The sequence below is a fragment of the Megascapheus bottae genome, chromosome 13 (assembly GCF_031878675.1).
Source record: "Megascapheus bottae isolate mThoBot1 chromosome 13, mThoBot2.hap1, whole genome shotgun sequence".
Lineage (NCBI taxonomy): Eukaryota > Metazoa > Chordata > Mammalia > Rodentia > Geomyidae > Megascapheus > Megascapheus bottae.
In genome coordinates, this window is record NC_143521.1 from 32,126,294 (window position 1) to 32,187,241 (window position 60,948).

The window sequence follows — 60,948 nt, forward strand, 5'->3', positions numbered from 1 at the left end:
GTTCTCACACAAACACTGGCAGTTGACCTGAAAGGTGAGCCTCATTTTTTCTTGCATTCAAGCTTTCAGAGCATCCTCTATTGCTTTCAAATACAACCATTTTGTCCTATTATTATTATTATTATTATTATTATTATTATTATTATTATGGAATTGCAATCATTTAACCAAGGCTAATGCCATGGACATTTATCATTTCTTACAAACTTTTGGCCTAATTTTTCTTTGGTATATTCAGGAAGAAAGTCCCAGACTCTCAAATAAACCAGTACTGTACACAAAAGGAAAAATCACACCTGTAATCCTAGCTATTCAGAAAGGTGAGATCTGAGGATCACAGGGCAAAGGCAGACCAGGGAAGGATAAGGAGCACCTGGAACTCTCATGGATGGTTCAAGAGAGTGTATAACTATACAATATTTAGTAAAATAGCTCTCCAGACTTTTAACCAGCTACCACATGATCCAATCAACCAAAGGTAAGTGAAATAAGTAAACTTCAGTGAGACTCCATTCTGAGAATTTCCCTGCCTTTCTTAGATCTCTTGTTGGATTTCACAAAACTTATTTCAGTTCTAGATTTCTAATCTATCATGCTAAATGTACTTTACTTCTGTTTCATAGTATAAAAACCTTTAGAAGTTTCATAGCATAGATTAAAACTGCTTTTTGTGCTCTAATCCTAACAAAATAATAAAATATTCCAAACATTTGAAAGATCCATTTTTGTTTCTATTTTTTCTGCCTTCCTCCATCTTCCATATTTTTCTCCTAGCACAAACGTTGAAGTGAATATTAAAAGTTCCTGGCAGACAAAGGAAAAATAATTATTTTTTCCCAAATGATCATTGTTTCTCCAATGAGAGATTAAAATCATTCTACACATACAATTAGCTAGATATCATTGTAGTGCAATGAAATCTACACACAATCTAGCTGAAAAACATTGGGGGACAGCGGCTTCCTCAGGAATATCTGAGCCTTCAAAGAATTTTTGGACAATAGTAGATGAAGTGCTTTATAAATATAACTTTTAAATATATATTTTATATATTTTTATTCATGTTACCTATTGTGCTTGTGGGATGAATTCATTTATGTCTTAGATTCAATATCCCTTTGATTGCTTTGGTTTGTCTAATAAATTCTTAGAAATTATTGCATACACTATATTCCCAAACTAAAAGAGTTTGGCAAGAAATAAATAGAGCTTCAATTTTCCTCTACATCCATTCATCAGGATTATTATTTGCTATTTCTTTGGTTCTTTATTCCTGTAGCTCAAATCTCTTTTAATGGAAAGCCTTATATAATTTGGAGAAAATTAATCCAGGATTATCCCCTGGCAATCAACAAGCAAAAGTAAAAACCAAATTTGCTGTCTATTGTTGCCTTAAACAGCCTTTTGAGAAAACAACACTTTAAAACTTTTTATTAGTATTTATTAATTGTACAAAATGATGGGCTTCACTATGACATTTTCATGCTTATATGTAACGTTTTTTATCTGATTCGCACACACACATACCCTGCTTCTCTGGTTCCTCTTTACTTCGAATCTTTTCCATTAGACCCCATCTGTTTCCCAAATTGTCCCTCATTTGCTTTTACACTTCAAATACCATGAAAGCTAGCTCGGTGTCAGTGGGTCACTCCTGTGATTCTAGCTACTCGGGAAGCTGAGATCTGAAGATCATAGGGCAGAGCCAGCCCAGGCAGGAATGCGTGTAAGACTCCTATCTCCAATTTACCATCAGGAAACCAGAAGTGGAATTGTGACTCAAAATGGTAGAGTACTAGCTTTGAGCAAAAGGAGCTCAAAGTGCCCAGGACTTGAGTTCAAGTCTCACAGAAAAAAAAAATCTCACAACACCTAGATTCTGCATAAGAGAGAAATGATGTGATGTTTGCCTTTCTGAGTCTGGCTTAACATTTTCCTTAACACAATGATCTCAACTTCCAGCCATTTTCCTTCAAATAACATGATTTCATTTTAGTGACTCAATAGTACTCCCTTATGCATATATACCATAGTTTCTGCAATTATTTACCCATTGATGGGCACATAGGCTAATTTCAGCCTAGGTGAAATAATACCTAGGCAGAAATTAACATATATTAGCAATAGTAGTCTGCAATTAACATGGATATGCAAATATGTGTGTTGTCCGCAGACTTTTATTCCATCAAGCACGCAACCAGAAGTGGTATAGCAAAGCCTCATTTCTGGAAGTAAGATGAAGCATTTCTTCATCTTACTGCACTTGTAATGGCAAATTAAAAAGTAAATCCTGAAAGAACCTTGTCCTTACTATTCTCATGCTTCAATTTTCTCTGTGACTCTAGTAAAGGTTTCTGCATTTCTCCCGGAAATTCCTCCAAACTGAGTTTTATAAAGGGGCAATTCTGAGATTATTTCTTTAGATAGCTTTATTCTTTATGAATAGAACCTATACCTATTTTAGTTTTCTCTTCCTTCTTTTCTTCATCCTTCCCTCATTCCTTCTTTCCTTTTTCTCTCTTTCCTTTCTTTTCTTTGCTCTTTTCATCTCCTTTTTTGGGGGTGCTAGGGCTTAAATTCATGCTTCTTTGTTCTTATCTGGAGCTCTACTACTTGAGCCTCACCTCCACTCTGGTTTTTTGCTGTTAACTGGACAGAAGAATCTCTCAAACTTATCTGCCTGGACTAACTCAGAAATTTGATCCTCAGATTTCAGCTTCCTGAGTAGGTAGGTATGAATGAGCCGCCACTGCCCAGATCCTCTCTTTTGTTTTAATCAAACAGATTTCACTGGCCTTTCCAATGGTTTGATAAAACCATGCTAAACTATTTTGTGAATGAATGTCTAGTTTCTGTAACTCAGTCTTAGAACCAGATTTCTGTATAGGAGGACACACAAGTCTGGGTATCATGAAAAAATTCTGTTGGCTTAATACTCTTCTATTGCTAAATCAAAATTCTTGGTAGTAGAAGAAAAAATACTCAGTTGCCATTTTGTATAAGATAGTCCAAATTATCAAGAGAGTCCTAGTCTGTGTGTTTGTAACTTCTCACTAGAGTTCATATGAAAGAAATATAGAGAAGTTCTGAACATCATATACATTGCTTACAACTTTATGGACATTAATTTATTTGAACTTTGGACAAAACAACCACACATTAAACTCATTCAATCACTATGGAAAGCCATATGGAAGTTCCTCAAAAGACAAAAGTTAGAGCTCCCCTATGACCCAGCAATTCCACTACTTGGCATTTACCCAATTATCCAGAAACAAGGACATACTAAATCCACCAGCACAACAATGTTCATTGCAGCACTATTTACCATAGCAAAGATATGCAACCAACCCAGATGCCCCTCAGTAGATGACTGGATCAAGAAGAAGGGGTACTTATACACAATGGAATTCTATGCTGCCATCAGAAAGAATGACATCGCCCCATTTGTAAGGAAATGGAAAGACTTGGAAAAATCATATTAAGTGAAGTAAGCCAGACCCTAAGGAACATAGGCTCAATGGTTTCCCTCATTTGTCATAATTAATACACATCTAGGACTCACTCTCCTAGCAGACGATTACAATAGAGCAAAACCTAGATACATAAGGCCATATAAGATGAGTCTAAATGAAAGGACCTCCAGGATATGGAAATGAGTGCCTTATCTTGTGTGATTGTTGTTCTTAATGCACTATGTTATTTCTCTGCACTTTTTTTGCCCTATGGTTAATCTCATATTGTTACTGTATCTAACTTTGTTACCTTGTATATTATATATACATTTATTTGTTTATTTGAAATAGGAAAGGGAAGGGGGAAAAATAAGATGATTGGCAGGGGGTGGGAGGAGGGAAATGGGGACCAAAACCTGAGGAAGGGTATCAATGTGTGAGGAATAATGCATCTACTACCTGACGAATGTACCTATAACCCCTCTATACATTATCCTGACACTTAAAAAAGAGACTAGGAGCTCCATTCTAGAGATGGGGGAATTGAATTAAAAGAGAAAAATGCAATTGCCTAGAGTTCCTATTACTACTGGAGCCAGAATTAAATCCCAGACAGCTTGACTCTAAAGACTTGTTATTCTAAAAATGATGAGAATAGCTTGCAGAAAATGTCAGGACTACGTGTCTTTTATAACACAGCTCTTACTCCCCAGAAACATAGGAAATCAAATCTATTTTGTGCTTCTATTTTCCTTATTTGCCCTCAAGTTTCAGATTTTAAAATAACAGGTATGCTGGACATTTTGGTCAGCAGAATTTAGACGCTGTCTGCATTTCTTTGATCTATGATTTAGCCCACCTTCAGTGCATCCACGGACCAAAAGATTACAGTTCACTTCTCCTGGGAATATGCACATTACATTCAATGAATGTGAGGTTTCACTTTGGTTTCCCAATTCATATATTTTCTAACCCAAGAGATGCTCTCTTACTTTTTACTTTTTATTTAAGGTGGACTCTTTTCCCTGTGCGCCCTAAAACCACATTTTGCCCAATAAAACTTGTTATAAGCAGACTTTTAATTAGTTTGCCTTCTGTCAAGAATGAGAAACCAGCTTCTGAAGACCAATATTTTTTAGGCAGGAAAGGTAATAAAAATCAGGCATCAATGAATAAAAACAGTGAAAGCAGAAAGGAATTCCCATTTCATAAGACATGGTAATAACTCAAGGCCAAAGCATCTATGCACTAGACGATTTAGTCAGAAGAAAAGAAGGTGTAGTGTAACTACCCCATTGGAAGGAACCTGCGTGAGAATGCTGGAAGGGCTTCAGATCTCATAAAGGCAGTTAAGTCTCTCCTCATGAGCTCCGTAGTCTGAAGGCCTGGCTTTATGCCCTGGCTCTACAACCTACTAGAAAGTAAAATCTTGGACAAAGTTTATATGTAAACAAATGTCTGCTATGAGACAAGGGTTATACTAAATGCTGTGCACATAGAAGTACCTGCAAAGCAAAGAAGCGGGATGCCCTGCCTTTGTGCTTGTGGTGAGCTGAGACATTATGGTTGCGTTTGTGTACTCTAAATATAGAAGATGTAGTGGACCGTAACATCAGTCTAGATTTCCATCTCTCTGAGAACCTCTTGGTTCAGCTGTCAAGTGAGGGCTAAGGGAATGATCCGGTTTAGTTTAGACTATTTCTTCTGGATCTCAAGACCGCTTCCTTGAGATTTTAGTTTCCAGTTTCTCTTTGCTGTACGCCCTCTTTAGGGACATTTCCAGGGTCCTACTCAATTGTAAAACTAACTACTGCACAATTGATGAATGCACAATTGTGCATTTAAATATCTTTGTTGACCAGCATCAGGCTCCACCGAGAGTCCAAGCTGAGCATGATGCTGCATTGACTCTGGTCAGTGTTATGAGCCATCCAACATGGAGAGACGATGGCCCTTCACAACTGGAAGTCTGATACTCCATGAAAATGTGTTCTGCCCAATATCAGGTAGAAACTTAATGTGCATCACAATCATCTGAAGTCTCAGTCTGTCAGCTCCCCTAAATATCAATCCACCCAAGGATATGGGTGCAAAACATATTCTTAGTGTCTTTATCTTTTCTGCATGTGGATCTGGATTATGAAAATCTGACATCAAGACAACAGAGAAACCAGCAGATGCGGGCCTGCTGCATACTTGCAATATTAGCTCTTTCCCTTCCAACCCAGTTTCCCTGGATGTGTGCATTGTGTATAGCATCTCATCTACTGACCCATAGGACAAATAGGAAATGGTTTGGGGTTTTGAAGACAAAACAGGAGCTGAGTTCCATGCTTTAAAATACACAACGACAGCTCGCTATTCTTGAGCCCAATCTCCCAGATTCAAAACTAAAATATTTCCATCTACAGAAGGCCTTGTAAATGATCTTGTCTAGAAATCTTCAAGCTGTAACTCTGAGAAAACCAAAGGAAAGATGAGAGGCCAAAAGAGAAGGGCTTTGCCTAGCCCCCCACCCCCTGGGCTATTGCCACTGCCACCCCACGGCCATCCATCACTACCACTAGCTTTTATGCGTGTGTGCGAGCATGTGTGTGTGTGTGTGTGTGTGTGTGTGTGTGCACACGCGCGCGCGTCTGTGGATATGCATGTGTGTGTGTGCATGTGTGCTTGTACTGGATCTTGAATTCAGGGCCTATGTGCTGTCACTCAAGGATGAAGCTCTACCACTTGAGTCACAGATCTACTATCATTCTATTTTTGTATGTTCCAAGTAAGGTTTTGTTTAAGGAAAGCACCAGAGGATGGATTTGGGAAATATTTTATTTGCTACAACCCACATATATATACATGTATACATACATATATATTTATATATTATATATTACATATATATATATAGTGTGTGTGTGTGTGTGTGTGTGTGTGTGTGTAAAACGAAGTCACAAACTCAATCTCACTCACCCAGTCCTGCAGAAACTTAGTACATAATAACAGGAACCTGGAGAAAGCCCAATGTCAGCAAGGCAGGGATAGAACCTTTCAGTTTTACTTACATAATTGTCACCAGGATTCTTTCTTTTTGCTTTCATTTGGGAGGAGGGGAGAGTTTGGGGATGTTACCAGTGGGCCTGGCACATTTTAGAGACACACTCCACCACTAAACTATATCCCTAATCTTGTCACCAAAATTCTTTAACCAAGCACTATTAGAAAATTGAGTGCATTCAAGAAACTATTGTTTTTCATTCATTTCAACAAATAATAATTTCTGTATTTTCCCCAACCTAAAAACAAAGTAAGTATAGACTTTGCAAATGAGGGCAACTGCCACCAATACTGCTGGCGTTTTCATCCCTTAGGGGGAGCCAATACTTTCTTTCCTGGGCTCCAAGTCCTATCTTCTCTAGATCCAGAGATTTGCTAAACTGAGTGTTTTCCTGCACTTCAGTCATTCATGTACTACTTTTACAATTGTTTACCTAGCACTTGTTATTTTAATTACTTAATATTTTTTAAATCATGGGGGCCTGGAGTTTGGTCTAGTAGTAGAGTGCTTGCCTAGCATGCTTGAAGACATGGATTTCATTCCTCAGTACCATATACATAGAAAAAAAAAGCCAGAAATGGTGCTGTGGCTCAAGTGGAAGAGCTCTAGCCTTGAGAAAGGCCAAGGACAGAGCTCAGGCCCTGAGTTCAAGCCCCAGGACTGGCAAAAAATAAAATAAAATCAGCTCCTGTTTTCATTTTAGCCATGCTACACAATAATATCCATGGAATTATGAAAAAAAAGCATTTATTCTTGTTTATGTACCTTTAAAGCAAATACAAAATCATTGTGATAAAAAAAATTTCTGTACCAAACCCAAATCCTCTTATATTTAGGGGAAAACTTGGATCGAATTCTACATTCAGAAAATCATCCCTGACTCCCTGCTCTCTCCTGGACACCGAGGGTTAGTCATTTGTTTCTGGCTGAGGTATTGTGAACGGTGCTGGTATCTCAGGTGACAAAAACATGGCATCTATCCCCACTCTGTGCGGGATGAAAACAGGTTTTATTGACAGACTGACTCTGTCTAAGTGGTCTGTGGTGGTGGTGTGTATCCGTGTTGAATTTTTGTTTTGTTTTTTAGCCATGGCATGCTACTGCAATGCATAGCAGCCAGTCACTGTCAACAGTGGGAGGGTAGAGGATGCTCACATCTCCATCCGACAGATACGTAAGTGATCAGAACTCCCTGCCCACACATCCATCCATCAACCTCCTACACACCCCTGCACCAACCTACGTGACTGCATTTCCCACATTGTTCTGTCATTCTTTTTATTTTGAAATGATTCCCTGGGCACACAAGTGGAAAACATGAAATTATTAAAATCGGAGATATGTTTCTTTCCTGGAAAACTCCTCAGAGATTTTTTATCTGCTAATGTGCATCACAGCTTTCCTAGACAGGGGTATGATTTGCATTGTTGCTCTAAGTGATCTGACACTGTAACCGTTTCTTAATCAATATTTTATTGGACTTGCATTTTATGAAATGCACTTTGGGAATACTGTAGCAAATGTCCCGCAACGACTTTATCTGCTTCTTTTTTGCCCCAAACCCTCGATGGCAAGAAATCTTCCTGCAATGGATCCTTAATGCTGGGAAAAATAAATTTCATTGAGAATGAATGATTCCATACCATATTTCAGAAACAAGGTAAGGAGAGAAATACTATAGTACACTGACAACCAAATCTCCCCTAGGGGATGGGAATCGTTTCAGCTCATCCGACTCAAGTCTCACAGGCTGACATCAAATGAGAACAGACAGCCCACAGTGTCTGAGCAGACGCAGGTTCAACACTTGTGTTCAGCAGTTGATAATGCTTGGGCTTCTTCTCTTGAAACACTGAATCAATGAAGATGATTCCAAATATTTTTCTAGTGCTAAGAATATAAGTTCATGTACAAAATGGGAAAACTTTCCAACCCTCTTTCTCCATAACGTGGGTGTTTGGGTTTTTAGAAAATACTTTTCCAGTAAAATTGCACACGGCTTCTCCACAGGCATAAACAGTGGCCCAAGGGCAGATGGCAAAAACCATGGATCTCAGGCCAGGAGTCATAAGAACACTTCTCCCACAAATGTCACTGAGTTCCTGGTGCCACATTAAGCATAACATGGGTCAGAGGCCAAATGGCACTCTTATTCTCAAGAAGAAAGGTTATGAGTCATATTGAGTGTCTTAGACTTCAGAAGTTGTGGTAAATTAAGTCAAATGTTTCTTTTCTTCCAATGTAATTGAGCAACAGAAATCACTGCTTTTGACAACACAGCACTGGAGTTATTGGCATGGTTATAGAGCCCTTAGCAAGTTTATAGGCCTGTTTCACAAGAGCTCTTACATTTATTTTTCAGATTGAATGATTGCAAGAATTATTTCTCTTTTTCCTTTGGTCTCCCTAGATTAAAGCCCTAGATTTTGGTCAAGCCTAATTTGTCATTAAAATCTCCCAACTATTAGATAAAAGAAAGAATTCCAAGGATATGTTCAACTATACTATACAAAGGGCCAAAGGACCAGAAGAAATCTAATAGGCCTGGGTAACTAGAAAGGCATCATTAGCATCAGTTGGTAGGTTGTCACTCCCCTTTCTACATTCAGGTTCGTTGCACCTCTTACTCTAAATCTATTCTGTTTGTCTTTGGGTTTGAGCTGGGTTTGTTGCCTTGGCTCACAGAAAAACACAATGCACCAGGCCTTGCCCACTTCCCACTCTTTGATCCTTATGAACAACCCAAACCAGCTACTGAAAAATGTAAGAGTCGTAAGAGAATATGACTCTTAGTCAGTTAACACCCTCATACCAGCAGGGGCAGGTGCACTTAGTGTGAGTGTTACATGTCACACATGTGTACAAGACCTCCATGCGACCAAGTCTAGCCAAAATGAACGATGGATATCCAGCCTTCACTCTCTTGCCCTTCTGACGTGTGAGCAATAATACTCAGCCACTGAGTTGGCTGAAGATGGAGCAATGACCAACAAATGTCAGCATTTTCCTCTTCAGTGTTTGTTAGCAACACTATTCATGCTAACCATTTTTTCCATAGATCCACCCTCAGTTTCTGCTATTATTACCACATTGTGTCAATGTGGTGCTTTTAGTACAAATGTTACACTAGTAGTTACACATGCAGTAAAGTCCATAGCTTCATAAGAATTTACCATGTTCAACTTTTATTCAATGAGTCTTGGCAAATGCACAACATTACCTCCATCATTAGAGTATTGTACAGAATACTGTCACTGACTGAAATATTCCTGGCATTGTCTCTTCGTCTTTCTTTTCCATCTCTGAATTTTTGACAACCAGTATCCTTTCTGTTGTCTCTACATTTTGACCATATTCAGAACATCATGTAGTTAACTTCATATACTATGTAGACTTTTTAGACTGCCTCATTGGACATGTTCTATGGCACTAGCCTGATGCTACTTTTGACCGTAGGGTTATTTCATTTTACCCTTAGAACAGTATTAATATGACAGAAAAAGGAACTGAGCTTCTAGAAGGCAAATTCATCAGCCCGAGCACGCACAGTTGGTAAATGCTAGAGCTTGGGAACCCATCCTACATTTGATCCTGAACTGTCAACTTCCATAGGCAAAGTGATGACCCAGAGGCCACATATCTATTACTGCTTTGTTTTCTTTGGCTCACCTTGTGCCAGAGAATTCCAGCTTTTCTTTAAGAATTATACAGGTTGTGGATCTGGATTCTCCCACGGCACATGTGTTAGTGAGCTGTGGAAGCAGACCATCCTACCACAGATTCCATTCCTGGTAAAGTGTCTCTTCCTGGTGTGAGGACGAGCCACGGCTTTCTCACTGTGTCCTCACATGACACAGAGAAGGAGCTCTGACTGAGGCTCCTCTTCCTCTTAGAACACTAATCCCATCTCAGGGACCCATCCTTGAAAACACTTTGAAATCTGATTACATCCCAAAGGCTCTATATTTAAATAGCATTCCATTGACAGATTAGAGCCTCCATAATTGGTAGCATTGTGTTGTAGCTGTGCCATTTGGGCATGCAATTGTACGTCTCCAGAGTCTTCACCTCTCCCCATGGCATTGAACTACCTGATCCTCTCCAGTGATTTTCAAGAACTCTTGGGCCCCAGTGATTTTTGAATTGTGCTACTAGCCTGGCTGAGAGTCTTGCAGAGCAAGAGAATAGTTGGGTAGTAAATATGAACTGGTGCTTCTGGGTCTTGGAATAAAAGCGTGACTATGAGATCTGCTGCCTCAGGACTGTCCTGAGCTCACCTGTAGCGTGGAGAACCTAAAACTAGTCAGTTTATTGGCTTGAGGCTTTCTGTCTCGAAAACTCCTCCTGAAGAGTCATGGGTTCCTAAGGGTTGCCACTCAATCAGTGGGATCTCTGGAAGACCTTGACTCTAAATCACAATCAGGTTCAAGGACCTCATAGCCAACCTCAAGCCTCTGAGAAGATAATCACATGCCAAATCATCTACCTGCTCCTAAGCAGTCCCTGTACACAGTTTCTTCTTCCTAAAACCTCTTGGAAAGCAATTTTTCTAAATTTTCCTTAAAAATATGCTTTAAGCCCGGGGTACAATGTTGGCTCAAGCCTGTCATCCTAGCTACTTGGGAAACAAAGGTCAAAAGATTGAGGTTCAAGGCCAACCCACACAAAAAGAAATCAAGAAACTCTATTTTAATCAATGGGTAGGCCCATTGATTAACAGATACCTGTTATTTCTTCTCTGAGCTATGAGTGAAAAAGCCTTGAGCATCGCAGCCTAGGCCAGGCTGTGCATAAGACAAAACCCAGACTTGAAAATAACCAAAGGCAGAAAAAGGTTGGAGGTGTGACTCAAGTGTTGGAGCATCTGTCTAAACAGGAGGGTCTCGAACCCCAGTACTTCTCCTGAAAAAAGACAGAGAGGGAGAGGAGAGAGAGAGAGAGAGAGAGAGAGAGACAGAGAGAGACAGACAGAGAGAGACAGAGAGAGACAGACAGACAGAGAGAGACAGACAGAGAGAGACAAAGAGAGAGAGACAGAGAGAGGGCGGGAGGGAGAGAGAAAGAGAGAGAGAGAGAGAGAGAGAGAGAGAGAGAGAGAGAGAGAGAGAGAGAGAGAGAGAGAGAGAGAGAGAGAGAGAGAGAGAGAGAGAGAGAGGAGAGATATCAAGGGGCAGGAAAACTGAAGCAGCTTTTAAGATATAGAGTGAAAAACAAAACATCTGGGCACATAGAAACAGGGCCAGAAGTGACAGGAGTTTGGAGTCTTAGTGGCCATTGAACTTTCCATTTTTATTTGGGGTTGGCTACTCTTATGTAGATCATGAGGGTTCAGGAAACTCCCGGTGACACTGAAGTTATGTAATCACTGGGTTCAATCAAGAGGTTTTTTTGGTTTTTTGGTTTTTTGGTTGTTTTTTTTTAACTGAAATCTTCCAGCTGGTTCCATTCAACCTGCCGCAGGCGAATGCAAACAAACCACAGGTATTTGACTTTGTAGGAGGGACAGGGTGCCAGAAAGAATGGATTCATGGGCTGTGATGTGTACATTTTCCCAGCAGCCCCTGCAATTAGAGAAGTTTGTAATTTAAGATGTGCACAACAGTTGTGAAAGAGAACATGGAAATGAGGTTTCTAGACAGAGAATGAGCCACATGAAATCTTAATTTGCACTGAGTTGTTTACTTTTATAAGCATATCTTCAGAGTACAGCATGTTTTGCCATCTTGGGGATAAAATCAATTCCAAGTTCTTGATGTAAATCATTCCTGTCACTTGACCATTTTCATTATTATCAATAGTAAGACCAATATTGGTGAATCCTTATAAATCACTTTTCAAAAAATTAAAAATAAGCTAAAACAACAGTTGTAATCAGTTGTGAATAGACTGCATGCTGGGGGGGAGGGGAAGGAAAAAGTACTGGCCAGGCACTAATGGCTCCTAGCTAGCCCAGGCAGGGAAGTCTCCTCAGAAAGCTCAGAAAGTCTACACCGAAAAGGCTGCCAGAGGCGCTGTGGTTCAAGTGGAAGAGTGCTAGCCTTGAGTAAAAGACAGGGACAGTACCCAGGCCCTGAGTTCAAGCCCCAGGACCAGCAAAAGAAAAAAAAATGTACTGACCACATAAGAATTTATTGTCTATGTGCTAAATGAAAGGACCTCCAAGATACAGAAACAAAAGCCATATAATGAGTGATTGTTGTCCTTAATGTACTATGTTATCTCTCATCTCTTTTGCTGTCCCTTGGCTATCTCATATTGTTACAGTATTTCACCTTGTTATCTGATATATTATATATATGCGTATTTGGGTATTTGAAATGGGATAGGGAAGGGGGGAAAACAAGATGAGGGGCAGGGGTGGGGAGAGGGAAATGGGGACCAAGACATGAGAAAGGGTATCAATGTATGTGAAGGAATGTACCTTCTCTCTGGTGAATATGATGTAATCCTTCTATTAATTACAATAAAAATATATGAAAGAAATAATAAAGAATTTATTGTCTATGTAAAAGAAGTCTGGAGATGGCCCCTGAGGGAAGAGGTTGTAATTCCAAGAAGCCATCAGGATCTGTGCCGTGTTTGTGGTTCTGTCTTTTGCTGTGACTTCTAGCTTTAACGGTCTCATTTCTACTTTGAAAGAAATCCAGCCGAAACCAGAGGAACAAGGAAAGAAAAGAAGAGCTTGTTTCTGAATCCCACCCCCAGCTCTGCTGCACATGGGTGGCTGGAATCCAGACCCACGGCCACTCCTGGCAGGGGAGGCACGGACTGTGGGTTCTCAGCAAGGAAGCTGGCCAGGGTTCTACTGAGAAGTGAGAAAAGTGGTACGGAGGACAGCCCACCCTCTGACCATACCACTCCAATTCCTGGATCCATTTTCTTTTTGGTGTTAGCTTTTCTTCCCACCCCCCACACCCACTCCATTTTTCATTTTACTGAAAGTATGTAGCTGGCATTAACTCCTTCTCATTTGTTCACAATGAAAATTTAACTCATTCCTACATTTTAGACCACCCAATTTTATGTACATATACTTTATGCCATTATGACAGTGCTGAGATTTCTTTTGGACACATTATTTCTGCCAAAGTCAACTTTCCTTATATCAAACACTATATTTTCAAATTAACTCAAAAGTGGGGTTTTTTTTGCCAGTTCTGGGGCTTGGACTCAGGGTCTGGGCACTGTCCTTGGACTTTCTCAAGGCTATCACTCTATCACTTGAGCCACAGCACCACTTTTGGCTTTTTCTGTGTATGTGGCACTGAGGAATCGAACCCAGGGCTTCCTGCATGCTGGGGAAGCACTCTACCACTAGGCCATGCTCCTGACTCACCAAAGTACTTTTGCAACCAGGTTCATACTTGTAATCCTAGCTACTCAGGAGGCTGAGATCTTAGAATCATAATTTGAAGCCAGACTGGGCAGAAAAGTCCACAAGATTTTTATCTCCAATTAACTACCAAATTCCAAAAGTAGAGCAGTGGCTCAATTGGTGGATCACCAGCTAAAGGATAGTGCACACAGGCTCTGAGTTCAAGTCTCACTACTGGCACACACACCAACAACAGTACTATTCTGCCATGCTACATTTATGGTGCTGAATGTCTATATGTTAAAGCCCTGATCCTCAGAATAGTGCCGGGGGTAGAGGGGGACTGCTGTGAAGCTCTTAGAGGAAAGACTTTGCAGAAGGAAGGTCCATAGTTCATTGTGATGATCCCCAAAAGAAGCATGGGAAATGGCCCTTTCTTTTTCTTTCTTGCTTCCTGCTTTTAAATGAGCCTTTTGTTCTTTTCCTTCCCCCAAAAGCTTAATGTATATTAATTGTTTTACCTAATCCATATGAAAACCTAGAATAATTTGATAAGTATAACTTGTTTTTTTTTAAAAAAAAAAAAAAGAACATGAGAAAGAAGGAGATGGGAAAAAGGGGGGAGATACACAGAAAAACTAAACACAGAGAAGACCAAGCAGAGAAGAAAGGCAAATAAAAGAAACCCACTCTGGGTCCGGCCTGGGATTTGGGGAGTGCATGAGACTGGGACAATGGTGGTTAGGAAGACAGAAGTTCAGCTTTGTGCATTTCTCCCTTGCCACAGTAGGGATAACAGTGGCTAAGAAGAATTTGTATCTCGCAGGGTATTTAGAGCAAGAGACCACAGCTCAAGGTAGTCCCAGGACATAACCTGAAAAAAAAAATCAAGAAGAATCCTTAGGCAGAATGGGATTCAGCTTATGCTCTCAGCTCCCTAGTTATCAGTGACTCACTCATATTGGCTAAAACAAGTTGGCTTGCAAGAAACCCTCGTTCCTACGGAGAAATAGGTAGAGCTTAAATACGCAGTAGCCAATGTGAGCTGGAGCTAGTTACACTCATGGTGGGGATCCAAAGAGGATCGGGGAGAGGCAGCGAGGATCCTCTACTTCCTGAGCGGTCAAGAAAGAACACACCTTGAAGACCCACAAGCATCAGCCAAGATAACACAGAGTCCCAGAGGATGTGACCAGGCTAGTCAGACTTCATGGGATATGAGAGGAGCATCATTTTAAAGAAGACCAGGGGAAAGAAGGAAGAAATTTCAAATACTTAGGAATCATTGTCAAAGACAATTGATTAGAACAGGAGTAAAAATTAGATTAAGGTTAATCAGTCCAATTCCCCCCCAAAAGATAGGAATGAGAGGAGAGGTGGAGATGTGGGGTGTAGCTTCCAAGTCCTACCTGTGGACAGGTGCTTTCTTTGCACATCTGATTAGGGAAAGACCTCTTGGGTGGCTTCACAAGAACTGTGAAATTCTGCTAACCTAGTGGGTCTGTGAGTCCTGTTACCTTCTGGAATGTATGTGGTAGTGTGTCGCGCGTGACGGCCTGGGAAACCTTTTCACCTCCATTGAACCACAACTGGAGTGGCTCATAAACTAGGAAGTGACAGGGCTAGAGGAAAGAATTCAAGGTCTTCAGTTTGCTCCCTTTCCACAGAGCCAATGAATGTGAAAGGCTCCAGATGTTTCCATGGAGGGCTGAAAACAATCAGCCCATCCCAGGCAATGGGCTATCGGCTCTCTAGACACTGCTTTGTCTCACTTTGACCAACCAGTAAACTTTGGGTGAGGAAGTCCCACACAGCAAGCCCAGCTGCTTCTGTTCCAGCGTTCTGTTCTCCCCCACGCATCCACGAGGTCCAGCTGCAACCCCCAGGGCCAATTTATCATTTCATGTGATACTGAAGACATTTTACGCCCAGCTTTCTCAACTCCCACAATGGCTTGCAGACTCCATCGGTCCACTCTAATGAAACTTAATAATTAAAAGGACTCACCGACAGGACTTGACCTACAACAGGTTTGTGACTCTTCCTTACCCAAATTACTTGAACAAAGTCATTTGTCACTTCCTAAACTTGTCTGAAGTCACAGGGACCCCCACACAGAACCCAAATTTGAGCTGTGTTCCCGTTAGGATGGATTGGAAATCTAGAACTGAAATGATATTTCTAAATCTGCTTCTCTCTGTCTGTGGGCTCCAGATGCTCAAGTTTCATTAGGGTGACTTCTCAAGGCCTTCAGATTTTATTTCACATCAGACTACATCTGGTCGTGATTAAAGTTGTAGTGAAAAAAGCATATGGCAGTCAGAAAGGCAGAGGCCTGGAAACAAGTCCCTGCAGGTTCAGGCCAAAATAAAAGCCCATAAACTGTCTGCTGTTTCTTCAAGTTGGGCTCCAAATGAAACACAAACTTGCATACTGCCTGGGTTTATGTATTTGAGTTAATTGAGTTTTTAATTATTAAAAGTGAGACCAGATAGGCGAAAGATTTAGGGCAAAGAATTTAGTAAAATAGTATTGAAATAGCATGTCATTGAGATTCTCCTATGTCCCCTAAGATGATTAATTTGGGGATTCTGTCATCTATTTTAATAGGAGAATAAGAGAGAGTGGAACTATAGCCATTTGTACTTAGCTGAGCATTTGTATTTGCAGAGTGGGACAATGCCTTTAGTTTCTGAATTCTGTTAAGCTAGACAAAACACTTCTAGGAAATACTTCCATTTCACATCCGAACTAATCATACAAAAAGGAAAGGAGACTTTGTTTCCTGTGGTCAGACCTCCAGACCACAGCAGATCAGAATTTCTATCAGTTACTTCTGCAGATACAGGATGAAGTCTTTGCAGAACAATCTCATTACTGGAGGAACTGATGCCTGGATTTCCATCCTGAGTGCTTGTGAATTCTTTATAAGAAAAAAGCCAAGGTAGAGTTTATTCATTTCTAGTATTTTTACTTAAAGTGGAGGTGGGGGAGAAAAGATAAGGAACCCATTTAAACATTACATATCTCTAAGAGGTTTTGTTTTTTTTTTTTTTTTGCTAGTCATGGGGCTTGAACTCAGGGCCTGAGCACTGTCCTTGGGCTTTTCTCAAGGCTAGCTCTGCCACTTGAGCCACTTCACCACTTCCAGCTTTTTCAATGTATGTGGTACCGAGGAATTGAACCGAGGTCTTGGTGCATGCTAGGCAAGCACGCTACCACTAAGCCAAACTCCTGGCCCCCTCTAAGAGTTTTGTAACAGGATTCCTGCTTAAAAGGTTACTTCTTGTCTTCCTTCTGTACCTCTTGTTCCTCACACATCTTCCTACCACATCACTCATCCTTACACAGAAATCAGACCCTGCACAGCTCTTGCTGGTGGCTTCCCGAATCCTCCAGCGTGAGTAGAGATATTGCCTTGTTGAAAAGGTTAATACTGCTACCTGAATGTCTTCAGGGTGGAGTTGGGAACTCTTGGTGAAGTCTCCCACATACCTGAGAAGTGAGGTGACCCTAAGATCTATGGGATAGCTCCACACTCTTGTACAGAACTGCCTCACCACAAAATAGCTCCAGGGGTAATGTGTGTAAGGCTCATTTTAACTTCTATCTGCATGGGGCAACTAGGGCTGGGTACTCAGTTACCCCCAATGCTAGAACACCTCCAATATTTCATTTGAAATCTAGAGGCAAAAACTTCCCAGTGTATGTATCTTCTCACAGGAGCCATGGCATCTACTTCTGAAGTCTCTGATTTGAGGGTAATTTCAGAACAGGCATCAACTCCTCATAGAAACTTCTTTAAAAAGAGGGAAATGTTTTTTACATCATGATGGGGTATTTCTTCTTAAAAGTTATGGCCTAAAAAAAAAGTCATGGCCTGAGCTGGGGTACTTGGTGGTTCATGCTTATAATCCTAGCTACTCAGGAGGCTGAGATGTGAGGATCAAGATTTGAGGCCAGTCAAGACAGGAAGGTCAATGAGACTTTTATCTCCAATTAAATAGCAAAAAAAGCCAGAAATGGAACTGTGGATCAAATGGTGGAATATCATCATTGATGAGAAAGCTAAGGGACTGCTCCCAGGCTCAGAATTTAAACCTCAGTACTAGCACACAAACACACACACACACACACACACTCACGCGCGCACACACACACACACACACTCAACACATGTTTCCAAGATTCATGACCCGATAGACTCTATACAATCTCTCTACAATCACTCTGTTTGTAATCTCTTTCTTCCTCTGTCTCTGTACTGTTCAATCCTTTTACATTTAATAAGTGTTCTTTTGGAAGATTAAATATAGCACACTTCAAGCCTGAGGACCAATGGAATAGAACTAAAGACCCAGAAATCAACCCCCAGACCTATGGCCACCTAACCTTTGATAAGGGAGCCAAAAATATAGGATGGAAGAAAGACAGCCTCTTCAACAAGTGGTGCTGGCAGAACTGGTTAAGCACCTGCAGAAAACTAAACTTGGATCCTTCTATGTCACCCTGCACCAGGATTAACTCCAAATGGATCAAAGGCCTCGAAGTAAAAGCAGATATTCTGAAAATGTTACAAGAAGGAATAGGAGATACACTAGGTCTCCTTGGCACAGGTCGAATTTTATTAAGCCCCAGAAACACAACAAATTAAAGAAAGTTTGAGCAAATGGGACTGCATTAAACTGCAGAGCTTCTGTATAGCAAAGGACATAGTTAGCAAGTAAAATAGAAAGTCCACAGAATGGGAGAAGATCTTCACTAGCTTACAACAGACAAGGGCCTCATGTCTAAAATATATCTACAGCTAAAAAAATTGATTCTCTTCAAAGAAACAACCATCCCATTAAAAGGTGGGCTAAAGACTTAGAGACTTCTGTGAAGAGGAAATAAAAATGGCCTACAGACACATGAAGAAATGCTTGACATCTCTGGCCATAAAAGAAATGCAAATCAAATAAACTTTGAGATTCCACCTCACTTCAGTTAGAATAGCCATGATCAAGAAATGTAATAACAACAGATGCTGGTGGGGATGTGGCCAGGAGGGATCACTACTGGCGGGAGTGCAACTCTTTCAACCACTATGGAAAGCAGTATGGCAGTTCCTCAAAAAACTAAACACAGAGCTCCCCTATGACCCAGCAATTCCACTCCATGGCATTTACCCAATCATCCAGAAACAAAGACATACTAAAGCAACTAGCTCAGCGATGTTTATTGCAGCACTATTTACCATAGCAAAGATATGGAACCAACCCAGATGCCCCTCAGCAGATGACTGGATCAGAAAAAGGGGTACTTATACACAATGGAATTCTATGCTGCCATCAGAAAGAATGACATCACTCCATTTGTAAGGAAATGGAAAGACTTGGAAAAAATCACATTAAGTGAAGTAAGTCAGACCCTAAGGAACATAGGCTCAATGGTTTCCCTCATTTGTCCTAATTAGTACACATCTAGGACTCTCCTAGCAGAGGATTATGATAGCTCAAAACCTAGGTACCTATAGGGACTAAATGAAAGGATCTCCAGGATATGGAAACAAGAGCTTTATCTTGTGTGATTGTTAATGTACTATGTTATTTCTCTTCTCTTTTGTTTCCCTTTGGTTAATCTCGTGTTGTTACTGTATCTGACTTTGTTACCTGGTATATTGTATATACATTTATTTATTTATTTATTTGAAATAGGAGAGGGAAGTGGGGAAAGCAAGATGATTGGGAGGGGGGATGGAAATGGGAACAAAAACATGAGAAGGGGAATCAATATGTGAGAAATAATGCACCTACTACCTAGCAAATGGAATGGTAACCCCTCTGTACATTACCCCCAAAATTAAAAAAATAGCGTTCTTTCCAGGATAACCAATAAGGATTCCTGCATATCAAACTGGCAATTTAGCCCCAATGTAGGATATTTCCATATTCAAAGTCATATTGGAAGTTCACAATCAGTCTACTCTCTTGGACCACAGCTTGGTGGGGGAGATCGGTTTCTGTGGTCGTGTGGCATATACCAAAGCTGTATATAGCTTGGGCTATTTGGTGTTTATTGGTCTAAGCCAGGTGGGAATCAGTCTTGAGAAAGGGCAATATTCTCTCGTCTCATCTCCAACCCCACTCTCCACACAAGGCCTCCACAGTCTGCTGCTGTTGTGGTGTGGCTAGATGGGAAGTGATGGGGTGAACGCTCAGCTGTCTTCTCTCAGCTCAGCCCAGCAACACATCCCATTTACACTGCCCTCTTTCCAGTGTTTGTCGTAGCTCCCTCAGAGCTCTAGGAAAAACTATTCCCTAGAGCTGCCACAAAGCTGCCTCGGAACTAGTGACAGCAGTGGGGTTGTGTTTGGCACTGGTGTCAGGATCTCCTGCGTGAGGGACAGCAGCGACAGCTGTGGGGAGGGCCCTGACCTCAGCCCCTCGCCCTGTGTGCATAGAAGAAAAGCAGGAGTGAAGGGAATATAAGACACCTGGTCAGGTGTCCATGTTCTGGATATCTGGTAATGGAAAGCAAGTTTCTCATCCATGGAGAAGGGAGGCAGGCAGAAAGCACTGTGGGAAGGGCAGAGGAGAACCACTTTCTGTAAAGACACCAGTGAACAGACTGGCTTCGCGCTTTACTCCCAGATACGTTGTTTTCTTTTTAATGACCTGGAACTTATGGACCTGGAAGCAATTATGGTGTTCCAGCCCATTCCTATTCATAACGCTAGTGATTTGTTTTTAGTAGTCCAAAAGAAAAGCTCATGAAAGCATAGCCAAATTCTGATCTCTTTTTCTAAAGCTACCCCTCCATTTCCCAACCTAAAATAATCAAACCACTCCCTTACTGCTTGTCCTCTGTGTTCCAAGCACACATGGATCCCAGAATCATGGGAAGAAGGAAAGAAGTCTTCCTTTGGTTCCCTGCCTTTCAGAAATGATAAATGGTGGCAATCATGATTTCTAAATTAATGACTTCATCTCAATGTATTCCTGCTTTGTAAAAAGGGATGTTTTCTTGAGAAGCGCGTTAGTGTGATGTCAGGATTGTCTCCTTATTGAATGTTTTTCTGAGGTCTCTTTATATAAAATGCTTACTGTTTTTTCAAAGCAGAAGTTAGCCCTCCGGTCTAACTGTGCTATCCTGCAATCGCTAGGTTAATTTTGCTTAAGGCAGTACTCCAATACAGACGCACTGAAGCCGAATAAGACGCATATTTCAGAAAGCTTCATGAAAGAATGTATGGTGGGATTGCTTCCAGTCACTAACAAGCCTCAGTTATCTTATGCTTTCCCAAGGACACAAGATGTTCTCTTTCAATATGAATGTGGGAGATTATATGTTGCTCAAATAAACAGTGTCTGTACTGTTGAGTCTTTCAACATTTTAACCCATGTTATTTTGAAAGATTAAAAAGAGTGTGCTTTGCAGTAATGATGCCTGCCCATCAGATTGGCAATTTAGCCCCGTGATGCATGGCAGGACCTAAAACACCTCTCAGAATAGAGTGTAAGTAGACAACACAGCTCATGTCAACAGAAACAAAAATGGAGCAAGTCCTCATTATTCCTTGTATTTAACACTTCATGACAAGTGAGAAGAAAAGTTGGTGGCAATCTAATTTCATCTGGTATAAGAAATTTGCAAATGTCCAGAAACAGTGGCATAATACTAATGGTACTAGCACAACAATGTTCATTGCAGCATTATTTACCTTAACTAAGAATGGAACCAACCCAGAATGCCGCTCAGTAGATGATTGGATCAAGAAGATGTGGTATTTATACACAATGGAATTCTATGCTGACATCAGAAAGAATGATATCACCCATTTGTAAGGAAATGGAGACTTGGAAAAAAATCATATTAAGCAAAGTATGCCAGACCCAAAGGAACATAGGTTTCCTTCATTTATAATAATTAGTACACATCTAGGATTCTCCTATCAGAGGATCACAATATCTCAAAAGCCATGTGTATATGGCCATATAGGATGAGACCAAACAAAATGAACTCTAGGATATGGAAACAAGAAGTTTATCTTTATGATTGTTGTTCTTAATGCACTATGTGAAATTATTTCTTTTCTCTTTTTTCTCCTTATGGTTAATCTCATGTGGTCATTGCATCTGACTTTGTTACTAGGTATATTGTATATATGTTTATGTGTTTCTTTGAAATAGGGAGGGGAAGGGGAAACACAAGATGATTGGGAGGGGTGGGGAAAGAGGGAAACAAAAACATGAGAAGAGGTATCAATGTTTGAGAAGTAGTGTATCCTCTACTTGATTAAGGTAACTATAACCCCTCTAATACATTACCCCAACAATAAAATACAATAAAGAAAAAGAAAAGAAACTTGCTGGCTGGGTTTGGTTTTCTTTGCAACACAACTTACTGAACAGACACAAATCACACAGGATTCTCTCATAAAGTCCAGTAACAGTAGCTAAATAGAACTGGGCTGCACACTTCAAGTGTGCAAATTAGAACGCATGACCATCATTCCATCTTCACTTTGAAATTGGCTGTGCCCATCACAGAACTGCTGTCACATTATTCTTCATTTGCATTCTATACAACTACCAAACTTCCCTTATCCTCGTCCAAGTGCTGGTCCATGATTCTCTTTCTTAAGGAAGTGCAGACGAAAGAGAGAAACACTATGTGAGAAAACAGCTTAACTGTAAAGGAGAAAAGCCGCTGGGCACTCATGGCTCTCACCTGTAATCCCAGCTAATCAGAGGCTGACATCTGAAGATCATGATTGGAAGCCAGCCTGGGCAGAGAAGTCCCCATGAGACCCCTCTCCAATTATTCCCTCAAGAACAAGCGGAACTGTTGCTCAAAGCGCTAGCCTTGAACAAAAGGACTCAGGTGACAGCACCCAGAAACCTGAGTTCAAGCCCCAGACCAACAAAAAAAAAAGGAGGGGGAACAAAAAATTACTTTCAGGATTTCTTCTTTGCAGATATTTTCTAAGAACTTTGAAGCTAGCACCAAGCCTCCTCCTCTTATCCATGTGTTTGGCTTGCTGCTGGGCATTGCCCAGTTCTGGAGGACGATGTTCTCAGCATGTGCTGCTCAGAGCCACTGGCAACCCCCAAGTTTGGTTCTGAGTGCAGAGTTCACGAAGGAGGGAGCTTTACATTAAATGATAACTCAATTGTGTCCCTAAACGTTTTTAGTACAGGGTTACTTTTATTTATCTGCTTCTTTCATCTCAACAAGGCTCTCTTAATGAAGCAAGCCGTGCATGGATTTACACTCTGGCCCAAGCTGTGATGGAGCAGCAGTGATCCAATGACAGCTGCTCCCAGGGTTATGTAAAGCGCAATCTCCACTGGTAACTGTGGACAGCCCATCCTCGTCTCTTTTGTCTGGGGAGGTATCTCCCAGGAGCAAAACTGCCAAAGAGATGTTTGAAATGACCCTCTTTCAATGCACACCATTTCCTGACTTTGTCCTCTCCTTTTCTCGGTTTCCTTTACTTACATTTAGATGGTAAACAAAAGCAGGCGCCAGGACAGTGTTGGCTCACACCTGTAATCCTGGCTACCCCACAGACTAACATTTGAAGACTGAGGTTCAAAGCTAGCCCAGACAGGAAAGTCTGTGAGATTCTTATCTCTAATGAAGCACCCAAAAAAGCTGGAAGTGGGGCTATGGCTCAGGTGTTAGAGCCAGTTCCTAGCCCCTCAGTTCAGCCCCCAAGACAGGCACCAAAACAAAACAAGCAACTTACCAATGATAACTTGTTCCCAACACCACACTCAGCATCTGCCTGTGAAAATCAAGTACAGATAAGGTAGATGCTCACAGTGCTAGATGCCACAGTTCTAGACTTACCAATGATTCAAGTCAAGGAGCAGCTGTTGTTAACAAGCCCACTGCAAGGAAGGGTTTCCTTTTGCTCAGTCACATGACAATATTCCAAATTCATTCCCTCGGGAAAAATGCTAGAAAAGTCACAGATTGAATGTCCCCTCACCAGATAGTAAGAGCTTGGAAAAGGAGGGATGGAAACTGAAGAAGAGGAATGAAAATGTAGTCATAATATTCTCTGCATATATGTGAAAACAGAACTAAGAAAACTGAGAACAGGGGGGTTTGAGAGAGAGAGCAGAGAATGACGAAAAGGGTGAGAGTGATTAAGATGCAATGTACTCATAAACTGACCTGATGAATCGAAATCCCTTTGTACAACTACTGAAAGATAAGTTTAACTCTGTTTGGACACTAGTAATTTAACTCACTTAGATGTGTTGTCATTGGCTGGAGGTAAGTTTCTTCTACATAATAAGCTTGCTGAAAACAAAAAATACATGGTGGGAGTTGGTGACTCATGTCTATAATCCTAGCTCCTCAGGAGGCTGGGATCTAAGGATTGTGGTTCAAAGCCAGTCTGGGCAAGAAAAATCTGAAGCTTTTATCTCCAGTTAACTACCACAAACTAGAAGTGGTACTGTGGGTAAAGCAAAAATAGCTTTGGGATAGTACCCAGGCCCTGAGTTCAAACTCTGCAACTCTGTGTGTGTGTGTGTGTGTGTGTGTGTGTGTGTGTGTGTGTGTGTGTGTTACTATAGAAGACCTCAAGCCTAACTTACACATATACTATAGTAGGCCTCAAGCCTAAATGGAAATCTACATTTTTGACAGAAACCATTTCTATTGCTGCAAAGATGATTTTTTAAGTTATTAATGCTATAAACTTTTCTTTTTAAAAAAATAGAAACATCACCCTGGTGGGTCCTTGCAATTTCCTTGCATGTTGCTTAGAAATATCATTCTATCTTTCAGGGAAACTAAAATAGTTGCTTGGAATAACTCTAAAGGTATCTGAAACAGAGCTTCCCAGGTATATGAAATACTAATCATTGAAAAACTTAGAAATCTTCAGGTTTCATGAAATAAACCATTACTCTTCTTCCATGTTTAAGAGCAGAACAGTCATGATCAAAATATTTATTAACAACCTGCATTGCATCACAATAAGTTAAGATGATGTTAAATGGTACTTTTTAAAAAAAAAATTATTCTGAGCAGAGAATTGGCTTAAATTCTTTGGTTTAAAGTCATAGTTATATAACATGTTGCATTTTCCGTCATATTTGACCATCCCCCAGTGAAGTCCAAATTTACAGACAGGAATTACTATTTTCCAAGTGTTTTCTTTTTCTCCCCCTCCCCCACCCTCATTTCCTAAGCAACATTGCCATCTGGTGGCTAACTCCATGCAAGGAAACTTCTAAACTTACATGAACCAGAGTCCCTGAGAGCTACACATTCCCTAGCATTTTTTTGTTGCTTAAGTTGGTTAAATTTGTGACAGAAATGTCACTAATTACATTTTCAAAAATCAATATATTACATTGCTACAATTATGTTATACTGGTTAATAATGAAAAGGCTGAATTCAGAAAAGGTATTAGAAAAATCTGTTCTCTCAACCAAACATTTGTCGGCTCATGGTTTTCCAATGCTTTCACACTCAAACTGAGGTTACTCTGGCTCTTTCCAGAACTTTTTGAACCCATTTTTAATATGAATGCACTGTGGTAATGGGAATTATATTGGGCTCTAAAAGAAGAAAATGTTTCGGTGTTTGTGAACAGAAACCAAAACAAGTTCATTTCCAGTCTTCCTTTGGATTTTCTCCAAGTGTATAAAAAAAGGTAATTTTCTCCATTCAAGGTTTAGGGTGAGTCCTAACATTGGATGGCAGTTTCATTCATTTGGGATTTTTCTCCAGAAGTGCATATTTATCACAAAGCTGTTTCCAAGTGTGGATTATCCAGGAGACTTGTAGGTAACTTTGGTACATGACTGTGACTATTTAAACCATGACTTATGAGGACTCTGTGGTAACCAGGATTCCAACTTCTACTTACACACAGTGAGCACAAATCTACAAAGTGAAAGGGAATGGCTCCTAAGTATAAACTACACATTCTGACAGTTCAACGAAGAAGCTGTCTGAGCACAGAACAAGAGGGGACATTTTTTAGCTCTAGAGAAGTGAAATAAATCATTCGCATCCATGTGTTTTATTAAAAAGTTAATCTTATAGCCCATATCTTATTCATATGTTTATGTGCATGTATGCAGATACTGATTTCTTTCTAGATGAAGGCAAATAGTTTCATATGCTCAGAAGTTTTAAATATTTTGTCATTTTCTATTTAAAAGGTCAGGGGTGGTAAATGCAAGCGGCTCTTCTACTTGTGGGTTATTAAAGCTTGGTCATTACCAGAGTTTTGCAAACTTGCCTGTAGATGTTGAAAATACCAATATCCTTGAAGGTTATTAAGTAAGCATATAGAGGAAAGCCAAGATTCTCTCTGGTAAACATGCCAAGTGTTTTCAGCATCAAAAAATGTTGGTAATATTACCCATATTTTTCATCAAAGTGATTCAAGATTTAAAAGTAAACAAAATTCAAAGTCATGATAGGTATATTTTAAAACTTGGCATTTTTTAGTAAGTCAAATACTCAAAAAGTAAAATAGTTTGTTGCCTGAAAATTTCATAAAGTGAATTACAGGCATCTGGATATAAATAAATCTACATGGAATGCTATTCAGAATTTCCAAATATTTATGTCTGTCATACTTGTGGTTGCCTTAAGTTTTAAGTGCTAATATTTAAGAAGCATTGATTTGCATTAGGAAAACTAGAAAAACTAAAACTCTGAAAAGAAAAATTAAGCATATTAGGGAGAGAAAACAGAAGTAAAGATGAATAGGTATATCAAGGTAAAGGATTTAAGTAAGATGTGAATGCTGAATAAGCTCATAAGTATTTAGATCAAATACATTTTGCTGGGTGCCAGTGACCCATACCTATAATCCTAGCTACTCAGGAGGCTGAGATCTAAGCCAGACCAAACAAGAGCAAATAATCTCCAATAAACTACTCAGTAAAAGCTAGAAGTCAAGATTCAGGAACAGCGCCCAGGCCCTGGTTTCAACTCCTGGACCAGCAGGAAAAAAAAATGAAAAAGAAAAAAGTAATTTAATTTTATGGTAAAATTGATGCAAAGACTATACAATAGACAATGCCACACAAAAAGGGCAGGAATAAGCTGGATGTGGTTGCTCATACCTATAATCCTAGCTACTCAGGAGGCTGAGATCTGAAGATCATGGTTCAAAGCCAGCCTGGGCACTAAAGTCCATGTGACTCTTATCTCCAATTAACCACCAGAAAACTGGAAATAGTGCTGTTGCTCAAGGGGTAGGGTGGTATCCTTGAGCTGAAGAGCTCAGGGATAGCTCCCAGGCCCAGAGTTCAAGTCTCACGACCAACCAAAAAAAAAAGAAAGAGCAAAAATAGTTTTGTTCTTTTAGTAACTAATAGTATTAGTTCACTTTTAACTACTATAATGAAATACTGGAGGCAGGCTACTTTATACTGAGATGTTTATTTTGGTTTGTTTCTGGAGGTACAAGGTCTAGGGTCTATGTCTAATAATAACCTTTCTCCTTGTCAGAACCCCCACCAGATACACAGAACATCATATGGCAAGAGATAAGGGGCCAATGTGTGCATACATGTCTCTTCTAGTTTCTTCTGTAAGGCCATTGGGAGTCCATCATGAGAGCTGTACCTGAATGACCTTACCCTAATTGTAACCACATCTCCCAAAGACCCTATCTCTAGACACTATAGTAAGATTAAGCTTCCAGTCTCTCAAGGCCTCACAACGAGAGTTAATTTGAAGTAGGCTAAAGCCATGTCTACGTCACTCATTTATTGGATGAAAAGTCTGTTCATCAGATGGCAAAGTCAGGATTCTTCTTTCACTAGCTGTAAAAGTTGATAAAATGTAACTTCAAATGGTCGGAAACTTTTAACTCTTAACTAGATTCAAAGGAAGCAGATCCGTAAGTACGTTTGGGGGAACAGTACCTCTGCAAGAGCCCCATAAGCCAAAGGGCCCCAGGGTAGAGCAAGTTCAGTGAGTGCTACACGTGACATGCCCTCAGAAAGCTCATTTGTGGTAGAGCATCAAGAGACCTACTTGTAAAGATGAGTGCAAAGTCTTTTGGCCCAACTCAGTGACATTTGCACTGTGGAATCACATGCGGCCAGAAAACCCCTGCCTGAAGTTCTGAGTGAATTATTACATTGTGTTAGTCCAGGTGACAGTCCCAAGACACAGATTCAACTCTTTGCCAACATGAAGGATGGAATATTATTTATCAGTCCTAAAAAAGGTCATTAAAAGCTTCTGCACAGCCGGGGGTGGTGGATCATGCCTGTAATCCTAGCTCCTCTGGAGGCTAAGATCTGAGGATCCCAGTTCAAAGCCAGCCCAGGCACTAAAGTCCATAAGACTCTTATCTCCAATTAACCATTAGAAAACTGGAAGCAGTACTGTGGCTCAAGGGGTAGGGTGGTAGCCTTGAGGTGAAGAGCTCAGGGACAGGTCCCAGGCCGAGAGTTCAAGCCCCACAACTGACAATAAAAAAGCCTCTGCCCTATCTCCTGGAGAAACCAGAGTGGCTCCATTGGTACACATAGCCAAGGAGGGCTAGAAGTTTTCTTTCCACAACTGAAAAGTCTTGCTCTCCATTGTATCCTGAGGGCCTAATGCATGCCTGGAAAATAGGTAACACAATAGCAACAAATACCTCTTAGGGGAATGGATGAAAAATGAGCTAATTTCTTGCTCTGACCCACTGGGTGGGAGCGTACTCCTGATAGTCTATTACTTTAAGATAGGGCTCTGATGTGTCCTAATCTAAAAAGCAAGAGGAGAAAATAGAGGGATCAAAGTATATTACATGTATATGTAGATGTGTAATGAAACTCCTTTGCACAATTACTGTACATTAATTTTAAAAAATTAAGAAGTAGTAGGGATGTAATGGTCATGGGGCTTGAACTCTAGGCCTGGGTGTTGTCCTTGAACTCTGCAGCTCAAGACTAGTGCTCTACCACTTGAGCCATTTTGAGTTTTCTGGTGGTTAACTGGAGATAAGAGTCTTACGGACTTTAGTGCTCAGGCCAGCTTTGAACCTCGATCCTCAAATCTCAGCCTTCTGAGTAGGTAGGATTATAGGCGTGAACCACCGATGCCAGCTGTAAGTCAATTTCTAATGATCCAATTACTACATTATGTTAGCTTTCCTAACATTTTACTTCAATTTCATACCTTATTTCATTTAAATCACTGAATGTATTTAAATCTTAAAACTATATTGAAATTAAACCTGTAACATACTTATCACAGTCATTTGTGACCTAGCTCGTGGACAGTAGAAACAGTGATTCAGTTTGTAGGTAACGACTGTAGGTGAGCTATGGAAAGTAACCATGTTCACACTGACCCCTAGCGGCTAACTTGTGACATTGTCCCACTGCATTTCATGTTGAAATAAGAAAATTGTCTGATTTTCAAGAGCCCCCGCTCACTCACTGTCTAAAGGCCAAAACACTTCACTGCTTTGGTATTTTAATGGCATATACTAAATGTCACTTATCCACATGGTTCCTAGGCTCATATTTCAATTACATAATGCAATTTGTAATGCTAGTTTTTTTCTTCATGCAAACAGACCTTTTGGGGTTCTAGAAGCAAATTAGAATGGGCTGCACACTGCCCTGCAAACATAGTGAGAAGAGCACACAGCTATGGTCCTGGTGGCGTTATAGTCTTCCTTTCACCTTTCCTTTCTGCCCTTCCCACACTTATTTCATTACTCGTTTTGCCAGGATCAATGGATATTTTTAAAGGCCTGAGTAATTCATCTGTGGATGGATGCTGAGTTACATGCCCTTGTGTATTTCACTACACTATCTTACTTTCCCCTTTCATACTTCTAAGTCCATAGGAGCTAAATTAATGTCTTTAAATTCTTTGGTTAGTAACATTTTTCTCTAAAAGGAAATGAACTCAACCATTTTATGCTTACTTCTGACAGGAAAAATCACCAAAGGGAATACAACTGGATTTGACATCAAATTTCATGAAATCCAGTCTGCTTGCACACTCCACCTGTGTCCTTAGTAGTGTGTATAGAGAGGTATTCAGAAAGTATTTGAATGACTGAACAAAGACAGCAAAGAAATAGTGCTATATGCCAAGGACCAAAAAAACAAAAAAGAAAAAAACAGGACAGTGTCTTATTCTTATTCTGAAATAAGAAAAGCTTGAGTAAGTCTGTGGGGGTCCTTATTGATAAAGTTGAAGACTTATCTCATAATTGTGGGGACCAGGTGAAATGACACAAGAAAAAATTCTACAGCACTAGTCATAGAGAATAGACTGAATATGACAAGCAGAGCTATGGGTAAAATAATACAAAGCCATCAATTAAGCTACATGATGGAATTGCAGGCATCAAAGGTTGAGAGGCAATGTGTTCAGTATTCACTGGATGTGTGGCCATGGCATGTGTAGCCTTATGGACTACATTCGATGAAGGGCATAAATGAGTCTGATGATCCACAGAAAAGAACTCACAGTACAAAAGCACCTTGTCTTGATTTTATTGTTAGAGATTCAACACTAATATAGAAGCTAACCTACGGCACACAATCAGAATGCTTCACTTTTCAGTTTCTAAGGCAAAATGAGGACAAGGCAGCCTTCTGGAGTTTCGGGTATTCTTTCCAAAATTTCTTCCGGCTTTCTTTAGAGCTCAAAAAAGAAACCTGAGAAATGGTAAGGGGCCAGCTAAGGACTGAGAGCCCTCAGTTGAGCTATATGTAACCATTTTCCGAATTAGATTATCTATTTGGCTCCTAGGGGAAAATTGTGATATGTAGACTTTGATTAGTTTGTGAGAGTTTAGAAAAGTTGTTTAATATTACTAGGGCATGGTTTTAATATACATTGAATTGTCTAGGAATGCAGTTACTGTGTGATCAAGGCAAGAGCAGGGGCGTGGGGGTTGAGTTCCAAGGGTTGTTCAGTATTTCAGAAAGCCATTTCCAATGACAAGATGTGATCTTCTGCCACCAGTGTATCAAACACTCAGCTGCAGTCATAGCTGGTGATGCTACATGCAAGTGCTGCATAAAATTAGTCTCCTAATGCCTCATTTATCCCCTATGATTGATATGCCTATGCTTTTTATTGAAATGTCTTGTTACTAAAGTGCTTTCCTTTCCTTCTGCTTTATTTGGTAGCCAGGAATATATATAATATATTATAATTATAACATAATTATATTATATAGTACATTTTATATATGCATATAATTATAATATATATTTGTGGATTAAAATTACATCTATATGTATTTCATATTTAAGTTCTGCTTTCCTTTCAGGATATACAATAAAAAAATAGTTACATGTTTGTTACAAAGAGCTGATAGTTGTCTCTGTCATATTTCTTTTCTAAACTTTTCTGTCAGTCCTGGGGCTTGAACTCAGGTATTGGGCACTGTCCTTGAACTTTTTCAAGGCTAGTGCTCTACAGCACCACTTCTGGCTTTTTCTATGTATGTGGTACCAAGGAATCAAACCCAGGGCTCCATGCATGCTAGGCAAGCACTCCACCACTAGGCCCCACTCCTGGCCCTTTTCTATCTTTTTTAAATGGATGTGCTGAGTCTGGTGAGTTAAGAGAAGTACTAATTTCATCCAACATGCTCATTCTACAATGAGACAGGTTCAGAGATGAAGTCATTAATTTGTTCAAGGCCATAAAGTGAGCCAAGGACGAAAGGGGTCTATCTAGGGACTATCCAGCTCCTTTCAACACATTACCTGCCCTCAAATAAGTAATGACAAAAACGCACAAAGAGGAAGAAACCCATACCTCTGCATGAGCTGGTGATGTATGGAAAATTGGTCACAGAGAAGCTTATGTGAAAGGCCGGGAGTTTGGCCTAGTGGTTAAAGTGCTTGCCTAGCATGCATGAAGACCAGGGTTCGATTCCTCAGTACCACATACATAGCAAAAAGCCGGAAGTGGTGCTGAGGCTCAAGTGGTAGAGCTCTAGCCTTGAGAAAGTCCAAGGACAGTGCTCAGGCCCTGAGCTCAAGCCCAGGACTGGCAAAAAAAAAAAAAAGCGGGAAGAACATTACTTAAGTCAGTTCATTTTTATCTTGGCTTTGAACTTTCTAAAAGTACTTCATGATGAAGAAGTTAAGAAAAAGAAACTCAGTTTGCAGTCAATAAGTGATGCCCTGAGTTTGAGACCCTGAATTTAGAAATTTTAGCCAAATAAGAGTTCACAGGATGTCTGAACTTGCCAACAACCAGGTGAAGCAGATAAAGGGCAAGTTCCAGGTAACTTTATATTTAACACATGCATAAAAGCAAAAAATTCCTGAGAGATTAATACAGGGTGCCTAATATTGGTCTCAAGCTGGCCTCCAATCAAATCATTCATCTGAAGTAAAAATTGGACTGTGTCTTTTACATCTGGTTCTCCACTAACCTAAATGAGACACTCTCCAAGTAACAGAAAAAAAAAACAATTAAAGTTATATATGTTATTACCTTCTACATTTAACCCCTACAGCTCTAAATTTTCCAGTTATTACCTTCTACATTTAACCCCTACAGCTCTAAATTTTCCAATCTGAGACTGGCACTAACTTCCAAATATAAAAAGCCAACTAAAATTTTGGTTTCAAGCTAAAAGTTGCTATCAACAATTGTAGCATTTATAATTGGTTAACTGAGATGACAGCTTTTTTTTTTTTTTGCCAGTCTTGGGCTTGAGCTCAGGGCCTGAGCACTGTCCTTGGACTTTCTCAAGGCTAGAACTCTAGCACTTGAGCCTCAGCACCACTTCCGGCTTTTTCTATATATGTGGTACCAAGGAATCGAACCTGGGTCTTCGTGCATGCTAGGCAAGCACTTTAACCACTGGGCCAAACTCCCGGCCTTAGCTTTCTTTTTAGACTAGCATGATAAACAGACTTTCTACTTTTGTCCAGAGGGTTGCTATGAGAGAGCCCATATTTTAGAATGTAAATCCTGAACCTTTGTAATGGACTTTGCTTCAAATGAATATGATCCTAAATGCCTATACAATCATTTTCATGAAATGGAATTTGTACCTAGAAAGTAAAATAAAATACTATGTATCTAATATTACAAATGCGCTAAACCAAAACAATTAACTCTTTGTGGAGTGATATGCAGAATTGCTTTTTCATATCATGTTAAGTGAGGTCAGAGGCAGACAAGACAGGCAGGCAGATGGAGGCATTGGAGAACTCGGCCGTTACCCTGGACTGTGGCGATGGAACATGTCTGGTGGTTTTAAAATCCTAGAGAGGAAAAAAAAAAGGGAATGGTCATTACAATGGTTACTTGCTCAGATTTTCTTATGCAAATACCTATCTGGAAAATGGTGCTCAGTCTATCTGTAGCAATTAAACTTCCCTACATAATCCACAGGATCCCCATGGGTTCTAGAGAGAGAGCCCAGAAATGAATGGTGCGGGGAGAACAGATATTATCTAGGAAACCCAATATTCATCTTGCTGCCAAACGCTAAGCACTTGAAAGAGTATAAAACAGTATCTGTATGATTCCACTTACTTGGCAACAAACATCTTATTGGAGAAGGACTCCGACTTCGAGATAGCTGGAAGACGTAAGAGTATAATGAGAACTACATGGTGGATGGAACTCAATAAATGAACACTTTATACATATCCTTTCCATAAAACTAACCAGTTGGTTATTCTGTAATACTTCACAACTATTATTTTTCCCCTTAAGGCTGACCACTGTGATTTCCTTTTATGCCTTTTAAAATGGGCACTGCTTTGGGTTTATATTAAACCCATAATTAAATGACATTCGTTTAAATTACATTGTTAACTAGATACTCAGTTCAATGGTTTAAAAGCAGCCATACTGGGGCTGGGAGTTTGGCCTAGTGGTAGAGTGCTTGCCTAGCATGCACAAAGACCCGGGTTCGATTCCTCGCTACCCCACATGCATAGCAAAAAGTTGGAAGTGGTGCTGAGGCTCATAGTGGTAGAGTGCTAGCCTTGAGAAAGTCCAAGGACAGTGCTTAAGCCCTGAGCTCAAGCCCAGGACTGGCAAAAAAAAAAAGCAGCCATACTGAATTCACTGATTTCCACAGTGAATTATTATTATTATTATCAGTATTATTATTAACTAACAAAAGCTAAAATTGTCATGCATGAGATAACTTATTTTGCCATATATCAGGAAGGTTACCAAATAGCTAGAAAAGAATCATTTTCAAATCTCACCTTCACTTTCATTAATCTAAAGAGACTAACTTATAACTGTAAGTCTGACATTGGCTACAAGTATCATTTCTGCTCTGAGCTCTCAAAGGCCTTATATAAACATGTGCTAATGAAGATAGAATCTGTTGTTGAATCAGATTCTTAAGCCAAAAAGGCAGACTAATCAAAAGTACTTGATTCTGTTTGACAGATCTAATTCCCTTGTAAGGGAAGGTGATGGAAAAAGAAAGTCAGGCAGCATTTCACCACTGAGAAATAGATTTCATTGTCTCAAGCTTAAATGACTTTATCCTTCCTTGGCATGGGAAAAGAAACAGGGAGAAGGAAGAACATATTTGTCTCAGTGCTTATCACAGAGGAAGTTTTGGTGAAAACTTCTAATGAGAGTCTGGAATCAAAGTGTGCCATGGCTTGAACACAGGAAGCATGTAGTATTACTCAAGACTTCGGAAAGCAGCACTTCCTCTTAGAAAAAGATCTTTAAATCTTCACAGTATAATGCTCCCAAGATTCCCTTTTCCTTAGCAGTCCATTCAATGCATTGGCATTCTGCCTTTGCCTAATGGTGTAAAATATTCAGGCATTTAGGAAAATAGGAAGCAAAAGGACTGTCTGGTACACAGCTCTTCTACTTCCCTACCAATTCTTCCATTGTTTTCTTCCCCTGTTGCCTATTCTAAAGGACCAAACCAACTACCAAATTCAGGCCTTCCTATGTGGACAGCTATTGAGGGGAGTTTTACCATGTTTGATCATTTTCATGTCCCTCTAAAAATCAGCATCAATCAAAAGAAATGTGTGAGAAGGATCCAGACTTATACCCAGAAGGCTTTGAACAAGTATATTTGTTGAATAAAGGACAAGGGTAAGTTGTAATGATGTCTTTGGAGGATGTTACCTCTATAGTTATCAGGAACCTCTTGCTATTATTTGAGTTTTGATTGAAGTATTAATAATTCTAATAACCAATACCTAAACCCAGTTTTCCTATGTTATAGTTGGGAACAATAACTGTCCTTTAAAGCCCTTTATAGAGCATTGAAATCTAGATAATTCTAGCAATTTCTCTAAACTCACACAGTACCTTCTCAATGAAACTGGGACCAGTTTTCTTTAATAGCCATTTCATTCAAAGATAAATATTACACCTTTAACTAAACAGGTTTTTAAAACCATCTCTATTTCTTTCTTTCTAGAATGCTAAATCTCTTAGCCTATCACAATCTTAAGAAAATCACTTCAGGGTTAAGGTTTTTTCCACAGTCTCTTTGTACCTAAAGACATAATCACCTCATTTACAGGAGATAATGAAGCAAAAATTGTCACTCATAGGATCTTTTGAATAAAAATAGACAGATATGTACCGTACTTAAACCCATGTGGCTACGAGGGTAGATTGGACTTAAACTCCTGCTTCGACATCGACTTACAGTCCTCATCGAATTCCACTAAAAAGAGAAAGAGAAAGGGAAGTGGGTACCTGTCTGTATGGTGAAACATGCATATCTCCTCCAATGAGAGGCTTTACTGACAGCATTATACTTTGCTATATCTATTCACCAGTATGAGCTACATCACTTTCATTTCCTACAAGTGCCAAACACCTGGCTAACACTTTTTAAACAAAACCCCACCATAATAAGTTTGGAAAATATTCAGCTCTTTGATGCTATTATAGGATTTTATGAGGCTTTATATGTGAGAAATCACATTTCAGTTTGCAAGCGTTGGCAAATGTAAACTTCACGTAGGCAGGGATTTGTGGCTGTTTTCTTCTTTGTTAAATCCTCTAAGCCACCTAAGTGCAGTGCTTGGATTATGAATAACTACAGAACACAGATATGTGTATATAAATACATATAAATGAAATAAAACAACACAGTGGCTTGTGAAATTCACCAAATTGCATGCATCATATACATGTACTGTGCTATTGTGTGTGTGCTAGTAGTGGGGCCTGAACCCAGGGCCTAGGTGACATGTGCTATTTCTATTGTATACTGTGTACTTCAATAAAGCTGTCTTTAAAAAGCAAGTAAGAAAATTGCATTCACTAAGATTTTATAGATAAAATACTTCTTTGAACATTTCCCTTCGTTCAGCTCTTTCTGTTTCAAGTTCTTTCTTTTACTCTTTTTTAAAGGTTTAAGTTTGAACAAATGTTGGTGATACACTTGATGAAAGAAAAGGAAATTAAGTAGCAATAGCTGTTTAATACAGAGCTTAAAATCTGTGATTGTTTCCTCTCCCTCCTTTCCAAACTTTACTGCAGTAAGTTTCTTAACAGAGTAACTGTTGTAAGGGCAAAAAAAAAAAAAAAAAACAAAAAAACAAAAAAAAACATGCTTTATGGAGGGTGATTGTCAGATTAACTTTCATAGGACAAAATGTTTTATTCAACCAGAAGTCACTATAATGGGATTTTTAAGCTACAAAATCCCTTATTCCTAAATTCTATGAAAATAAACTGCTCTTTGTCTGCACCATATGCTGATATGACCACTTCCTTTATGGTTTAGTTCAAAGAAAACAGGAACCGAGGCCACCCAGATGGTGGCTTTGCTCTGGACAAATGGGCCTCACTTCAGGATTTGCCTAAGGTGTAAGTAAACAATGCATCATATGAACTGTGCAGAATATCTAAGTAGTCCCAGCACCCATTTCTCCCACCTCCCAGGGACACACACCTGCAGACTCCATTTTGAAGTCTGTTCTAAGTGTAACAAAAACCTTCTATCGCCAATGTATCAGGAAGCAACACTCCAAAACTGATTGGCTCCTCTCACCCCCTAAATTCCCTGACCCTTTAACTCTCTCCCTCCCCCCCTCCTTATACATCATACCAAGGAGAGAAAAATGATGCACTTTTAGTCTACTAAAATGAAAATTATTAATATAGAGGGGAAAAAAACGGGCAAAACATTTCCTAAAAGTTAATCACTTTTAAATGTATAAGGTTATAGAAAGCCTCCAACAAGATGAAGTTCAAGAGCTTTGGCTTGAAAATATCAAAATATATCTAAATTGAAGAATTAAATATGACTAGTTTCCATCTTCTAAACAGAGAAACCCAAGAAACTGCTGCTAGAAGATATCTTGGGGAAAACAAAAAGATATTTCCAAGGCCATCTCCTTCCTCTCCTTTGTATGAAATCTTATTAAGTAATTCTTTATCAACTTCTTTTATAGAATCTTTGGGTTTATAAATGTTCTCGAACTTGTAAATCAAACACTGGGGATGAACTGTCACTATGCAAGGCCACCGTACAAAAGCCCCTCTTCTGGTGACAGCTTCTCCCTTCATAATGACACAGTCATTCTCCATGAGGGCAGGCCACACGTGATAAAAGACCAACGGAGCAGCGAAGTCTGAGTCATAGCTTCGGCGGTACCTGTGTAAATACACAGAACAAGAAAGATAAATCAATTATTTTGCTGTTGCTTCTGGTGGTGATAGTCCCAGAGCCGTGGCACAGTAAGCAGACTATATTAAGCCACTGAGCTAAATCCATAGCCAGAAGTTAGGCAGTTTGGGGTCGGGAGTTTGGCCTAGTGGTAGAGTGCTTGCCTAGTATGCACGAAAGCCCAGGTTCAATTTCTTGGTACCACATACATAGAAAAAGCCGGAAATGGTGCTGAGGCTCAAGTGGTAGAGCTCTAGCCTTGAGAAAATCCAAGGACAGTGCTCAGGCCCTGAACCCAAGCCCAGGACTGGCATTGAAAAGAAGAAGAAGAAGAAGAAGAAGAAGAAGAAGAAGAAGAAGAAGAAGAAGAAGAAGAAGGAGGAGGAGGAGGAGGAGGAGCAGAAGGACGAGGAGGAGGAGGAGGAGAAGGAGAAGAAGAAGTTAGGCTATTATACAGCACAATGGGGTAAATTGCAGTATCTCACTTTGTTATCTGATATATTGAATTTATTTGTATTTGGTTATTTGAAATTTGATAGGGAAGGGGGGAAAACCAAGACTGGTGGGGGGTGGGGGGGGGAGGGAAATGGGTACCAAGACATGTGAAAGGGTATCAATGTACGTGAATTAATGCACCTTCTATCTGGCAAATATCATGTGACCCTTTTACTAATTACAATAAAAAATAATGAAAAAAAAATAAAAGAAATAAACATGAATTTTTAAAAATAAAAAAAAAAAATGGATGGGTCCTGACGTGTCATGTTAAACCAATCATTTTCCTTTTCTTTTCAGAATTAAAAAGGAAAATGGTAAAAACACAGGCAATCTAAAGTCCTATAAGCCTTATAAGATTTTTCAGGCTGGGGGCTGGGAATTTGGCCTAGTGGTAGAGTGCTTGCCTAGCATGTACAAAGATTTTTTATTCTGTTGCTATGGACAAAATAAAAGAAAAACAGGGGGCTGGTTAACTTAACTGAAAATTGGTTCAGTAATTATACCTACCCACCTACCCCCAAAAAAGGGGAATTTATAAATGGACTGGTGAGAACTGAGGGCCCTCTCAAGCTTATGGCAAATCAATATATTTATCAGAAATGCATATGACATATACTCAGTATTGAGAGCGCAGATAGGAAATAAGTTATTAGCTCAATTGACCTGAAGAATAAATTGGACCTAGTAAGACAAAAGGCAGTGTGAAAATATATACGGTGAAATGGAGTCCAGAAAGTTGTTTACATGGTTTAAGCACAGCAAAAGTGAAACACAGGTAAGTTTCAAGTTGATTCACAGTGACTCAATGTTTGGAGGCTAAAACACACACACACACACGCACACACGCGCACATGCACACTAGCCAAGGGAATGCAGAATAAGAATACAAGGGTGCTATCTGGGCCTTGGTGGCTTATGCCTACAATAACCCCAGCTACTTAGGAGGCTAAGATCTGGAGAATCACACTTCTAGGTCATCCTGGGGGGTGGGGCGATGAAAAAAGTAGTACACACTTGTCATCCCAACTATGTTTGGTTCGCAGTCCAGGCAAAAAGCAAGACCCTACCTCAAAAATCATCATAGCTAGCCAGGTGCCAATGGCTCATACCTATAATCCTAGCTATTCAGGAGGCTGAGATCTGAGGACAGCTGTTCAAAGTCAGCACAGGCATGAAAGTCCACGAGATTCTTATCTCTGCTTAACCAATAGAAAACTGGAAGTGGCACTGTGGCTCAAGTGGTAGATCACTAGCCTAGAGCTGAAGAGCTCAGGGACAGAGGACAGGAGCAGAGTTCAAGCCCCAAGACCAATCATCATCATCATCATCACAGCAAAACAGGGCTGGAATAAGCACTAGGGTACCTGCCCAGCAAGAGTAAATCCTGAGTTAAAACCCTAGTACCAGAAGGAACAAAGCAGGGAAGGATTTTCACTCCTCCTACTGGTAAAAGTCGGGTACCATATTCAATTGTGGGGCAGATAAATGAAGTAACATGCCCAAGATTACACAGCCAATAAATGGTACCCTGGGGCCAAAATTGGTGCTCTTGACCACTAAACTCAGCCTCTTCCAGGATTAACCTCCATATGTAGCTGAGATCTCATTAAATCACAATAAACATTTTCGGTTCATTTCTTCTCATTTACAAGGGGGATATCTACCATGTAAAACTTGCCAGAAGTCCAGCAGTCCTAGACAAGAGTTATGAGCATTCATTTTCAAATATCCATGTGTAGACAGCACGCTGATGACTGTGAGATCACAGCTTGCTGAGCTCCAGTCTCAACCTCATGTCATGAAATGTGGTACAAGAGTAACTTGAATGATCTGATCCAGGTGATTCATATACCAGGCTTTAAGAAATCTAGTCTGGCCATGTGCATATTTTAAACATCCATCTCTTACAATGCTCAAGACAGGCTCCAGGTATTGATAATTTCCCCACCAGCCTATATGTTTAGTGGAGAATGAACCCAGAAAATCCTACCGGAAATACAGAGAAGGCCTAGAAAGGAGGTACTAACTACTGATTTCCCCAGCTATAATCCCTTGTAAATGTTCCCAGGGAACAGAGAGAGTCCTTAGCTTCGACTCCTGTGCCTCTTACTTGCAATCATTGAAGACTTCTCCATCAGCCCCGAACGCGATATCAAGGGGTGGATCTAAGGACTGCATTGCAAAGGCGATGCAGCATATCTCCTGGATGAATTCACTAAGGAGGCAAAAGTCTACTTCTGGAGGGAAGGAGATCTTAGGGTTGACATTCATGGCTCGGATCACATCCTGAAAAACAAGAGACAGCAGGGTCTGGTTGTTGACCTATCCTGAGGACTCTGATATGAGTTTAGACTAATGGAAGGTGGGAAAAGGTGGGGGGAAAATGTGAAATAAGCTTTAAAAAATGTACATCCTATTCTTGTTAGGAGAGGGGAAAAAGGGAAAGATTTCAGAGTATAAATGAGACAGTATGATCTAAAGAAAGACTAAAAATTTTAAAAGTATAAATGAGACAGTATGATCTAAAGAAAGACTAAAAATTTTAAATCCGTGCAATTTGTCTATTAGCTCCTTAGCTTTCTATTGTAAGTATATGAAGTATATGACTTGTTTCTGGGTATATAATGGAGTCTTTTATTGAATATTCATTATGTGCCAAGTCTTGTGCTAAACAAATTACCTTTGTTTCACTGAATACATTGTTGCTCCCATTTAAAGATTAGAAAATGGAAACAAGCATGTATATAAGCAAGCAGGAGAGTCAGGATCCAAATCCACACTTATGTCCCAAAGTCCTTGCTCTCAAGGACTAAGAAATTCTATTTCCCAATCTTTTGTTCTTCTTTTATTCTTTTCCTTTTTTAAAAACAAATTGTTGTTATTGGTGGTGGAGATTGTGAGGCTTGAACTCCTGAGCTCTTTATTCTCAACACCAGTGGCCTCACACTTTGAGCCACAGCACCAGTATGGCTTCCAGTTTTCTAGAGCTTAAATTGGAGATAAAAGTCTCACATCCTTTCCTGCCCTTGATGGCTCTGAACCACAATCCTCAGATCTCAATCTACTGAGTAGCTAAGATTATAGGCATGGGCCACCTGTGCTCAGTTTTTAATTTTTTTTAAACTCAAATAGTACCACAAAGCTCATGTTTCTGTATAAATTGTCCAAGGGAAAAAAATCAATAAAGACATACTATATACTGTAAATTGCTTGTCATTCCTTTCTATTCTCCTATCACATAGAAGCAATGCTAAGCACAAGATGGGTTATCAGTATTCAGTACAAGCTAGTCCTAACGAGAGACCCGATACTCACATTAACACTGCTTTGGGAATCATATAGATCAAGGTGACAAATGATATACTCTGAGACAGCATTCTCAAAATCATTTGACCCTACGTAGGATGGTGTCAGTGACTTCCTCACCCGGATCCTGAAATGTCTGAATGCCATCTTAGCCACGTGGAATGCCTCCTGCATATGAAAACAAAGTTCACCTGGTGAGAGGAGGAGGTAAAGCCACCCACCCAAAAAAAAGGAATCAGAAAGAACAAATACAACATGGTACCAGTCTTCAATGTTACTAAGCATCATGTCAAAGATTTTTAATCCGAGATTTAAAAAAAAAAACCAACTCTTAATTTTGGAATTACATAAATACATATATGATGTGCCAGGAGCATGGCCTAGTGGTAGTGTGATTGCCTAGCATGCACAAAGTCCTAGCTTTGATTCCTCAGTACCACACACACAGAAAAAAAAAAGGTGGGGAGGAATGGTGCTGTGGCTCAAGACAGAAAAACCTCAAGGACAGTGCCCGGCCCTGAGTTCAAGCCCCAGGACTGGAAAAATAAATAAATAAATAAATATATATATATATATATATATATATATATATATATATATCTCAACTCAAAATCACTAATTTCAAGACAAATGACCATTATTGTCCTAATTCTGAGAGCAGGAAGCAAGACAGTGCAGAGAGTTAGGGAGAAAAATACTCTGCTCTGGACAGAAGCAGCAGATGTATTTATTTACTGGCCAAAAAGTAAAAGAAAACTATTAGTCTTGTGTTTACATTATATATCAGTTCAATAAACATTTAGTTCATGTCTATTATATAGCAAGCATTAGGAAACTAGCTTTTCAAGAAAGACAAGGAAGTTCACACAACATAATTCAGTGATTATTTTTTTTGTGCAGGTCCTGGGGTTTGAACTCAGGACCTACACATTGTCTGAGATTTTTGCTCAATGCTAGCACTGTACTACCACTTGAGTCAGTTTCACTTCTGGCTTTTTAGGTAATTATTGGAGATAAAAGTCTCTCATCAGGCTTTCCTGCCCACACTAGATTCAAACCTTGCTTCTCTGATTTCAACCTCCTGAGTAGCTAGAATTACAGGCATAAGCTACTGGTGCCTAGTGATAATTATATATACCAAGGTTGGCAACTTTTTTTCTACAATAGCCAGTGTCTGAGCTTTGCAGTGACTGCTTTGTGTGTGTGTGTGTGTGTGTGTGTGTGTGTGTGTGTGTGTGTGAATTTTCACATCCTTTATTAAACCATTCTTACCAAGAAGCTGAGACAAGGAGGATCAGAAGTTCTAGGCCAGCCTAGGTTACATACTGAAACTTTTTCTCAAACAAACTAAAGCAAAACATTCTTAACTCTGAGGCACTGTGTCTCAGAAACACAAGCTGGATCCATAGTTTGCCAATCCCTGATATAAATGATCACTCTGCTCTCACATTCACTTTTCGTTTTGTTTGGGTTTCAAATATTTAACTGTCTCAAAACAGACTTCATGTCTCAGTAGGACACCCATCCATAGAATGAAAGTATTCACGCTGCAAAGTCAGGATTTCACGTGTCTTCTTTTCATTTGCCATAATCAAATAGCTGGAACGCTCCTAGTTTTAGTTAACTACTTAACTGTTCAACTAACCTGCAGGAAGGTAATCAAACGAGTCACTTGTAGTAATATATTAGTACACATGTGCCCGCGTGAGACCGAGGGGGACAAATCACCTTAGCAACAGCCTCATTAGCAACAGTCCTGCTCTCAATAACACCCATTTACCGTGGATTCCCCCTGAACACCTCTAGGGGGAAGGGGGGAGGGGGAGGTTCGGGGCGGCCTGGGGCGCGCACCACGGTGGCGATGTAGATGATCCTCTGCACCGTCTCGGCCTTGTCGATGCAGCGCCGCAGCAGGCACTGCGCGTCTAGGCGGGCCTGCGAGTAGGCGTCGCTGAACCGGGACAGCAGCGCGGCCTTGCGCGCCACGCTGGACATTTTGGAGCGGTTGGGGGACGGACTTCGGATCTTGGCGAGCGCCATCGTGGGGCTGCGGGATTGGCTGCGGCTGCGGCTGCGGCTACGGCTGCGGCTACGGCTGCGGCTGCGGCTGCGGTCCGGGCTGCAGCTGGGGCTGCGGTTGTGGCTGCGGCTGCGGTGGCGGCTGCTGCTCCGGTTGCGGCTGCCTCTGCGGCTGTGGTCGCGGCTGCTTCTGCGGACCGGGCTGCGGCTGGCCCTGCGGATCGGGCTGCAGTTGTCTCTGTGGCTTCGTTGGACAGGGCTAGGAGTCCGGCTCCTGGGGCTCTTGATCGTCCTGTACGTGAAGAGGGCAGCACTTACGTTTTCCTCTGTCCCTGGACTCTGCTTCCTCTCCCCCACATGGCCCACAGACGACACCCTAGAGTCCTGCTAGCCACAGCAAGCCAGGTGGAAGGATGCCCTCCCTCCTCTAGGCCTGTGGGGAGGCATTTGTCCCCAGAGAACTCAAGTGTGACAAGAAACAACACTCTGTATTTGCCTAGTGATCACTTATCAACCCCTTCATTCATGCACCAGCTCAATTTGTTCTTTAAACAGCCTTGCGAGGCAAAATCCTTCACTGTCTGCCATGTTTCATGAATGGTGATTAACTGGACCAGCTGGGGAGTAAACACAGCCATCAAGAGCCAGAGAAGTCCTATCTTGGCATTTTTTATCTTGACCATAACTCATCACACAGCACCTCACACAAACCTGGCTTACACTGCATGGTAAAGCTAAAATGTCAACAGCAGGGCTGGGAATGTGGTTTAGTGGTAGAGCACTTGCCTAGCATCCATGAATCCCCTGGGTTCAATCACTCAGTACAACATAAGCAGAAAAAGCTGAAGTGGTGCTGTGACAAGTGACAGACAGCTAGTCTTGAGCAAAAGAGGCTCAGACACTGTCCCCAAGATTGGCAAAAAACAAAATGAAACTAAAAAGATTTCCTCATAGTCTTTTGCTAATTCCCACAGTGCAAACACACTGGGCAGAAAAACACAGACTCTTGGAAGCCTGAACAAGTAAATATCAAGACAGTATTACCAGTGAATTATCAAACAAAAGCTCAGATAAGCAACATTTAGGAGAATGCAATGGGTGGTGTTCTGATAACCTAAATCAGGACATGTTGGGATAAAAATAAGGGAGGTGCAGAGGATAAGCAGACACGGCTTGTCTCCACTGACACTGCCTGAATAAGCTGCCTCATCTGTCCATTAGTAGGAAAAGATTTCATGAGAACACAACTTACACATGCCAACCAAGAAAATGATGAAAGAAAAGGGGAGGGTCATGTATCATCCCTAAAACTAGGACTCCACTCCGAGGGCTCAAAGAAGAGAAGCCTAATATCATGGAATATTCTTATAATAGTGTTACCATCTCTCACACTAGCAGACTCCAGAAGCCTGGTTTCAAGCTTTCAAAAAACTTCTTTTCCTCCTCGTATCTCTCAACCCAACCCAATATAAATTAGTTCCAAGTTCTAACAATCCAGGTTTTGTTTTTCTGGTTTTTGGTTTTTGGTTTTTTTTCATGCCTGGAAGGATACACTTAAAGCAAATAATAGTTTGCTTTTTAAGTCACAGCACCTTCCAGATTATTGGGGCATTGGATTAGTGTTTTTTGGTGGTGGTGGTGGTGGTGGTGGTGGTCCTGGAGGGCTTGAACTCTGGGCCTGGATGCTGTCCCTGAATATTATAGCTCCAGGCTACCTTTCTACCCTTTGAGCCACAGTGCCACTTCCAATTTTCTAGTGGTTAACTGGAGATACAACTCTCATGGAACTTTCGTGTGATCCTGGCTAGCTCTGAACTGTGATCCTCAGATCTCAGCCTCCTGAGCTGCTAGAATTATGGAAGCTGCTAGAATTACTGTGAGCCACTGGCACCCAGCTACAGTGTTATTTTACTCACCCATCCACCCATCTCCAGTCCCCCACCTAGGCTTTTCCACTAACTCAGTTTAAAAAGCGGGGGGATGGGAGAGGGAGAGACCCTACAGAAAAAGATCTGTGAAGAGTTTGCCAGACCTTCCTTGGAGATTAGTCTTTTCAGAAGAGAGGACAGCTATTTCATCCTTCAGGTTTCGGACCTGTTTCTCATAGTCAGACATATCTGTGTTCCGCTGATCGGAAGAATGGAAGTCTGAGTTCCGCTTGTTTGAGCTTCGCTGGTCTGAGCTGCGTTTGATGGAACTACGTTCTGTTCTATACTGTTCTGAACGCCTAGGCTCTGAGTTTCTATGGCGGGCATCTTCCTGGGCTTGAAGTGATTTAAGCCTGAACAATGAAAGACAGGGTGGGATGAAAGGGAAGAAAAGGGCACGGGAAAAGGGAAAGATGGGAAAAAAGGGGTTGGGGGAAGAAAGGAGAGGGGGAGAAAAATAAGCAACTATTAGCATACTTGATATTACTGAATGGTAAACTTGGATGGAAATAAAAATACATAAACACAAGTTATAATGGAGAGAAGGACTGCTGGGGCAGGGTGCCAGGCCACACTAGTATCTTCCTGGGTAGAGGATTCTGAAGAAAAAATCTTCCTGAAGGACCTCTAGGAAAAATCTACATTGTCCTCAATTGTACAAAACTCTCAATACATTTTACCCTGGAATCTAACCCAGACTGGTCCAGAAAATAATCTTCAACCCTCACTGGCTCTTTTTTTCCCCATATATTTTTATTGTAATTAATAGAAGGGATACATTATATTCACCAGATAGAAGGTGCATTACTTCACATACATTGATACCCTTTCTCATGTCATGGTTTCCATTTCCTCCCCCCACCCCCGCACCTCATCTTGTTTTCCCCCTTTCCCCACCCTATTTCAAATAACCAAATATGTATATACAATATATAAGATAACAAGGTGAAATACAATATGAGATAACCAAGGGACAGCAAAAGTGATGAGATGAGAGATAACATAGTACATTAAGGACAACAATCACTCATTATATGGCTTTTGTTTCTATATCCTGGAGGTCCTTTCATTTAGTGTCATATTATATGGCCTTATATATCTAGGTTTTGTTCTATTGTAAATCTCTGCTGGGAGAGCCCAAGGTTTCTACTGATTATGACAAACCCTCACTGGCTCTTTACATCCTTATCTAATTATTCATTTGTCCCTGTGTGTGTGTGTGTGTGTCTTGAACTCAAGGCCTGGGCACTATCTCTAACAATTTTTGTCAAAACAAGTGCTCTACCACTTGAGCCAAATTCCACTTTTGGCTTTTTGGTGATTCATTGAAGATAAGAATATCATAGGTTTTCCTGCCCGGACAGTCTTTGAACCACAATCCTCAGATTTCAGCTTCTTGAGTAGCTAGGATTACAGGTATGTGAGACCAGCTGAATATTCTTCAATTCTTTGAACACATGGAATATGGGGCAAACTACAATGGAAACACAATGATATTCTTGCTGAATGTGTGAACCTATGAAAATGCAGCATAGAAACAGAAAAATACACAAAATTTTATAAATAAAATTGGCTTCCTCATTAACATCCAGAGAGGCATGGCCACCATAAAACAGAAGTGAGCTGGATGCCTTGCAGCTCATTCCTGTAATTCTAACTATTCAGAATGCTGAGATCTGAGGATCACAGTTCAAAACCAGCCAGGGCAGTAAAGTTTGTAAGACTCATCTCCAATTAAATCACAGAAAAATCTAGAAGTGGCTCTGCGGCTCAATTGGTAGAATGCTAGTCTTGAACAAAAGGAGCTCAGAGATAGCAACCAGGCCCAAAGTTCAAGCCTTAGAACCAGCAAACAACAATAACAAACCAAAAGTAAAAGTTTAAGAATATACTATGATGCAAATGATGATGGTAAAAGATGAAAAGGTAAGAGATGAGGTTATTAAAAGGATGTAGAGAAAGTAAAAATGTAATCTAATTTAAAAAAAAAGTATCCTGGAAATGACAGAACTGAATTAGAGCTATAAGAAATCAATAAAATGGGAAATAAAAGTGCTCCATGCTAGGATTTGTGGGTATTCCTGAGGAAATCAAGACTTGTTCCCACAGCATGTGTCTGATAAAATAAACCTCCTACTTGCTCTTTTAAAGTGGGAAGAGTCAAAATTAAGATCTAAAAAACGATATAACCTTAAAGAACATGTTCATTACCCTTTCTAGAAACTGATCTTTAGGAAATAATCTAAAATGCAAATTAAGATTTTTTTACAAAATCATTCTAATGTTGTTTCTAGTGTTAAAAATTAGAATCCAAGTGAACATTCAACATGATGAAACTACCCAAATGACAGAAGATGAGGAACCTATTTGAAACTATATTCTGCAGTATTTTTCTTAGTAACAGAGAAAAACAATGCTATATGAAAACGTAGATTCTAAAAATTTCTATGTGCATACTTAATTTTGTATTCTCACTCACTTTTAATATATTAATGAGGCACTATCAGAATTAAGAGACGGTTTTTAGATTCCTTTACACTATTCTAGAAGTTGTCGTCTATAGTAGATAGGAAATATTTTATAGTACAAATATATATTAATATTCATAAAGTATTGCTGCCTTTACTCTGATCATAAACATATGACACACTACAAAAGCTAAATTCAAAAACTCATCAACAGGCTACAATAATTCTATCTTTCCCTTTCTTACTGCTTCTTTAGTTGATTTATTTCTTCCTCTGCAGCCAAGAGAGATATAGTTGATCTGTTCTTTGAGTCATCAAGAGGCTTTCCAGTTTCAGCCAACCTGTAATAGAAATCAGTAATTAAAAACATATTTTTTCAAAACCAGTAGACTTTTCAAATTAGGCATAGATTCTCTCAGTACTTTTCATATATGACATACATTCAATATAAATGGAATCAAATTATAAGACATCTACATTCAATCAGACAGTATTGCAAATTTTAGTGTTGTGTGCAAACAACCTCCTATTTCATCTGCTCTAATTCCCTCATACACAATCTCTAGGTTAGCCCTCTTGAAAATCCCCAGTTTTCTGCAATATACCATTACTTATTCTCATTTTGCACTGTGGAGCTGTAATCGACTTTTTATTTTTCTAAGACTTCTTAAATGGACAAAATTTGCTTGCCCATCTGTGAAGAAAGTCCTTAAAAATCACACTTAACCATCAAGACTTCTATGTTTTCCTGCATCTGACCTCTACCTGAATATGATGTCCTTGAGTATTCCAAATAGCTCAGTCATTGCTAGGATCAAAGACTTTCTTCACTGGACAAAACAGTCATTCATACTGTTACTTTAGGTGTACCTAGATTTTGAAAATAGTGGGGTGATGAACATTGGGTGAAGACCACTAAGACTCAACAAAGCTCTCTTACACCATGAGACATCATGGTCTGACAAGGAAGGCCTGGTTTCTGTGACCTGCATCCTTGGAAAATACCAATTCTTTCATCACCGAAGTTATAAAACTATGAGAGTGCAACTGCATTAAGTGGAAGAACAATGGAAGGTAAAACACTGAGGTTTTGTTACAGTTATGACCTTAAAAGTCTCCCCAAAACTAATGTGTAAAAGGCTTGATCCCAAGCTGGTGGATGCTTGAGAAAAGGTAGAAACTTTAGGATATGGGCCAGCTGGAGGACATGGGTCATTGAAAGCATGTTTGTTAAGGGTACACAAGACTCAAGAGTCCTAACCCCCTTTTCTCTCTTTTTATTCCAGCCATCATGAATTCAGACCACCCATCCCCCCGCAATACCATGATGTTTGGCCTCATAAGAGGCCTACAGTAAAACGGTCAAGCAATCACAGGCTGAAATCTCTGAAAATAAGGGCCAAAATTATTTGCCTTGGGTATTTTGCCACAGTGATTTTTTTTAAATAACCAATATTGTAAATGATCCCATTTACAATATGAAGCAGACATAGAATCTAGCAGTCTTCTCTTGTCTGGGATTCATCAAACCTGTGAAGACCAGTCTCCATTAGCCCTGTGTTACTGGAATTTGCATCTTTAAGCTAAGTAAGAATCCAACATGTCCATTCATCCCACAGCAGAGTGCCTTAAAGGGTCATGAAGCAGATAAGGGAGGGAAGAAAGAGCAGGCTACCAAAGACCCAGTCATGTGGGATGCCTTAAATAAAAACAGAATAAGAATCACAGAGATAAAAGAAAGCAAAACTAGTAAATTCCAGGAAGACCAACAACTACTAGGCTTATATGCAATTTTCAAATTGTTCCAAGAGGAAGAAAATTGTGAATATGGAGAGGGGACATACACAGAAATGATGAAGCAATTAGGGCAAAAGTTAAATGAAAGAATTATATAAATGTTCTTAGTATTATTTTTGCAAATATTCTATGTGAAGAAATATGAACATCCTTAGTCATAACAGAAATACAAGTATAATACTAGATTCAATCTCATTCCCATCAGAATAGCTGTCATCCAGATGCTATGAAAAAGGAGCCCATATAACATGCTGGAAATTCTTATATCAGTGGGAATGTAAACTGTGTAGCCACTACAGAAATCAATATAGAAGCTCCTCCAAAAACTAAGACTAGAACCACTACTATGATCCAGCTATACTACTTCTGGGTATATATCCAAAAACAATGTTAAGCCTGTACAGAATAGAGACACTTGCATGCCCCTGTTATAGTAGCACAATAGTCAAGCTATGGATAGATGAATGTATCAAGAAAAAAAGTTATAGACTTGTATATATATATATAGATTTGTATATGTAAGTATAGGTATGTATAAATATTACAGATTTGTAAGGATACAGATATGTATAAATATGTGCATACAGGTATACATTTACATAGGTGTAATACACATATACATGTTTATAATATTTATATGTATATGCACATATCTATGCATATACAATATGAGGTATTACTCAACCATAAACGAGAGAGGAATTATGTCATTTACATCTTAGAGTGCAATAATCCAGACTAAGGTAAATATTATACATTCTCCCATATGCAGTATCTAGACCTTTTTAAAGATTGTTTAAAACACTTTCATTCTGGAGTTGGAGGTGTGGCTTTGTTGGCAGAGCACCCACCAATGAGTGAAAGCATCAGAAACAGAGTTTGAGTTCTAGTCTTGGACAAAAGAAAAAAGGATCAATTAAAAGGATCCATTCTCCAATCCCTAGATCCCCTGATGGGTAATATGTCAGCCATATAACAAGAAAGGGAAGTGGAAAACTTTGACAAGAACAACCCAGTAATTTTTTTTCTTTTTTTTTTCTTCTTTTTTTTTCTTTTCTTTTTTCTTTGCCAGTCCTGGGGCTTGAAATCAGGGCCTGGGCACTGTCCTTGAACACTTTGTACTCAAAGCTAGCACTGTACCACTCAAACCACAGGTCCACTTCTGGCTTTTTCTGAGTATGTGCATGCTATGTGAGCACTCTACCACTAGGCTAAGCTCCCGGCCCCAAGAACAACCAGTAATTCTTACATCTCTACAGGCAACTAGAAGTGCCTAAGCTTACTACCTGAAGCACTTGCCAGCCAGTGTCCCAGGAAATCCACCCAGACAAGACTCAATCCAGGACTCATCAGCACAAGATACTGATACGACCAGCTTGAGCCAAGAGGACAGAACAGGACCCCAGATGTCTCCCCTGGAACACCAGGAGAGCAAGCAAGTACCCCTTCTCTAAATGAAAACAAATCTAAGAGGAAGATGAATCTCCATAGGGGACCTGGTCAGCTCAGAAGGGTAGTTGGTACTTTGAATTAACTATATCCTTTACACAAAAAGGGAGACAATAAACCTAAAAAGACCAGAAAGTGACTGACATAGTTAAAATAAAGAACTTCAAGAACTTCAAGAAAGTATACATTTTGTATGTTATACCTGTCCATTTTAACTTCTGTAGCTTGACAACTGCTCTTTAGCTATGGATAGCTGTGTGCATACAAAGGAAAATGACTGTGAAAACCATGCAAACATGTGAAGGTAAATGACTGAGTAAAATATGCCAAAATGTTCACAGGGATAAGGGAACAGGTTGTCTGCATTATATTATTTTTATTATAAAGCAAAAGTAGGTAGAGACATTTTCCTTGTGACAAGGAAGGAAATCAGATCATCAGCTAATGCCTTATACAATCAGTTAATGCTTAACATGCATTAACTAGTTAAAATAGACTTCCTTACTCTCCCATTCCCTCCAAAGGCTATGGTAGCCAAAACAGAGGGTTTTGAATAACATTTCATCCCTATTTGTCTGTCTTCATCAAATTCAAACCCAAAGTCTGAAAGTTTCTCTGCAGTCCTCCCACACTTACTACCCCAACTTACTTGCCTAGTGCATGCTTCTAAACCCTGTTGCTGTTGGCACTGCTTAATTTTTTTAATGCATTTTAAAATACATTTTTATAACTACTATTTTTTCAATTTATTTTTATTGTAATTAATAGAAGGGTTACATTAGATTCACCAGATAGGTGTATTACTTCACAAACATTGATACCCTTTTAAACTCTTGCCTAGTTTGGTTTTTTTGGTTTGGGGCTTGAAATCAGAACCGAAGCAATGTCGGTTAGCTTAGTAAGTCAAGGCTGGAACTCTACCATTTGAATCACAGCTCCACTTCGGGTTTTCTTGTTGTTGTTTTTAAACTTTGACTCTCTGAAGCATAGTCTCAGAAAACCTATTTCCAATAGATGAATGCTGATACTTAGCTTTTATTCTCCGTGTCCCTTTCCTAATATCTTTCTCCCAATGGAAAAGATGTTCATTTAACAATCTTGATTTGTTTACAAATATAAGCTGATAATGGGAATATGAAGAAGGAGCTAAAGGACCAGGGATCAGAGAATATAAATGTCCTGCTGTTCTTACCCTTAGACATTGGCCCCATTCCTTCCTTCTTCTCCATTTTTCCCCATTCCTCCTTACACATTCACGCGCACACACACACACACACACACACACACACACACACACACACACACGCACATGCGTACACACCACTTTACTGTTTGCAAATGCCCACATTTTAAATGAACCATTATTTCCCTCCAATATATAAAGTATAACTATATTATAAACAATTCTTTTTGGAAAAAGATAACTTGCATTCCTCTTACTCGTCTTGAACCTGGTTGAGTTGTTCACGGGTTTCCTTCAAGTCACTGTCTAATTGTTGTAGGTCTACATCCTGAATATCAGTGTCTCTATTTTTCTCCCTATCAAATGTGTTCTGGAAAGATACAGAAATAAAAATGTAGTCTGAATACATGAAATGACATGAGTAAATTACAAAACCATACAAAACCATTGAGCTAAGCAAAGAAGTCAGCTTCAAACACACAAAAAAGAATGCGTATTATGATTCTATTGATATGCAGATCTAAGAGCAGACAAAATTAACCTAGAATGATAGAAATTCAAGAGTGGCTTCCTAGAGGTTTGCACAAGTTAACACTGGAGTAATAGAAACATTTATCTCTTAAGGATGTGAATTTCATGGGCGTATTTGCCACAACAGTGAAACCTGTGGATTTCACTGTTCTATAAATCATAACTTGATTTAAATTTAAAAAGACTTTGATAAGCACTCTTACATTTCTATGCCCAGAATAACAGCACAAGTTAGTGACAATCTGAGAAGCCTACAAAAAATCCTCAAGGAATGAACTGCTTACTTGCATGGTCCTTACCATGTGTTGGGTCTGTGGCCAAGAACTTATTGTTAGGGCAACAAAATCATTGTCCCCATTCAGCCCAATAAGAAAATAAGCATAAATAGCTAAATAACTACCCAGAGCCATGGGATACGGTCTGGTTTCCTGCCTACGGATCTTTAAACAGAAAGCCTTCAGTCACTATAAGACCCTCCTGCTAGACATGCTGGGGTTTTAGAAAGAAATATATGTCAATCCAGTTAACTTTCAAAGTTAAGTTCCTGGCTGTGATGGTTTGGGCATGGTTTGAGTATATCCTACAAGGGTTTGTACAAGGATTTGAGTATATACTACAAGGGTTTCCCAGGACGGTAAGGTAAGAGATGTGGAGCCATAAGAAGCAGGGCCTAGCCCGGGCGCAGTGGCTCATACCTATAATCCTAGCTACTCAGGAAGCTGAGATCTGAGGGTCAAGGTTCAAAGCCAGCCCGAGCAAAAAAGGACCTGAGACTCTTTATCTCCAATTAACCTCTAGAAGATGGGAAATGGGGCTTGGCTCAAGGGTAGGGCTGTAGGTCACCATACCCTTGAGCTGAGATCACTGATAATGGCCCAGGCCCAGGGGTAAGGGCAGTAGCCTTGAGCTGAAGAGCCCAGGCCGAGTTCAAGATCCATGACCCACATTCTGGTTAGTTTCTTAAAGACAGGGTAGATGGGGCTAGGAGCATGGCCTAGTGTAGAGTGCTTTCCCAGCATACATTGAAGCCTTGGGTTTGATTCCTTGGTGCCACATACACAGAAAAAGCCAGAAGTGGTGTCATGGCTAAGTGGTAGAGCATTAGACTTGAGAAAGCTCAAGAACAATGCCCAGGCCCTGAGTTCAAGCCCCACAACTGGCAAAAAGAAAAAAAAAAAAAAGATAGGGTGGTTACAAAAGAGCAGGCGTTGTGCTAGCTTCCTTTTGGCCATCTGACATCTACCTTCTATACGAAGGTAGATGCATAGGGGTATGACACCACCCCTATGCAATCCCTCCAGGAGTCAGTATCAAGCTGTTGGGGTTTTCAGCCTCTAAAACCGTGTACTAAATAAACTTCTTTTCTTTATATGTTTCCCAGCTTTGGGTGCTTTGTTGTGGCAACAGAAAACGGACTTTCTTCACCCAGGCACAATAATGCTTAAGTAAACTATGTATTATCTTTCCAGTCCAGTCTTTGTTAAACATTGTCCCATAGAAACCAATGTCAATATCAAACTGCAACACTCATTGCTAAGTTCTATTTTATTTTATTTTTGCCAGTACTGGGGACTGAACACAGGGCCTGAGCACTGTCCTTGGGCTTTCCTCAAGGCTAGTGCTTTACTACTTGAGCCACAGCACCACTTCCGGCTTTTCTATATATATGGTTCCAAGGAATCGAACCTGGGTCTTCGTGCATACTAGGCAAGCACTCTACCACTAGGCCAAATTCCCAGCTGCTAAGTTTTATTTTTATCCTAGAATCTCCAAGTTTATTGCTCTGTTTCACAAAGTCAGGGGTCAGGGCTGGGGGTGCAGCTGGTCCAGTGATTGCCTAATATATTCATGGCCCTAGACAAGATCCTCAGCACCAGCCAAAGCAAAATAAAAATAACCACACATAATCGAGGATCCGCCGGGAGGCGCGCAGGTGGCTCATGCCTGTAATCCTAGCTACTCAGGAGGCTGAGATCTGAGGATCAAGGTTCAAAGCTAATCCAATCCAGGCACAAAAGGACCTGAGACTCATCTCCAATTTATCTCTAGAAAACAGAAAGTGGGCTTGGCTCAAGGGTAGGGCAGTGGTCTTAAGCTCAGAGACAATGCCCAGGCCCTGGGGTAAGGCAGTAGCCTTGAGATGAAGAGCTCAGGGACAGTGTCCAGGCCTAGTTCAAGCCCCATGACTCACCAAAAAAAAAAAAAAGTCAAGGATCTCCTTCAGCATTCATACCTGTAGAGAAGGGACTTTACTGTCAATAGCTTTTCCTAGTGATGCAGCAGTAAAAGCCGCTTCCAGCCAAGGCAGGAGACGTTGTTTGATAATTTCCACACCCTCATTATGTCCACCTAAGAGAATGGGACATGTATATCAATCAGGGTAGCAAGAGAAACTCAGCCACACCTGCTTGGCCAGTGAACACAAGAAAGCAAGAGACGAGAAAAGAGAAAGGAAGGAGAGAAGGAGGAGTCAGAGAAAGAAGAAAGAAGGGGAAGGAGAAGAGGGGGAAAGGAAGGTGGAGTAAGACAGAGAAGCACAGGCAGCTCTCACCTTCTTGGGCTGCTGATGTAAGAATTGTAAAGAGTTGTCCCTGAAGTTTGGCAACTTGTTCAATAAGTTCAAGGCAACGATTCAGGTTTTCATCACATGTGTTTTTCTGTAAAGCCAAAAGAGCAGGTGTCAGTGCAGCTCTTTCATTCTTAAAAAATGAACAGACCTCTTGTAGCAACCAAAACTGCTTTACCTGCTTTATTGTTTGTGGTCTCTACATAAATATATACATAAGGTACTATAAGATAAATAGATAAGATAGATAGATACACATCTATCAGAATAGAATACTATGCATACTGTTCTACTCCCAAGACCTGTCACAACATGTCTTCCCACACAAAACATTGTACAAGATTCCCAGACTACAATAGGGTCACAACATCAAACTGCTATTATAGGAACTCTGACAAAGCTTCATTAGAGAGAGAGAGAGAGAAGAGGAGAGAGAGAGAGAGAGAGAGAGAGAGAGAGAGAGAGAGAGAGAGAGAGAGAGAGAGAGAGAGGCCTAAAACCATATGTTGAACAGCTAGAGAAGTGGGATGGAAAAGGGGAAGCACATAGAGACACTGACCACCTCCAGCTGTAGTAAATGCTCTATGTGACAGTGAAATGTAAGTGGAACAAAAGCTCCAGGAAAAAGTTAGGGTAGGAGGGAAGGATTTCTCCAGGAGAAGAGTAGACAAGGCAGGAAGCAGTAGGTTTATCAGGAAGAAGAGAATACAAGGTCCAAAGACCAAAGCCAAGTCCAAAGCCTTAACTTTCCACATATGTAGTTTTGGGTTTTATCCCAGGAAAAAAAGATCTGACATTGTTGATAATTTCCAAAAACCTCTCTGTGGAAGCAGAACACAGAATGAGCTAGTGGGGAAATATTAGGGAGGAACTAAAAAATGAGGCTGCATCCATACTTGATGGGTCAGGAACCTTTGTCTGAGCAGAAGTGATGACCTTGAGGAGACCTAAGGAATAAAGCCACTGTCCTGTTATTTTCCTTCCACATACTGTGCAACTTCTGGGAGGAGAAATGTCATAACCACCTTTACTTTTTCAACTTCATGTATTCCTCAACCTGGTATAACCTGTAAATACCATAACCCCCTGAACTCTGCTAGAAATGGTGTGAATACAAGCATTTAGAGGCCACATAAGGGTGAGTGAAACAAAATCTTTTTTTCCAGCCTTTATCTCTTTTGGTCCTCTGGAGCATTAGCCACTTCCCAGATGCTACTGCCTCTCCTCCCTCCACCCCTCACAGAGGGGTTAAGCCCTGCCCCAGGTTTCTGACTTAGGCCACAGGGGGATTATGATGCCATCATCCAATTGTCCAACCCAAGGCTGAGCTGAAGGACAGCCAGACAGACTGGACTGTTGGGTTAGTGAGTCCTTTAGAATATCCACACCATGTTTCTAGAAGCAAAGTGGCCATCTAAATTGGTGGAACAAGGCTCAACCTCAAACTGAGGAGTCACTATCTTCCTACACAGCTCATCCAGCCTTACTTCTCACTCCCCATCAGTTCTCTCTCTCCACTCCACCACAGTCCTCTTATATTTTTCCACATATGTGACCTCCACTCAAAAAGATCAGCTCCAATTCTTTGGGATCTTTAATTCGGTTTACTCCTTCTATTTGGAACCTGACCATCTAAGACTATCAGTGGTTCTCCCAACCCGCTTTCATTTTCTCTCCACAACTTTCCACTAAATAAAAAAAAGTCAGTAAACATCTTCAATCACCTTTCAACATTCAGTCTCAAAAGCTATTTAAACTATCAACTCTAGTAAAAAAAAAAGTTCTTTTCAGTGACTTCAGTCTTACATACACAAAATACTATTCCTCCCCATTAGAAAAGTACAAACCCATCATCAGTGGGTGCTGGTGGCTCACAACTGTAATCTTAGTTACTCTGGAGGCTGAGATCTGAGGATCACGGTTTAGAGCCAGCCCAGACAGGAAAGTCTGTGAGACTCTTATCTATTATTAACCACCAAAAAGCTGGAAATGGAGCTATGGCTCAAGTGGTGGAGCACCATCCTGAACAATAAAAATAAGTTCATGGATAATGCCCAGGCCTGAGGTCAAGCCCTGTGTGTGTGTCAGGCACACACACAGACAGGCACACACATGGACAGGCGCACACACGCTACATGCACGTGCACACACACACACACACACACACACACAATCTTTCATAGTATTACGACATCAAATACTCCCTTATTTTTATTTTAGGGGAAAAAAACTCTCACATTGTAGATAAAAAGAATGCTGCTCCTATTTGGCCAATCAAAGAAGTTATAGACAGCTTAAGAAGAGAGATATATCAGCCAATAAGTGTTTGTACATTAAACCGAAGGTGGGATTTTTGCTTTCTATTGCAGGCTCTAGGGGAAATAAAAGGAACTCAGAGGGAAGGAGAGTTAGTGTAGAGTTGACCCACTGCAGGTAGATCATATGACGAAGAACTCAAGGTAACATCTCCAGGAGCAATTAGGACATTACAATTTAATTGCATAGACAAGGTGACCTGAGCCTTTTTCAGAGTTAGCAATAAAACCAGGTAGATGTTGCATGATAAATTTAGATATCTGGGCATATACTTTTACAGAAACCTTAGGACCGTAGGTCTCAGCCTTTGATCTACTTTGTTAAATGTGCCACTCTGACTTATGACAGGTGAATTCATAGAATTTCTTGCTTCAAGTCATCCAGCTATATCTGCTCACCCCCCACCCTCCAGTTTCCACTTTCCTCATGATGAACCAACTAGAATGACCTTTCTTTTCTTTTTCTTTTTTTTTTTTTGGCCAGTCTCAGAGCCTGAGCACTATTCTTGGGCTTTCTCAAGGATAGAGCTCTACCACTTGAGCCACAGCATGACTCTTGACTTTTTCTGTGTATGTGGAACAAAGGAATTGAACCTGGGTCTTTTTGCATGTTTGGCAAGCATCCAGTGAACTTTCCAAAATAGAATCCAAACTTATCCCCTTCCTGCATCCAGCTTTCAGCTTCTCCCATGGTCCTTAGGCTTCTAAATTAAGTCCAGTGAAGACCTTGGAGCCCTCTGATTCTCCTCTCTCCTCTCCCTCTCCCTCTCTCCCACTCCCTCCCTCCCCACTCCCCTCTCTCTTCAGTGCCACAAGGGAGAAACAGGCAGAACAAGCAGAGTTTACATTCTAGTGGAAGTAGAGGGAAGGGTGATAATAAAAAGAAAATAAGGAAATACTAAAAGATGTTTATTGTGGAAGAAATAGACTGGGAAGGGAGGACTTAAATGCCAGGTATGAGGGTAGACAGCTGTAATTATAAACGGGATGGCCAAATGGACTCTTTGAGGAATCAAAATTAAGCAATCCTGGAGGTGAGAAAGTTGAGGATGTTTCTATCCTGCAATAATATTAATAACGCAACAGCTTTCCAAGTGGAAGAAAGAGCAAGTACAAAATGCCATGAAGCATGAGTCTGTCTGCAGTTTTTAGGACCAACTTGTGGTCCCAAGCCTCTAGCCAGCAGCCAGCAGCCATATCTGACTAAATTTAAACTGAACTTCAGAACAATTAAAAACTCAATTTCTTGGTGTTCACACGGCACATTTTAAGTGTCCAACAGCATCTATTTGGGGCAGTGAGACTGGAACCTGTCCTTCAGCAGGCAAAGCTCCAACAGCACTGCAAGAAAGTCAATTTTACTTTGTAGGAACTTTGGTTTTATTTTGTGTGAAATAAGAAATCTAGAAAGTCCTGGTAAAGGAGTAACTTGGCATTCCAAAGAATGATCATCTGTACTGGCTCACATTTCTAATCACAACTATTTGGGAGGTAGAGGTAGCAAGAGAAAAAATACTATCTGAAAGACAACTAAAGCTGCGGCAGGGGGGAAGCTGGAGGGCAAGACTCGGGTGATGGAGCATTTAAGTTGGAACCCTAACACTGAAATAGGAAGGAAAAAGAAATAAGAGAGGCTTGAGAAAGCCCAAGACAGTGCTCAGGCCCTGAAACCAAGCACCAAGACTGGCAAAAAAAAAATGTCCAAAGGGCTCCTGAGTAGTGAGACTCTACAACAGGCCCTGAAATCCACACAAGATGCACTAGTACATACATAGGAGATGCATCGGAGATGCATGGAGAACAGAGAAGTCATCACTCGTCTGAGTGGCCACAGCTTGAGAAAAATGAGACTGCCTAAGAAAGGATCACAAGGCATGGAGAAGCACCAGTGTGCCTTCGCTGAAGAGCAGGGACCAGCACAGGTTGAAATGGCATTAACGGCATTAATGGAGAAATAGGCCAATAGGATGTTACCAAGAAAGAAAAGTATAACAAATCATGGCATGTCCCAATGCCATGGTTTTTTAAGTGTAGTAAATGCACAGTTAGGATTTGTTTTCAACCTTGTGGGATTAATAAGGTGCTTTTAAAAGTACTAAGCATTGGGAGAGCACACCTGTAATCCTAGCTAGTCAAGAGACTGAGATTTGAGGAAGGCAGTTTGAAGCCAGCCTGGGCAAGAAAATCTGTGAAACTCTTATCTCTAATAAACTATTTCTTTGTAAAGTTGGAAGTGGTGCTGTGACTCAAGTGGTAGAGTAAGTACTTGAGCAAAAATCAGCTCAGGGACAGTTCAAGCCCCAGAATACACACACACACACAGCATTAGCAAACACCCATGCCTTCGACTTTCGGACTAATAATTCCATGATATGGTTTATACAACTCCATTTGCTATGACTCCTGGATATTTTCAATGTGGAAGACCTGTAGAAAGGAGAAGAGAGTAGTAATACAATAAACATAAATCCAGAGGCAGAAGGGAGGCATTGAGCTGGGGGGGGGGGGGGGGTCGGGGGAGTGGCAGGCAGGCCCACACCCGACTTTCCCGTTGCTATGGCCACCGGCGTCCATGGTTACGACGCAGAGGACTGTGCCTGCGCGCTCGCACTGGCATGTCCCCCACCGAGCCTCCGCCCCAGCACCCCAAAGGCACGCCGCCCTTGCTTCCCGCCATCGGGGACAGGGTATCCCCTCTTCAGGATCACAGGGGCCGGACCCCTTGCAGATCAGCCCCAAGAGTCCTTCACCGGGACTGCGCGGGGAAGTCCCCCTCCCGACTCACGTTGTAGTCCTTGGCCCAGTTGTTGATCTTTTCCTGCAACACTAGTAAAAGCTCGTTGGAGACCAGCTTCTTCAGGCTGTCCGCCATCGCTCGCTTATCCGCACCCCCAACTGGGGGAGGAGGGCGGACAGGTGGAGGGGAGCGGGCGGGGAGGGGGCGCGCGGGGGGTCTCCGCAGGACGCGGGGGCGGGGGGCGGGAAGGGTGTTGCCTTCGGGGGCTGGGGGCTCACAGCGCAGATGTTGTTTCCATCCTCCCCCTCGGGTGGCACCGGACAGGGTTCGGGAAGCCGGGGGGAGGCGCCATGAGCCACAGACCTCCGCGCTTCAACCGCTGCCCGGCGCGCTCTCCGGAAATTCCCCTCCGCCGCCCGCCCGCCCGCCCGGGCTATATATACCCCGACCATTATTGAACAAACCTTGACGTGGCGGCCCGCTGCCAGGGAAGCGCGGGCCGTGTCCCGGCAACCCCGGCCGCCCGGCCCCGCCCTCCCGGCCCTCCCCGCCGCCCTCCCTCCGCCGGGGGGACCCGCAGCGCCGCGCCCGCGCCATGCCGCTGCCGCTGCTGCTGCTGCTCTTCCTGCTCTTCGTCCTGCTGCTGCTGCTGCTGGCTGAGGGCGAGGGTGCCAAGCACCCTGGGTCTCAGGCTTGGGCCGGGGGCTGGAGGGCGCGGAGACCCCGGATGGCATCCGA

At 40.8% G+C, this 60,948-nt stretch overlaps 1 protein-coding gene across 2 annotated transcripts; it reads right to left on the reverse strand.

The window, feature by feature from the left end:
• Positions 1-32,902: 32,902 nt before the first annotated feature.
• Spata18 (spermatogenesis associated 18) lies at positions 32,903-60,621 on the reverse strand. 2 transcript variants are annotated; one of them, XM_090343611.1, is made up of 13 exons: positions 60,259-60,620; positions 55,144-55,249; positions 54,826-54,941; positions 52,319-52,431; positions 47,878-47,973; positions 45,269-45,517; positions 43,069-43,528; positions 41,227-41,385; positions 40,022-40,197; positions 37,278-37,401; positions 35,374-35,457; positions 33,324-33,369; positions 32,903-33,049 (listed from the first exon to the last, which is right to left on the reverse strand). In XM_090343611.1, exons 1-13 carry the CDS (start codon positions 60,343-60,345, stop codon positions 33,042-33,044), a joined length of 1,824 nt encoding a protein of 607 aa, XP_090199737.1. In that variant the 5' UTR covers positions 60,346-60,620; the 3' UTR covers positions 32,903-33,041. The 2 variants fall into 2 exon arrangements, 1 of the variants encoding a protein (XP_090199737.1); XR_016537392.1 differs by lacking the exon at positions 32,903-33,049 and having other exon boundaries at positions 37,228-37,401; positions 60,259-60,621.
• Between the last annotated feature and the right edge of the window lie 327 nt (positions 60,622-60,948).

What these genes read in the sequence shown, in the direction of transcription:
- Spata18 (XM_090343611.1), bottom strand. Translation starts at nt 60,345, where the DNA reads ATGGCGGACAGCCTGAAGAAGCTGGTCTCCAACGAGCTTTTACTAGTG. An exon ending in CTCAACCAGGTTCAAGACGA is followed by an intron (nt 47,974 to 52,318) that starts GTAAGAGGAATG and finishes TTTCTATTACAG; the next exon opens with GTTGGCTGAAACTGGAAAGC. An exon ending in GAAGTCTTCAATGATTGCAA is followed by an intron (nt 37,402 to 40,021) that starts GTAAGAGGCACA and finishes GTATTTACACAG; the next exon opens with GTACCGCCGAAGCTATGACT.